General features: G+C 48.2%; 1 protein-coding gene and 7 pseudogenes across 1 annotated transcript; 6 read left to right on the top strand and 2 right to left on the bottom strand.

Moving 5' to 3' along the window:
* Positions 1-8,871: 8,871 nt before the first annotated feature.
* On the top strand, positions 8,872-9,570 carry LOC121834885 (the record flags this gene model as incomplete). The annotated part of the gene is made up of 2 exons (XM_042288793.1): positions 8,872-8,887; positions 9,032-9,570. Coding segments are annotated over exons 1-2 (555 nt in total), but the record flags the coding sequence as incomplete, so codon positions are not given.
* Positions 9,571-20,730: 11,160 nt separating this feature from the next.
* LOC115317342 lies at positions 20,731-21,860 on the bottom strand (annotated as a pseudogene).
* A 68-nt stretch (positions 21,861-21,928) lies between these two features.
* LOC115317343 lies at positions 21,929-25,143 on the top strand (annotated as a pseudogene).
* Positions 25,144-32,290: 7,147 nt separating this feature from the next.
* On the bottom strand, positions 32,291-40,948 carry LOC115317345 (annotated as a pseudogene).
* A 504-nt stretch (positions 40,949-41,452) lies between these two features.
* LOC115322896 lies at positions 41,453-41,591 on the top strand (annotated as a pseudogene).
* A 536-nt stretch (positions 41,592-42,127) lies between these two features.
* LOC120836533 lies at positions 42,128-47,274 on the top strand (annotated as a pseudogene).
* An 8,323-nt stretch (positions 47,275-55,597) lies between these two features.
* LOC120836659 lies at positions 55,598-55,775 on the top strand (annotated as a pseudogene).
* Positions 55,776-56,313: 538 nt separating this feature from the next.
* On the top strand, positions 56,314-59,330 carry LOC120836539 (annotated as a pseudogene).
* The last annotated feature ends 12,759 nt before the right edge of the window (positions 59,331-72,089 follow it).

Genomic DNA, 72,089 nt, shown 5'->3' with positions numbered 1-72,089 from the left:
CAGCACCTTCCGAGCTTGTTCTGAAATGTGCACATTCCCTATATGCTGGAGTGGTGTCTTTTGCAGAACCGTCTTGCGTTGCCGGTGTAGTTCCAGATGGTGACGCCAAATGGGGAGAAAGTTCTTCTTCCAGAGGATCTCCGTTGTGTTTTGCGTCATGATGAGATGATTGGAAAATTCGTTGCGGGTCGGAGACTTGACTCGCAGAAAGTCGGTGAGTAGTCGCACTTGGCGCCATTTTTCAGACCGAAGAATCTTGGACACCCGTTGTGCGTGCGCGTGTGATGGTTGTAGAGCCCCGAAAAAACACTTTACCTCTTCCAGGATGATCTTCTTTTGTATGCTGCGAGTGAGCAGCCTTGCTTGGCAGATGGACGTTGCAATCATGAGCCTCAAGCCTGGTGGGCCAAGGAGGTTGAAATTGATAAAAGACGTGCTCAGGTAACTAGAAAGATAAGTAACGATTGGTGTAATCTGAGCTAGTTGGTTACTCATTATGAAAAAAAAACCAGCTGAACTAAGGAAAAGGTAGAGATAGAAAGAAAGACACCCGATCGCTGGACTACCAACTGTTTTATATATAAACCTCCTCTTCTTCCTCTTCCTCTCCTTCTGCATAATTCACTTCGTTCCCCCCTTTTCCCCTTTGTTTTACGTTTTATTTTACGAGATGTTGACCCCCTCGGAGTAATAGTTTTTCGGTGCGCAACAAGGTGATTGAGGGTGCACTAACACACCCATCTCCTTTTTCTTCTATGGCAGCAGCTTCTAACATCTCCCGCGCGAGCTGGCTTTTGTGGCGTGCTACGATGTTAACTTGCGCGAGCTTCGCCGTGCACTTGCATGCTCGGCAATGCGCAGATAGGTGCCCCGGCGCTGTCAGGTTCTTTAGGTTGGCTGCGTGCTCACGTGTACGCTCGTTGATGCAGCGTCCCGTTTGCCCAATGTAGCAGCGCCCACATGTCAGTGGTATGCTGTAAACAACCTCTTTTTCGCACGAGGCGAATTGTGTCTTGTGCCTGGTGTTACATTGACTGATCTGGTTGGTCGATGCCTGGTTGATCTTCCGGCACATTGAATACGCTTTGTTGGGTGCCGAGCACACAACTTGCACGTCTTTATTGGCCTCCATTTGCGAAAAAATCATTCGCACCATCAAGAAGAAAGACGACCCCACAGCAAAAAAGAAACATGCACGGAAACCTTTTGTGGTGGTCCCATATATACATGGGGTTACCCACAAGTTAAAAAAGATCGCCAGGCGACAAGACGTGCAAGTTGTGTGCTCGGCACCCAACAAAGCGTATTCAATGTGCCGGAAGATCAACCAGGCATCGACCAACCAGATCAGTCAATGTAACACCAGGCACAAGACACAATTCGCCTCGTGCGAAAAAGAGGTTGTTTACAGCATACCACTGACATGTGGGCGCTGCTACATTGGGCAAACGGGACGCTGCATCAACGAGCGTACACGTGAGCACGCAGCCAACCTAAAGAACCTGACAGCGCCGGGGCACCTATCTGCGCATTGCCGAGCATGCAAGTGCACGGCGAAGCTCGCGCAAGTTAACATCGTAGCACGCCACAAAAGCCAGCTCGCGCGGGAGATGTTAGAAGCTGCTGCCATAGAAGAAAAAGGAGATGGGTGTGTTAGTGCACCCTCAATCACCTTGTTGCGCACCGAAAAACTATTTCTCCGAGGGGGTCAATGTTATGTAGCCGCTGGCAAGCTGGCGCCCATCGGCTCGTGACCATCGGCTGCACTCGGACCGAGCGCTCGAGAGCCGCGGGGCACGGGCAGACAACGCCAGGCTAGGAACGTTGCGCCAGGCTTAATCGGAGGCTCCATCAGAATAAATCGATTAGACAACCTTCGAAGGCTACATCTCGTATTTAACATTGGCGACGAGGGCGGAAGAGAACTCCAGCAGCGGTTCAAGTATGTCTGTGACACAAGGCAAGCTCGAAGAATTCCAAGGGACAGGATGGTCGGCCTGGGCGGAGCGATTGGAATTCTTCTTCCAGGCAAACGACATAACGGACCACGCGAAAAAGAGAGCCCTGCTGCTGACCCTTTGTGGCGCTGAAACCTACGAGACTGTGCAAGCGCTGACGGCCCCGAGGAAGCCCGGCGAAGTTGCAATCAACACCATCAAGGGCCTGTATCGAGTGAAGAGACTTCCCTTCGGAGTGGCGGCAGCTCCTGCAATCTTCCAGAAAGTCATGGACACAACATTAGCAGGCATCTCAGGAGTCAGTGCGTACCTAGACGACATCATCATCAGCGGGGAGACTACGGAAGAACATAACTATCGACTAGATCAAGTATTGACGAGACTAGAAGGTGCAGGACTAAGACTAAAGGAAACCAAGTGCCGCTTCGGGGTGAGTGAAGTAAAATTTCTTGGCCACCTCATCAATGCGGACGGCATACATCCCACGCAGGACAAGATTCAGGCCGTAGTACAGGCGCCCGAGCCAAGGAACAAGACAGAGCTGCAGTCCTTTCTGGGACTGTTAGCTTTTTATGACAGATTTCTAGAGAATCGAGCAACGATTGCGAAAGAGCTCTATCACCTACTGGAACGGAAGGCAGAGTGGCGGTGGGAGCAAAACCACCGCGAGGCTTTCCAGAAGTTGAAGGATCTGGTGGTGCAGTATACAGTACTGGCACACTATGACGAAAGAAAACCACTACTGTTGTCCTGCGACGCTTCGCCTTACGGTGTGGGCGCCGTACTAGCACAGTTGGACTCCGACGGCCGAGAGGCTCCGATTGCGTTTGCGTCCAGGACCCTGGGAACCGCTGAGCGCAACTACTCACAACTGGACCGAGAGGGCCTAGCCATTGTGTATGGAGTCAGCCATTTTCATCAGTATGTCGCAGGGCGAAGCATGACAATCTACACAGATCATCAACCTCTTCTTGGCATCCTAGGAGCTGACAAGCCCGTTCCACAAGTGTTGTCACCGCGGATGACCAGGTGGTGCGTAAAATTGGCCGCTTATAAGTATGAGCTGAGGTACAGGCCAGGAAACCGCCATCAGAACGCGGACGCTCTAAGCCGACTTCCCATGTTCACCACGGAGGAGGAGCCAGAAGTACCCGGAGACATACTGATGTTTGAGGCTTTGACCCGTCCACCGCTCTCCGCGGACCAAGTAGCCAGGGAGACAGCACGTGACGCCGTCCTGTTAACAGTATACCAGGCAGTACAAGAAGGCACTATTCATCGGTATCAGTCCCCAGAGTACTCGCCGTACAGAAGTAAAGCGGCAGAGTTGTCGACACACAGAGGATGCGTAAGCTGGGGGACACGGGTCGTGATTCCTAACAAATTGAGAAGAGAGACGATGGCTCTAATTCACTCGGGACATCGCGGAATTGTGGCGATGAAAGCTTGCGCTCGCAGCTACGTTTGGTGGCCCGGGATCGACGCCGATATTGAAGCATGGGTCGCTGCATGTAGCACCTGCCAGATACACCGGAAGTCACCAGCGAAGGAACCGATCCCAGTGTGGAATAGGCCAACCGAGCCGTGGGACACTGTTCACCTGGACTTTGCAGGTCCCGTCGAGGGTCATGTGTTTCTGGTTGTGGTGGACGCGTTCACGAAGTGGCTGGAAGTGCGCGTGGTCCGCAACATGACGTCGGCCGCCATCATTAAAGAGTTACGGACCATTTTTGCAACGTTTGGACTACCAAGGAAGATTGTGTCGGACAATGGCGCGGCGCTAGTTTCCGACGAGATGAAAACATTTTACCGAAACAACGGGATCATTGCTGTAACTAGTGCGCCGTACCATCCCGCCACTAATGGCCAGGCGGAGCGCATGGTACAGGAGCTGAAACTTGCACTGGGGAAGAAGGGAAAGGAAGAGCTGAATTGTGCGTTGGCCAGGTTTTTATTCAAACAGCACACTACCATTCACGTTGCAACGGGAAAAACGCCAGCATGGTTGCTTTATGGCAGGGAACTTCCATCAGCTCTTGAACGATTAAAAACTGTACTTTCTGAAGAGCCAGTCCGCACAGAAAGCTTCACAAACGCACGGGAACTGAGCGTGGGACAGTCTGTCTGGACTAAGAAGTTTCCACAAGGCAAAGGCTGGGTTCCTGGCGTACTCGAACGTCAGATGGGCCTCCGTTCATGGATGGTGAACACAGATGAAGGTTCGGTACGCCGGCATACCAACCATATACGTCAGCGATGTTCAGCAGCCAGCACCCAACAAGAAGCGAAGACTCCGTCTCCTGTGTGGGACCTCAAGATTGACCAGAGTCCAACTCCACCACGGGCACCATCTCCCGGCGAAGATACTCCAGCTCGAGCAGACGCATCACCCCAGCGAGACAGTAGCAGGCCGGCGGCGTATCCTCGCGAACCAGCGTCAGCTCCTTCGACGGCAGACGCTGGCCCTTTCACTGGTACCCGGAGGGGCACTCGAGCGCGGCGACAACCGCAACGCTACGGGAGCAACGACTAGTTGGAGGGGGTGTTATGTAGCCGCTGGCAAGCTGGCGCCCATCGGCTCGTGACCATCGGCTGCACTCGGACCGAGCGCTCGAGAGCCGCGGGGCACGGGCAGACAACGCCAGGCTAGGAACGTTGCGCCAGGCTTAATCGGAGGCTCCATCAGAATAAATCGATTAGACAACCTTCGAAGGCTACATCTCGTATTTAACAGTCAACATCTTGTAAAATAAAACGTAAAACAAAGGGGAAAAGGGGGGAACGAAGTGAATTATGCAGAAGGAGAGGAAGAGGAAGAAGAGGAGGTTTATATATAAAAACAGTTGGTAGTCCAGCGATCGGGTGTCTTTCTTTCTATCTCTACCTTTTCCTTAGTTCAGCTGGTTTTTTTCATAATGAGTAACCAACTAGCTCAGATTACACCAATCGTTACTTATCTTTCTAGTTACCTGAGCACGTCTTTTATCAATTTCAACCTCCTTGGCCCACCAGGCTTGAGGCTCATGATTGCAACGTCCATCTGCCAAGCAAGGCTGCTCACTCGCAGCATACAAAAGAAGATCATCCTGGAAGAGGTAAAGTGTTTTTTCGGGGCTCTACAACCATCACACGCGCACGCACAACGGGTGTCCAAGATTCTTCGGTCTGAAAAATGGCGCCAAGTGCGACTACTCACCGACTTTCTGCGAGTCAAGTCTCCGACCCGCAACGAATTTTCCAATCATCTCATCATGACGCAAAACACAACGGAGATCCTCTGGAAGAACTTTCTCCCCAATTGGCGTCACCATCTGGAACTACACCGGCAACGCAAGACGGTTCTGCAAAAGACACCACTCCAGCTTATAGGGAATGTGCACATTTCAGAACAAGCTCGGAAGGTGCTGGAACAAGGACCAAAGTTTGCCATAGCTCCCAAGCTTGAAGCTGTAGACAAGGTAGCCATAATACGGCAAATTGCCGCAAAAGCTCCACAGGAAAGAAGCTCTCAAATTATTGATGAAGGAATTCAAGTATTTTCCAGCCTTCAGCACCAAGCTAAGCCAAAGGTGAGCTTTGGGTCTACAATTCAAGAATTAAGAAGCCGGGATTTAAAGCTATGCATTTCCGATAAGGAGGGAGGATTTGTCGTTCTTGAGTCCGACAGATATGGAGAAAAAGCCCATCAGGCCATGATCAAGAATTTTATGCCAGTAGCAGAGAAAAGGACAAAAGTAGCAAAGAAGGCCATTCTCAAGTTGCTAGACGAACACCAACAAGTTAGTCTCAGCACCAGGATCAAAGGGGCAAAAAATGATCAACTTTCTGTCTTCTTCTCAGCCAAGACTCACAAAGAAGGTGTTCCATTTCGGGCTATAGTATCCGAAAGAAACACTTGGCAAGCATGCGTATCGAGGTTTCTTGCCCAGCAACTCTCCAAAATACCAGTAGAAGACCCCTTCAGGATACCTAACTCAGAGCACGTGATCGCATTTCTTCATGAACAAGGAAACCTAATTGTTTCTGGGTTCTCGATTGACGTACAGGATATGTACTACTCAATTCCGCACGATAACCTTTTACGTGTTCTTCAAACCACCATTGAGGAACAAGGGCTTACCACGTTTCAAAATGCAGCAGGGATGAGCCTGGGCACCTTCTTGGAACTTTTAGGCTTCTACTTGTCCGCAACGGTGGTGGCCCACCAAGAACATCACTATGTGCAGAAGAGTGGGGTATGCATCGGATCCCAAGTGGCTCCGTTTTTATGCGAAATTTTTCTCGCTGCCTGTGGAACAACTATCCAAAAAGTCATAAATGATCCACGAATATCAGTCATTTTTCGCTATGTGGATGACTTTCTTATTTTATGCTCCACTGCAATTGAAGAAGAAAATGGATGCCTCGACTCCATAATGACATACTTCCAAAACAGCTGCATGGGCCTCACTTTCACCCATGAGCTTCCCATCAAAAAAACTATTAGGCTCCTTGACCTGGTGTTGGAGTTTCAAAAAGATCATGTTTGTTGGAGGTACCAGGCGCGCTCGAATAAAGGGTTTCTTCCCTTCGAGTCCCAGCATTCCAAAATCGTCAAACAAGGAATAGTCGCCACGGCCCTTCTGGCCAGCCTCAAAAAGACTTGCCCCCACCAAATACAACAAAGCTTCAATACACAAGTTTCAAGACTTCAGGACGCCGGTTACTCAGAGTCTTTATTGGCCTCCATTTGCGAAAAAATCATTCGCACCATCAAGAAGAAAGACGACCCCACAGCAAAAAAGAAACATGCACGGAAACCTTTTGTGGTGGTCCCATATATACATGGGGTTACCCACAAGTTAAAAAAGATCGCCAGGCGACAAGACGTGCAAGTTGTGTGCTCGGCACCCAACAAAGCGTATTCAATGTGCCGGAAGATCAACCAGGCATCGATTAACCAGATCAGTCAATGTAACACCAGGCACAAGACACAATTCGCCTCGTGCGAAAAAGAGGTTGTTTACAGCATACCACTGACATGTGGGCGCTGCTACATTGGGCAAACGGGACGCTGCATCAACGAGCGTACACGTGAGCACGCAGCCAACCTAAAGAACCTGACAGCGCCGGGGCACCTATCTGCGCATTGCCGAGCATGCAAGTGCACGGCGAAGCTCGCGCAAGTTAAAGGAGCTGTGCAACAATATTTGTACTGTGCACAAATACCGCTTAAAACGGATCCCTAACGTTAATGACCTATGAAAAACGCGTTCGTTTTTCACCCCACGCAATAGAAGTCCCAGAAAAAAAATTGAATAAAAACGAGCAGCCTTCACCCCCTCAACTCGCAGCCAGAACAAGCGGCCACGTGATCTGGACCCGATTATATGCCGCCAGTGTTGATCATAGCCACGCGCTGGGGTTGGCAAAGCGCAGGACACGCGCTGAGTTCCAGACATTGTTATGGCTCGGCTGTTGTCGTCGTTGCAGCGATTGGACACGGGTCACTACCCGAATGCTTCTCGAGCTAGCAATTGTCACGAGCCCAAGTCGAGTGCCCACGCAATGCTCGGGTCCAATCTATGAACCGCATTCAAATATCGTCACTTGGGTGTACTGCGATCCCCGAGTTACGTCATCAAATTTTGCAAAGGAGAGATTGAATGAAAATGACCGCTTTTGTCCTTGAAATTACACCGCAACAAAGGAGTTTCTTGGCCAATGGCGTTGCGTGTGAGTATCCTTGAGTCCCAGGTGTGCCAGTAAGCTCGTGTAGAGAGAAAAACATTCCAATTGATTATCGTTGCACAGCTCCTTTAACATCGTAGCACGCCACAAAAGCCAGCTCGCGCGGGAGATGTTAGAAGCTGCTGCCATAGAAGAAAAAGGAGATGGGTGTGTTAGTGCACCCTCAATCACCTTGTTGCGCACCGAAAAACTATTTCTCCGAGGGGGTCAACATCTTGTAAAATAAAACGTAAAACAAAGGGGAAAAGGGGGGAACGAAGTGAATTATGCAGAAGGAGAGGAAGAGGAAGAAGAGGAGGTTTATATATAAAAACAGTTGGTAGTCCAGCGATCGGGTGTCTTTCTTTCTATCTCTACCTTTTCCTTAGTTCAGCTGGTTTTTTTCATAATGAGTAACCAACTAGCTCAGATTACACCAATCGTCACTAGGAATAAGCACTTTCATGCCATAGTGGGTAATAGACGCAAACTATATTACAGGAAAAAAGTGTTATTTGTGCTCTTGTTGCTGTTGTTAAGTGGCGACGTAGAAACTAATCCTGGTCCTGCAACTAAGGAACAAATGGAACTCATACAATCTATGTTCACTGAACTGCAAAACGGTCAAAGAAGTGTCCTCGCGAAGTTAAATGTTATTGAAAGCAAACAAACGGAGATTCACAATAAAATAGAGAATTTAATTGCAAAAAACGAGCAATTTGAACAACGGATCTCAGATGTTGAAGTAAATAGAAGAAAGCTGGAAGCAAGAGTAGACGACCTTGAAAATCGGAGCCGCAGGACAAACTTGGTGTTTTTTGGCATACCTGATGACACAGTGCGAGAGTCATGGGAGGAGTCAGAAACTCTTGTTAGACGCATCTGTAAAGGTAATCTAGATATCGATGTCACCTCAATACAAAGGGCCCACCGTCTAGGTACTTTCAAGGAACGTAGCTGTCGGCCGATTATAGCAAGCTTTCAAAATTGGAAAGAACGTGACAACATCATGCGCAACGCCTTTAAATTCAAAAACTCTGCTTACAGCGTTTCCGAGGATTTCAGTGCACTTGTCAGAGAAAAAAGGCGCAAGCTATGGGACTATTCCAAAGAAAAACGACAAGATAAGAACAACAAAGTATGTCTTACCTACGACAAGCTCGTTATCAACGGAGACACGTACGCCTGGGATTTCGAACAAAGCATGCCTATACTCGTTCGTAAAAAGGCTCCACCGATTCAGCAGGATTGACGCCGTGCGAGAGATATCTGTCAAAATGCCGCTTTATCAGATGCAGATGTCTCGGTATTACTTGTGAACTTCCGTAGCATAAAAAATAAAGTGTACGATTTCTTATCTCTAGTCGAGACAATCAGACCCAAAGTTATTATGGGAACGGAGACATGGCTGCATGACTCGGTTTCTAATTGCGAAGTTTTTCCCCCTGGTTTTTCCGTATACCGCAAAGATAGAAATGGACACGGAGGTGGTGTGTGTTTGCTAATTTCATCAGACTGGAGTAGTAGTGAACTAGTTTTTTCCGAAAACGACACTGAGTCTGTATGGTGTCGAGTAGTTTTACCTAAGGGGACCACTTTAGTTTTTGGTACATTTTATCGCCCTCCAGATAGTGATGCGTACTCGATAGACAAATTGGGTGACTTGTTGACGACAATTCCAGATAGTGTATTCTTGGGAGGAGACTTTAATCTACCAGGGTTCAACTGGTCTGATGAAGTTCTTGCTACAGATGGACCCCGCGCTTACTCGATGTTTGCTGACATAATCAGTGTATTTGGATTTGAACAATATGTTAAAAAACCGACGCGAGAAAATTCTGTCTTGGATTTAATTTTATGCAATTTTCCTGGCGTTGTATCCGAGGTCACTGTACTTCCCGGCATAAGTGATCACTGCGCGGTTGTTGCTAAGCTCTCGGAGCCCGGAACGCGAAAGCAAGCGGAGTGTCCACGGAAAGTATTTTTGTACGACAAAGGTAATTACGAAGCGATCGATGCAGAGCTTGAATCCTATTTTTATACATTTAGTCGTCTGTCCGAAAATAGTGACGTCGAAACTATATGGCATGCTTTTAGAAATAAAATATTAGAGCTTGCGGAGGTGTATATTCCATCGAAACAAATGAGGAAGCGTAAAAAAAATAAGCCTTGGTTTAATGTAGAAATTCGCAGACTTATAGGTAAAGCGAGACGTGCTTACAAAACGCTGACCAAAAGTTGGTCAGTCCAAACTGAGCAGAAGTACAAAGAGATTAACAGGCTTCTCAAATTGCAAATAAAATTAAGCAAAAAAGTGTTCTTTGACAAGTTTAACAAAAATCTAAAAAGAAACCCTAAAGAATTCTGGAAGTTCGTCAACGCGAACAGAAAGGAAGACACTTCTATTCCTGCGTTGAAAGTTGATGGTAATACTGTGGTGTCTGATAACGCGAAGGTTGAATGCTTTAACTCGTATTTTAAGTCGGTATTTTCGGAAGACTCTCCGCATCTTCTATCTCCAGTGGCTTGCCGAACGCAGCAAAGCGTAATGCCCAGCATTACAATTGACATGAATGGTATAGTGAAGTTGCTGCGCGGAATTGATGCAACCAAGGCTGCCGGACCTGATGGCATTTCCCGTTATTTTTCTTAAGTGCAGTGAATCCATAGCGCGTTATCTTTTTGTTATATTCAGTGAAACGTTAAAGACGGGGATGGTTCCAATGGATTGGAAGATGGCAAACGTTACACCAGTTTTTAAATCGGGTTCTAAAGCCAGTGTTGAAAATTATCGCCGTATTTCATTGACATCGATCTCATGTAAGTTGTTTGAACACATTATTTACAGTAACCTTTACTCGTTCCTGGATTCATTACACTTCTTTTCTAACTCACAGCATGGTTTTCGAAGCGGCTACTCTTGCAACACACAGCTGGTAGAATTTTATCATCATATATCCAGATCACTAGACAGCAGGAAATATGTCGACTGCGTGTTCTTAGACTTTCGAAAGGCATTTGACACGGTCCCCCATCAGTTATTATTGTATAAATTGGCTTTGCTAAACATAGATCTCAACGTCCTGAATTGGATACAAAATTATTTAGAAGGTCGTGAGCAGCGGGTTGTTTTAAACGGTACTATATCCACATCAACTCGGGTTACGTCGGGAGTGCCACAAGGGAGTGTCTTAGGGCTTTTACTTTTTCTCATATACATAAATGATATCACCGAAAACATACAGTCTCATATTAAACTGTTCGCCGATGACTGCGTATTGTACAGGGAAATAAACACTTCAGACGACCTGGCCATGTTACAAACCGACATAAATATTTTATCTTCTTGGTGCAATCAATGGAAAATGAGCCTAAATTTAAGTAAATGCAAACATATTCGTTTCTCGAGAAGTAAGCTGCACGATTCTTATAGCTACCTAATCAACGGGACTGTTTTATGTACTGTGTTTGAGTATGTTTACCTAGGAGTGCTATTTGCGGATTCCCTAAAATGGAACAGCCATATAGAACGTACAATCGGAAAGGCTAGTAAAATGTTTTATTTTATCCGTCGAAATTTTAGATCCGCGTCGCGAAACGTCAAAGAAACACTTTATTTTTCTTTGGTAAGAACGATCCTTGATTACGCGTGCGTTGTGTGGGACCCTTATCACGATTCCACGTCAAAATGTCCAACGAGACGAAATGTCCAACGGGTCAGAATGTCCAATATTGGACATTTCGTCTCGGTGGACATTTCGTCTCGTTGGACATTTTGACCTGCTTGGACATTTCGTCTCGTTGGACATTTTGACTCTTTGGACATTTCGACCCGATTGGACATTTCGTCTCGTTGGACATTTTAACTCTTTGGACATTTTGACCCAATTGGACATTTCGAATCGGTGGACGTTTTTACCCGATAGACATTTTGACCTCTTTGTATCGTTGGCCCAGACTCTGGCACTGCATAATGCAGAGACGGACGTCTTTAGAATTCCGAATACTTACAGGCGCCCCGGGTTTTCGCTAAAGCGGTAGTAGGATGATGACTTGAAGAAATCTGACAAACTTTTTTTGGGGAAAACAAAATATTTCTAATCGCAAAAAAAAAAAAGGAAATCTAATTTACGTTGCGGACGCTGGTAGTCCGCTAAAATGTAACCCTAGCGGTTGGAAGAAAATGTCAAATTTCAGATTTGTGCTCTGCTTAGAAGGTGTGGGGGGGGGGGGGGGGGATTTTTTTTTAATTAACAAATGGGGCACGTTTCCGGTGACGGACGCTGTTCATCTTCATGTATTCCCGGCTATGTTGACCACCATTTAAGCACTGAAAATTTCTAAGCATTGCCTAAAATGAATCAGACTACGCTATGTTCCGAAAAATTGGCTTAAGTTGCTCCAGCTTATTTTTTCGATGCTTAAAACAGGGTTTCATTCCTTAACCTGCAAATTAGGAGACACCTAAGGCAATATAATTAAGCGTGATGAATAACGGCAGCAAATGCAATAATATATTTTGTAATTAGGATACGGTGATGGATTAGGTGATTGAAGCAAAGTTAAAATAGCGCTAACTAAAACATTGGATTAGGTAGTTGGTTCATGACTAAAAGGAATGAAAAACGCAAAAAGACACCAACGGAAAAAAAGAAAGGTTGTGTTCTATGTCTTCTTTTTCGTCTGTATCTTTTTGCCTCTACAGTGTTATCTTATATTGCGCCAATTTTAATGTATAAAAACCAAGGAGGGTGCTTCGTGCCCAGGTCCACGAGGTTCACATACGGACGTTTTCAGCAGAAGCGTTTAAAACGAGACTCAAGAGGAAATTACTCATTGCACGTGCATTCGTCATTACGTTATTTAAGTCGTCCACCCCGAATCTTTCCCCCGGATAGGGCGAGCACATGAATACGCAGTGTGTACGAAGAAACCCAGCATGTTTCAGATTCGGCATCGCATGCTTTGTTCGCTGCCATCCTAACTTCCTTCCCTCGATAAAGGGGACAGATGACTGCACCCTTGTTATAATTAAAGTCACTGATAGTGGCATTAGTCAGAAGGCCTTGGACAGGGGTCGGCGCATTCTGTGCCTCCCGCAGTTTTTCGCGCGTTTCTATTCCATATCTGACTTGAGCATACTTGATATAAGCAACATTGAACAGGGTTGCAAGAACTTTCATAATAAGCATTCTTAACGCAAGCCATACAGCGTGTATACAGCATGGAACGGATAAAAAATGACACGTGGACATTTCATCTCGGACATTTCGACTCGATGGACATTTTGACCTGATTGGACATTTCGTCTCGATGGACATTCTGACCCGATTGGACATTTCGTCTCGATGGGCATTTCGTCTCGATGGACATTCTGACCCGATTGGACATTTCGTCTCGATGGACATTTTGACACGGGTGTCACGTGGCCTATTGGACATTTTGACTCGATGGACATTTCGTCTCGTTGGACATTTTGATCAGAAGCCCCTTATCACGACTTCCTTATCAATAAACTAGAAAAAATTCAAAATCAGGCCGCGCGTTTTGCACTGAACAACTATGACCCTTATGCTAGTGTTACAGATATGAAGGCCATGCTGGGATGGGAAACACTCGAATGTAGACGAAAAAAAATAAGACTAAAATTTTTCCACCGTGTCTTTCACAACAAAACAGGAATTGATAAAGCCACTTATCTTATGGAGCCATCCTACGTTTCTACCCGTTGTGATAATTCTAAAAAGGTTGCTGTTCCCACTTACAGGACTGACAGTTTTGCGAATTCATTTTTTGTCAAAACCGCGAGAGAGTGGAACGATCTCCCGGAAGATGTTGTGTCCATTGATGATAATGACGTTTTCTTTTTCCACATGTTATAATGTTTTCTAAAACCCCCCTACAATAATGCCCACAGGGCGATGTAGGTACAATGTAAATAAATAAAATAAAATATGTGATTAGCATTTGTACAGAAATTTTTAATTCATGCAACATTTTTAAACTAAAAAGTATCCAGGGCCTTGACGCAGAAGGGGGGCTATTGCTCACTCTGTTGCTACTACAGATAATCCTCAGTCATAACAGCAGCTATAAAAACGGGTGATAAGTGCTCGAAATGCACATTCAATGTTTGTATTAAAAAACAAAAAAATAAAAAAAAAACCTAAATGTGAAAGAAAAAAAAAAGGTGTATGGGATAGCGGGAATCGGACTCTCCATTGCCGCTCCTCTACGGGCTCAAGAAATAAGCGCTCCAATCCACTGAGCTACCGAGCAGATTGTTTTTCTTTAATACATGGAAAATCACGATTTAAAGTTCGAATTCTATATACACACAGTGAATGTTATACACATGATGATGGAGGTGGTGGATGGATGCTCTCCTGGTGATCAGTCCTTGATGAACATAATGACTGTACTCGCACTCGTATCGCACTCATGTCTTCACTCTGGGTACTATACACTTTTGGGGAAACAGAGAGTACACATTCTTCATGGCATACACTTAAACAAATTCCTAAGGCAAGCACATTTCAAGTGTGTTTTGTATGAAAGACATGATTTGATTATGTACGGAGGTTGGCTGCTTTCACTATATTAAAAATCAGGAAGTCTTAGACAAGCATCAAACAGAGGAAAGCAGTCGGGCACTGGTGGGTGGGCCTCATACACACTTCTAACTTTTGCGATTTCTTCCAGAAATACGGACTTAGTTGTGCGTGGAATGTCAGCGTTTCTGTCGATCATCCGGCATCTCCAGAGACTGTGTAAACCAATCAGCATGAATCAATCATAAGGGATATTTGTTTCAGTCGGGACGTATAAGTAACGAATACTGTGATCAGTTAAGTTAATATCTTTTCTTAGGGTTCTTTGGAGCACATCCAACAAGAAAATCGCGTCTGTACAGTAAATAAAACAGTGCTGTATTGTTTTCGGCTGGTGGCATAAACGGCAGTCAATTGACCAAGGCATAAAGAAACCGCGGTTCTGGAGCCACCATTTTATTTATTTTTATTTATTTATTTCAATGTCCTCAGGGTCCAGAGGGCATTGCAGTGGGGGTGGACAAGAACAACAACAATGCAAAAACATAAAAATCAGAGCAAAGACCAACAGTGCACTTCTGCTAGAGAGAGGAAAAGATCAGCCTAATATGTATTAGCAAAAATGATTAACTAATGCAGCTCTAAATAAATCAACTGATGGTATGTTTACAAAAGATGCAGGAAGGTGGTTCCAATCGGAGGACGTTTGAGGAATGAAGGAGTCAATGTATGCCGAGGTTTTGCAAAGAGGTATGCCGACTTTGAAGCGATGATCGACGCTCGGAGAAATGAAAGATGGGCTCAGAAGTAGTTTGACCTTCAGTGAGGCGTTAGAATGGTACGTTTTGAAAAACAGGCATAGGTGTGATATTTTTCGTCGTAGTGAAAGAAGAGGCAGAGATAGAGTCGTTTTCATAGATGAGACACCAGCCGTGCGGTGATAATTGCAGAAAATGAAACGCACTACACGAGTTTGCATGGCTTCAATGTTATCCATGAGCGTCGTTTGGCCGGGATCCCAGATTGCTGCAGCATACTCGAGCTTTGAGCGAACAAGAGTTTTGTATAAAATTAGTTTGAGGGACATAGGGGCTGAAGAGAAGTTTCTTTTGATATACCCAAGCATAGAGTTAGCATTGGCGATAATGTGATCAGTATGAGCTTGCCATGACACGTTAAAATTAATATGTACGCCAAGATATTTATAAGAAGACACAAACTGCAGAGGAGTGTTACTAATTGAGTATGACGATGGGGTCTTGATACCACGAGAGACACTCATAGTTTTACATTTATTAGTATTAAGAGACATCTGCCAAACGTTACACCAGTCGCATACCACGCGTAGGTCACCTTGAAGAAGTGCGGTATCAGAATCGTTAGTAATTTCACGGTAGATTACACAGTCGTCAGCGAATAAACAAATGGATGATGATACGGGTAGGTCATTGATATAAATAAGAAACAAAAAGGGCCCTAAAACGGACTCTTGGGGAACACCAGAAATAATGGGACTGAGAGAGGCTTCATTGGTAGTAACAAATTGAGAACGATCACTTAAAAAAACATTTAACCCATAACAAAACAGTCGGGTCTATCTTAAGTTTACTAAGTTTATAAAATAGAAGTTTGTGAGAAACTTTATCGAACGCTTTGCAAAAGTTGAGGAAGACGCAGTCAACCCGGGATCCACGGTCAAGGATGGAAAGATGGTCATTAGTGAAAGTTAAAAGTTGAGTTTCACAGGACAGTGATTTGCGGAAACCATGTTGCGACGGCGAAAAAAAAAAGAATTCGAATCCAAGAAATTCACCAGATGAGAGTAAATGATGTGCTCTAAACGTTTACAAGGCGTGCTGGTTAAGGAAATGGGTCGATAATTAAGAGGACTATGTTTGTCACCTGTTTTGTGAAGCGGAACCACCTTCCCTATTTTCCAGTCACTTGGCAAGACGCCAAGGCTAAGGGATTGTTCAAAAATTTTAACAAGATAAAGGGAGATGTAAATTTAAGTATGCTTTATAAATTTAGGGGTAATATTGTCAATGCCACTAGAAGATATTTTCAAATTGTCAATAAGTTTAAGAATTCCGTCATAATCAAGTACAAGTGGATCCATGGGGAAAAATCACTGGATACATAGGAAAACATGAGCCAACGTCACTGGAGAATGCCTTAACAAACATATCATTTAAAACAAGGGCACACTGCTTTCTCGGAATGTCGACGCCACCAACCCCAGTAAGTGTAATATCTGTCCTCTTTGGTCCGTTTACGACACTCCAAAATTGTTTAGTACTATTGGATAGCATAGAAGGTAGAGTTACATTAAAAAAGGTTCTCTTGGCTTCATTGATGGCTGCCTTATAAGAATTTGCGGCTGTTTTATAAGCTACTCAAGGCTTATCACAACCAGACGATTTCGCAGTGCGGAAAAGGCGTTTTTTCTTGTTAGAAAGACGTTTAAGTTTGACGTTAAACCAAGGTGACGATACGTTAGAAATAATGAACCTGCATGGAATGAAAGAGGTAATTAAAGAGTTTATGTTGTCCTTAAACAAATTCCAGTTAACTTCAGCGAAACGTTCAGAAAAATCAAGTAGGTACTCATCAAGGATGCCCGCTAACTCATTATTTATCGCTTCAAAATTTGCCTAACTATAGTCTAGGAATTGTTTTCTGGCTTTATTGGAAGTACACGCTGAAGTAAACAAATTGAACTGCAAAATTGAATGATCACTAATACCTCGTAAATAGGTTATCGAGGAAGCGAGATTGGAGTCAGTGGTAGGTATAAGATCTAACACATTGGCAGTTGTACCGGAAATCCGTGTGGGTTCGGTAACAACTTGTGAAAAAGAAAAATCTGAACAAAAATTGAGGAAATCATGGTAATGGGGAGAGCTGCAAGAAGTAGCAAGAAATTCTCCCGACCAGTCAATAAGGGGTAGGTTCAAATCACTGAGTAAAAACACAAGCGCCAGAGGAAACCTAGAACGAATGGCATTCAAAGCATCGTGCAAGTCGGGATTAAAACTTACAGAGGCATTGGGGGGCCGGTAGCAGGCACACAGAATAATATTTTTATAAACACATTGCAAACGCACACAAACGAGCTCCAGCGGAGTAGCAATATTCAAGTGATAACATTCAAGGCATTCCTTTACAGCAATCAGAACCCCGCCCCCACGCCTATCTACTCGGTCACAACGATAAAACTTGTATATTTTAGTACCGTCAAATATTTCACTATCTCGAACTGTACTGGAAGCGTTGACGTGTGTAGTTTCAACATGAACATTTTAGTGCTTGGAGATACAGACATACGCTTTACACGTTTTAGAACGTCCTGTCCTTCACAGTTACCGAACTTAGATCTGTATAACGGAGCGGGAAAAAAAACTTTCAATCAACGCTTGTGCTAACCGCTTCCTGGGTACTTTAAAAAGATAGTCTAAGGAAAAACGGACTTTTAAAAACAAGAAGGTATCGACTACCTCTTTCCAGAATCCCCAGAGTCCGCTTGGAGCAGAGCTTGTAGTAGAAACGATAAGAAAGGGTAAATGGTAAACCAGTTTTTTTTTTAACAACCATGAGAAGAAACGGGTGGGATAAATTCCTAAAGAAAAACAATCTTGAGACCAGCTGGCACACAAATAAATGCGCCAGGCCCAGGTCTCCCAAGTCCAAAGGCAGGAATAAATTATCGCGTTTCATGCGTTCCCAAGGAGAACTCCAGATAAATGTAGCGAAAATTCGGTGAAAAGCTTGAATTTGAGAGCGATTACAATGCAGTACTTGCAAAACATACATAAGTATGGATATTAAGAAGGTGTTACAGACGGCTGCTTTAGCGAAAATGGACATTTCTCGTGCCCTCCATGCCTGCGATTTACGTCTAATTATAGTTACGGCGGTGCTCCAATATGGATCAGTGGAACGAGTTTGGTCAAGGGGAACGCCAAGGTATTTGAAAGGAAAGCGATTCCATGAAATCCCACCAAAGCATTTTGGAGTGGTTGCCCCGGCTCCTATCCAAAAACCGTTTGATATTTCTGCATTCAACCTTGCTCCAGTTAGGTTGCAATAGCTCTCCGTTACCTGAAGTGCTTCTTCAACACTCGCCTTATTTGAACAGAATAACGCTACATCATCGGCGTTTGCTAGTAGCTTCACCTCTGCGAAGCAAAGAAGATAGCCACGAATAGTACCTTTGTTGATAATACTACGGCATAAAGGTTCAAGATATAAGGCAAAGAGCAGTGGGTGAAAGTGGACAACCTTGTCTTACCGAGGATTTTATGAGTATAGGTTCAGAAAGTGAGGTATTTACGATTAGGCTTGTGGTGCTGTTCTTGTAACATAGCTGAATGCCCTTTATTATCGTGGTCCCTATGTTTGCGTGAGAGAGTAGCCTGAATAAAAAGGAGTGGCTAACTCTATCAAAGGCTTTGGATAAGTCTAGTTGGACTATGGCTACTTTGTTTTGTTCGTCGGATACTGAATCTATTACGGACCTTGCAACTTGTATGTTCGTTTGAATATTGCTTTCATGTATACCGCAAGTTTGATGAGCTCTGATCAGATTGTCTATTATGAGATGTAAGCATTCATTTAAAACTTTTGCGAAGATATTATAGTCTACATTGCAAAGTGATATAGGCCTGTAAGCATCCATCTTTTTCAAAGCTAACGTGTCTTCTGTTTTGGGTATAAGCACTGTATGTCCTTCGTAAAAGGTTGGCGGTAGTGCTTGGTGCTCATATGCGGGTTTGAATACATCAAGGAGGAATGGACTCAGCAGGTTTGAGAATTTCTTATAGAACTCAGCGCCCAGGCCGTCCGGGCCTGGAGTCTTATCTGACGGTAGAGCTTTCATCGCAGCTTGTGTTTCTTCCAAGGTCAGAGAGCCTTCAACACTTTCTTTCTCTTTGTCTGTTAAAGATGGCACGCATTCTATAAGTTTTTGTATGTCTTCGTTCTCTTTGGTCTCAATACTCTTTCCGAAAAGATAAGTGTAATGGTCTTGGAAAGCTTCTATAATGCTTTGCGTTTCAGTGCGGGCGCTGCCTTTGTGGTCTATTTCGGGTATTTCTTTGCTTAGAGCATATTTCCTTTCATCATGAAAGGATTGCCGTTTAGGCGTTTCTCCGAGCAAAGATTTCCGAGAGTGCGATCGGATCACCGCGCCTCGATATTTCTCGGTATCGTATCTTTGTAGCTGTGTCTTTGCCATGTTAATCTCCTCAGTATATTCGCCGGAATTGAGGCTTTCAAGCTCATAAAGCTCTGATAGCATCGCGAGCAGGTTTCGTAGTTCTAGCTTTTTCATAAACGTAATGGAGCTTGAGCGTTCAATTGCCCAATTATTAACTTCTTGCTTGAGCATGTCCCATTTACAAAACACGTGTAGGGAAGCGTTCTGTTTGACACGGGAAAGGATAGCGGGTGTACCATCGGTGAATATTTTGTCGTTTAAAAGTGATGTGTTTAATTTCCACAGGCCCCATTCACGTCTTATAGTGGGGGTTGTTTCTTTGCCCCAAAAGTTGCCGATACAAGGTCTGAGAAAAATATAGGTTTGACTGAGTAATCAGAAATAGTATCATAAAGGTCTCCAGTGGCATATATCCGGTCGAGTCAAGCGTGAGAGGAGCGTTGGAAATGTGTATAGACATTTTCCACAGGGGCGCCGCCATCTTGAATTGTCGTCACTTCCAGTATGGGTGACGAAAAAATAATAAAACGTTTCAACCTGTAACTAGTAAAAAAAATAGAGGGGAGCCAAAACGAGAATGTGTGACGGTTAGGCTTATATCCTAAATGTCTTCTATTTGCGTGGCGATGGCAAAACAATGTTTTCGCCCATACTGGAAGTGACGACAATTCAAGATGGCGGCGCCCTGGTGGAAAAAGTCTATAGTGCACTCTGCCTCGTTTTTGTTTTCTGATGTCTACTTAGTTGTTATCGCTCACAAGAGATTGGAGTACAGCTGCACTAGGGTCGAATCTAGTCGTTAGTTGGGAGCGATCGTATAGATGTAGCACACAGTTGAAGTCTCCGAATAGCAACAGTTTTCTCTCTGTGTCAATGTATGGTGTTAGAAAAGAAAAAAAAAATGTTTGCGTGCTGTCACATTATTTGAAGCGTACACGCAAATAATGCGCAATTGAATGTTTACATGGTCTAGATCGCAATATATAAAGCGCCCTTCCTGGTCGGTAGTGAGAGAAGCAGCAGTTAAACCCCCCAACCCCTTCTTTAGAAACAAAAAAACATCCAGCCGATGTGCCAGATGCATGAGTGTCACACCCTTCGAAATCTTTCAGGAAGGGCTCCGATGCGATCTCGGTTTCTTCCTGGCTGCACACTTTCGTTTCCTGCACAGCTAATGTATCGATCTCCTGCTGGACTATTAGTTGTAGAAGTTGACACTGCTTTCGTTTAGAGCTGAGACCTCTCACATTTAAGGTGGACACGCGAAGTTGGAGGGTGCTGGACATGCGATCATTTATGGTCGGGCGATATCGCCCGTTTGCTTGTCTTCAACAAGCTTGGCGCCAGGGAGCGTCTTTGAATATGACTTATGTCGAACAGCGCCCAGTCTCATTTCATAGTGCTTTGCTCTAGTTATAAGGCCGTCATTTAATCCCACATTGGTAAGCGCTTCTAGTTCAAGAATTGGGTCCTGTATCTCATCGTTTTCCTCCGTTTCGGTGTCTTCCAGGTTAGCCTCGGTGGTGGTTTCGCACTGTTTTTCGTTCGTGAAGGCGTCCCTATTTGTTGGAGTCCCGGGGTTTGTCGGGGTGCTGTTTTCGGTTGCAGGCGAAACGGTGACTATTGGGTCTTCGCTAGAGGTAGCAGTTGACGTGAGGTTCTCTGGCACAACCGGTTTTCTGGAGGCCGATTGAGACCCACCGTCCAGGGCTGCGGCCATTGCAGAGACGTCGCCATTAGGGTCAACAGCTTCGCTTGCATCCATGAGGTTCTCTGTTGTTGATTCTTCAGTTGTCCCCAACCTCAGCCTGTCAGCGTAGGTCATGACGCAGTCCTCCGGTTTATGCCCGTACCGTCGGCATTTCGCACACCAGGGAGTATGGCAATGGCGGCGGATGTGGCCCACTCGATGGCATCGTAGGCACGAAGGAGGCCGACCTGAGATAAGAAATAAGCTCTGGCACCCGAAGATGGTCATGAGGTGTGGAATCTTGTTCACGTTAGTGTCGTCTCGAAGGGTCAGTTGTACTTCACGGTTGAGAAATTCCATGTCCTCCATTCCTTCACATCTCCACTTTTCTCGCACTACGGAGCGTACTGTGCCGTAAGGTTCCATCGCTTCAACGATTCTTCAGTTTTCCATATAAGGTGGTAACCAAAGCGTCTGATTTTCGCCTCCTTTGTCTCTGGATCATCAACGAGACATTTCCGTCCTTTCACCTTCAGGTCTTCACAGGCGACGAGCTTTGCTTTTGCAAGCGAAGTCGCACACTGGACCATCCACACATGAGACATTTGGTATTGTCCCATGGCGATTATATCCTTTAGATCAATGCCCTTGAGGGCATCTCTGAACTCCGGAGCTCGGTATGGTCTGGCAACGAGATCTTCATGAAGGAAGACAGAATTTAGAACGAGGTTACCTGTAGGCAGACGTGGCATCAGAACACGGTAGTTGTCCATTGCAGTAATAGTAGCATCTGAATGGGGCTATGTTGCACGTTTTGGACTCCCAGGAGACTTGGGAGAAGGAAGTGGCGTCAACGACTAGAGCAAACGCAGATTGGATGTTGACAGAAGAAAACAAAATCAACATCCAATCTGCATTTGCTGCGTTGTTGACGTCACTTCCTTCTCCCTAGTCTGCTGGGAGTCCAAAACGTGCTACATAGCCCCCGACTGAATTCTTTGGCCAGAGACCGATTTGTTTTCTTGGACGGAGAACATGAAAACGCAGCCTTTCGCTACGGCGTCTTCTTCTTTCTGCTAGCTACCAAGCAGACGATTCTTGGCTTTGATAAACACTAATTTATTTCTATTGAAATTTTTTTATTGCGTTTTGTTCTTTATTCTTTTCTTATTTCCTGACTCAAACTTTATGGACTTGCTGTCACACATGGCGCTCCTGCCAGGCACTGCCACGAGTTATTTTATTCATGTTTGGCGCCATGGCACGCTCTCTCAGCCGGCGAAATAGCCGTTTTGCTAACCAAGCGAGACTGTCCATGTCGGCCATTGGTCGTGCCGGTCGTGCCTTATGGTTCAACCAGCGCATTACGATAAGATCGCAGAAGACAAGCGCATGCGCAGTTCGTACCGGAGGGCCCATAGAACCGCATCGGATGTGCAAAAACGGTTCCCTCAAACTCTCTAATGGCGAGCAACATGGCGATCGAGCCACCAGAGAAAATGTACCTCACCGGAGACCTTCGTGCCAACTGGAAGTCATTCAAGCAACGCTTCGAACTGTACGTGACAGCGACAGGTCAAAAGAACAAGTCAGGCGAACAAAAAGTTGCACTGCTGCTGACTCTAGCCGGATCAGGCGTCATCGACGTGTACAACACGTTGAGCTTCGGCGAGCCGGCAGCGACCGTTCTAGAACCGGGAAAAGTGCTCAGCGTTGGGGAGGAGAAGTTTGACAACTACTTCGCGCCCAGAAAAAACGAAGTGTACGCCCGATACCTACTGCGATGCAGGAAGCGAGAGCCGGGTGAAGCCTTCGATGCGTTCCTCACCGATCTCAAGGCGAAGGCGAAAGACTGCAACTATGAAGGGCAGCGAGACAAGATGATCCGCGACCAAGTCATTTTTGGGGTCAACAATGAAGAGGTCCGTATGAAACTGCTGAAACTGGAGGACCCAGCGCTCGAGACTGTCGCAAAGGTATGCCCCGTGCACGAAACGTGGGTGATTCAGCTCAAGGCATTCAGGCAGGATCCCAGCATGACCAAGCAAGAGACAGACCTTTTGCACGCCATGAAAACAATCAAACCCAAGCAGTTCCCTATGAAGCCATCACCCACCAAAACGTGCAGGTACTGTGGAAAGGGTCACGTTTTCAACAAAACTGCATGTCCTGCATGGGGCAAAGAAGTGCAGAAAGAAAAATCACTTTGCTAAGCAATGCAAGTCGAGAGACACCGTCCGAGCGATGCAAGAGAGCAACTCAAGCTCTGAGGAAGTCCTCTCTCTGCAGAAAAAGAAGGACGGCATCTTTGTTGTGCTTGAGATGAGAGACAACGGTGAAAAGATCAGATTCCAGGTCGACAGTGGAGCATCTTTGAATGTGATTCCTGAAAAGGTTCTGCGAAACAAAAAGCTTGAAGAAGCACTTTCGCACCTGAAGATGTACAACGGAAAAACCACTGTTCCAAAGGGCAAGTGCAGACTCCATCTCAGAAATCCAACGACACAGAAGTACTCAATTGAGTTTGTCGTCGTGGACAAGCACTTTGCACCACTGCTGGGAAGAGAAACCTTTGAAAAAATGCAACTGATCAGTATCAACTACGACATTGTCTCAACTGTTCAGAACAAGACAGTGTTACAGCATGAACTACTGATGAGCAAGTATCCAGATGTCTTTGAAGACAAACAAGGTTGCTTTCCTGGTCAAGTGCACCTGAAAGTCGAACCGTCTGTTGAACCTCAGACATCGACTGCCGGCAGAGGACCAGTGAGCTTCAACCCGAAGCTACAGAAGCTGCTCATGAAACTAACGGCAAAGAAAATCATCGCCAAGGTTGATGAACCTACACAGTGGGTCAGTCGCATTGTTGTTTCCACCGAAAAAGGCGGTGAGCTGCGGATTTGCATCGATCCACAAGCACTCAACCAAGCTCTCAAGAGGGAGCGACACCCGTTGCCAATCCCGGAGGATGTGTTGACAGAACTAACAGAAGCAAGAGTATTGTCCAAGCTTGACCTGCGCAACGGATACAGGCACTGCACGCTTGACCCGGAGTCTAGCCTGCACACGACCTTTAAGACGCCATTAGGACGACACAAGTGGCTTCGACTACCCTTTGGTTTAACAGCTAGCAGCGAAATCGTTCAAAAGCGGCTGCAGGCTGCGTTGGACGGCCTAGAAGGTGTCACCTGCATGGCGGACGACATCATAGTGTACGGAAAGGGCCCCAACGAAGACGTTGCACAGGAGAACCACGGCAAGAACCTTCACAGTCCTATGCAGAGGTGTCGTGAAGAAGGCATTTGCATCAACAAGTCTAAGTTTGAACTGAATGCTGAAGAGATCACTTTCATGGGTCACAACCTAACATCACGTGGATTGGAGATCGACCCCGACAAGGTCAAAGCCATTGTCAGCAAAACCGCAGGTGGAGTTCTGCGGTTTTGTGGAATGGTAAACCATCTGGCAAGGTTTCTGCCAGGTATGTCCAACATCATGGAGCCACTCAGGAGACTGACAGCTAAGAATGCAGAGTGGGCGTGGACTGATGAGCAGAACAGAGCATTCAACAAAGTGAAAGAACTGCTGTTCTCACCACCGGTCCTCAAGTTCTATGACCCACACGAGAAACTCTCAATACAGTGTGATGAGTGTGATGCAAGCGAGAAATGCTTGGGAGCTGTTCGGCTGCAAGAGGGCTCTCCAATCTGCTATGCCAGCCGAGCTCTGACGGCAACTGAGACTAGGTGTGCTCAGATAGAGAAATAGATGTTGGCCATCTGCTTTGCTCTGAACAGGTTCCACCAGTATACCTTTGGCAGACATACCACTGTGATCTCCGACCACAAGCCACTACAGAACGTCACAAAGAAAGCCCTGGACAAGGTACCTCAGCGGCTACAAAGCAGGTTGCTGCAAGTGCAGAGATACAACTTTACGGTCAAGTACTGCCAAGGAAAACAATTGGTCGTGGCAGATACGATGTCAAGAGCCTACTTGAAAGACAGGTTGTGACCCACCTGCAGAAGAAGTAAATGTTGTCTGTTGTCGGCGCATGAAGCCTAAAACGCTTGAGACAATCAAGGAACAGTCCCGAAGTGACCAACTGCTGCAAAACCTGACACGATTAATTCTGAAAGGATGGCCAAGAGAGAAGTCGAGTCTTCCGGAAGGAACCTCTGCATACTTCAACTTTCGTGATGAACTTGCAGTTGAGGACGGTATGGTCTATAAGGGACGGAGAGCAGTCATACCTCTGAGTATGCGTGCTGACATAAAGCAAACCCTCCATGCGTCGCACCTGGGGATAGAGAGCTGCCTTCGAAGGGCAAGGGAAAGCGTCTTTTGGCCCGGAATGAATGCTGCAATCAAAGATTTCATTCTTTCCTGTGAGGTATGCCAGAGACACAGTCACGCGCAACCGAAGGAATCTTTGATACTTCACCCGCAGCCAGCGTATCCATGGAAGAGAGTCGGCACCGGCATCATGGAATACAAGAATCGGAACTTCCTCGTGACTGTTGATTACTTCAGCAAGTTCTGGGAGGTGGATGAACTGACTTCAACCACAGCTTCTGCAGTCATAAGGAAACTCAAGGCACACTTTTCCAGGTATGGCATACCTGCAGTGCTCATCAGCGACAACGGTCCTCAGTTTGCCAGTGCTGAATTTGCCGAGTTTGCTACTCAGTGGCAGTTCAGACACAACACCTCAAGTCCAGGTCATGCCCAATCCAACAGAATGGTTGAATCAGCTGTCAAGACTTCAAAGTCGCTTCTCAAGAAGGCCCTGGAAAGTGGTCACGATCCACAGTTGTCTTTTCTGAATCACCGCAACACCGCATGTCATAGCAGAAAGGCAAGCCCAGCACAACTACTGATGGGCAGGAGGACCCGGACCACACTACCGACAACAAATGCACTCTAGAAGCCACGCACTCTAAACCAACGAACAGAATGGAAGAACAAGGCAAGACGGTGCAAGACTACTACAACAAGACTGCGAGAGAACTCCCAACTTTGAAAAAAGGGGACTTTGTCAGAGTTCAACCGTTTTCCCCTGGATCACAATGGGAAAAAGGTGCGGCCATGGAACCTGTGACAACCAGATCGTACAACGTAAACATCCACGGCAAAACACTGAGAAGGAACGGTACATCTACGACAAGTTCCTGCACCTGGCCAAACGACAGCAAGCTCAGTAAAGAACCCAACAACTATGCAAGAGGTGACTACTGTCACAAACGCTGCTGATGCAGTGTCAGAACCAGCACCAGCCGCACTGCATGAATCAACGAGCAATCAATCGCCAAGGACAGCGGATGCTCGGAAGGACAGCTCACAAGAACCATCGGTACAGCGCACACCCCGACCTGTTAGGAAAACGCTGTTACCGCGACACCTCAGTGACTTTGTAGTGTCCTAGTGGAGACTGTCTTTCCCTCAAAGAAACGAGGATGTAACAATATGCTATAGTTTCGTTTTGACTTTGGTTTCGAAGTGCTATCATCATCATGGGCAGACAATAAACATGGCGGTTCAGTAAGCGTGCAGCCTCGTGAGTCTTCTATAAAAAGACGCACAAAACATATAGCACTCAGATTTACTCACGATCGTGACAGAATCTACCCTTAAATCACAACCCAAACAACCCGTTTGTGCCGCTTCCAGAGAGGAATTGTTGGGAGGCCGGAATCCCGCGCCATGCCTAATTCTTTTCACGAGTAAAGCCCCTCGTTTGAAATTGAAGCACCGATATAAGACACAATCGCCGCACTCACAGATATCAGCGACTGCACGATCACAGAAAGATAACCACGTTAACCACGCTGATGAAACCAGCCGAGTTATCGTCGTCGTTCTTTTGTAACCGCAAGCCGCAAATTCTGATTCAGAACGAAACGGAACGGAAAAATAGTGTGCCTAGATTTGAGAGGGCTTCCGACCGTATAGACCCTTTCCGGAATTCAGTCTGGCCACTTTGATCACTATCATCATCATCTGAAAACGGCATATGTGCTATACTAATGGCGGCCTTCTGTTTACTGATAAAGGAAGAGGTTGAAGATGCACCTGAGCGGATGATTCGAGGCCTATAGATTCTAGATGTTAGCACGGCGTGAAGCAGGAATTGGAAGCAAGAGCTGCGTAAGCGTTCATTTCTAACTCAGTCCCAGTCAATCTATTAGTAGCACTCAATCGGCTTCAAAGCCTCTTGATGTATAGGACCACTGATCTCAATGACAATTGCTGGATCGCGCTTGCCGCTCCCGCAAGTGAAGCCACCGGACTTCACTCGCTTGGGATACGATTTGCCGTTTTTGCTAGCCTTTGCTGCGGTTTTCCAGCGTGCTGTAGACACGTTTTCTACTCGTTCGTCGTCATTCGCCGAAGAAGTTTTTTGAAGACTCTGTGTATTGTTGAGACTTGCCGTCGTGAACACGTGGAAAATTTTACGAAAGTGCAGTGTCGCAGGAAAAAGGCACAACGCGTCGAAAGGAAGGGCTGGCGGCGTGTTCAAAGCTTCCTTGGCACGCCGAAGTGCCGTGTCTCTGTGCCTTCGCACGCTTGGATACCGACCAAGAATCGACGCCGTGTGGATGTGTTTTGCGAGTGCAATGTGCGTGAAGCCGTATCAAAAGGTACAACTCGTCGAAAACAAGTGTCGCCGGTGTCGCGGCGTGATCAAAGCTTCCTTGGCACGCCGAGTGATGCATCTTTGTGCCTTCGCACGCTTGGATACCGGTCAAGAATTGACGCCGCGCCAAAGTTCTGAACGTGTGTCGCGCGTAGAAGCCTTTAGACCATTTATATATATCGGCCACGGAGTTCTGGATCGTCCAGCTGTTCCGGTGAGTTGCTATCAATAAAAGGGAGAGATCTGTACGTGTTCTTATGTACTATTTTAACCATGGCTATGTCCCAGGCACGAATAGGGCAGCGTTGTGGAGCCAGGGGGGTTTTCGAAAGCAAAAGTACAAGACGGCGAGAATGAAAATCTTTGAAGCGCGGCCGATATGGTCGTGTGCAATCTGCTGACCAATAACAATTAGGCGAGCCGCGCTCAAACGTCAAGTGCAATTAAGTAGGTTGATAATAAGCCAGCACTGATCAGTGATGAGGAGCTGTTGTGCACGGTATTGTGTAAATCGTCTAAGGACGAAAAAGGACGTACCTTCCCCCCCATCTTCCGTCGCTAGTGGACGCTGGATTAAGCTCGTTCCTAAACCGCGAGGGGAAAAGACGCTGATCCAGAGGCACGAACAGCTTCACGCACATTGCACTCGCTAGACACATACACACGGCGTCGGTTCTTGGTCGGTATCCAAGCGTGCGAAGGCACAGAGACACGGCACTTCGGCGTGCCAAGGAAGCTTTGAACACGCCGCCAGCCCTTCCTTTCGACGCGTTGTACCCTTTTCCTGCGACACTGCACTTTCGTAAAATTTTCCACGTGTTCACAACGGCAAGTCTCAACAATACACAGAGTCTTCAAAAAACTTCTTCGGCGAATGACGACGAACGAGTAGAAAACGTGTCGTCAGCACGCTGGAAAACCGCAGCAAAGGCTAGCAAAAACGGCAAATCGTATCCCAAGCGAGTGAAGTCCGGTGGCTTCACTTGCGCTGCAGCGAACAAGCGGGGAAGCGCGATCCAGAAATTGTCATAGAGATCAGTGTATAGGACTCTATCAATACGTCTATGTAAATTGGCGCTTCGTTTTGACTGGCTGCATTTGTTTCGACATCGACACTAAAAGAGATTGAAAAATAATTGTAGTGAAGTGAACATTCTCGTTTACCATTGACTTTTAAGTGACGGTGCCCCATTAAATACTGCAGACCACAGGCTCATTGCCGCCATTAGTATAGTAAAAGATAAAGTGCCATTTGAGTCACCAGATGGCACTGAATTCCGGAAAGGGTCTATTACGAACTGCGAGAAGGTGACGAAAAGACGAAAGCGTCGATCGGGATCGGGCAGGCAGGGCTGGGACGGCAGGCGTCGTCGCCCTTCTATTTGCTCGCCTTTTTCCACGTGACAACACAACATATGCGCACGCGACCAGTCTGCACTGAAGCCGTCTCCGTGGTTTGATTGATTGATTGGAACGTTTTTTATTAGCAGAAAATGAAATAACCGCCGTGCCGCTTGAAATGTATTCATCTGGAATGGTGACTTAGGGAGGGAAGATAGGAACAAAGAGGACAGAGAGAAAGGTTAAGGAAGGTTCGCTGTGCGCACAAAGGCAAGCAGCGAGTCGAGAATGTGTTTCCGGTGATCGGGGGGCTTTGTGGAGTGTGGGCATGTCCATTCTGCGTAACTTGTGGGGCGATAGCTCGCCGATATTAGATCGAGGTGTTTAGCCCTGTGCATGGAGTGCTTGGGAAAGTCCCATATAATGTTAGGGCACTTCGCCGGCACTTTGCACTGGGGGCAGAGTGGGCTAAGTCCAACACCATCCTCGGAAATAGGGCGGTGAAATCTGGCCCTCCACACTGGTGTCAGTGCCGTTTATATACGAAGCTGCGTGATTACTTTTTTTTTTGCTTACATCAGACACCACTGTCTAGATGAAGAACTTGTCTGTATTCCCTTTTGGCCCGAAGCCCACATTTCACTTTCATCTTAACCGCTAATTGAGGTCTTTGACGTCATTTTTGTTGCGTGTGCTCGCGCACACCGGCGGTTGCTGGCTCGTGAAAAGAACGTGTGCCACTTATTATGGACACTGAACTCCTTGGTTCAGCATCCCTTTAAATCAAGCCTCTGTAGAACAGAATACATAGACGGAAAAATGGATGCAGAGCGGCAGTTGGACGGTGTCTTGCGCCACCTAGCCACTTTTTTTCTTACTTCAGATTATATTGTTTAATAATAATAATAATAATAATAATAATAATAATCTTTATTTGCAAAGAAGTTTTACCACGAGTGGCAAGCTGGGCTAGAACAGAAAGGCGAAAGCCCGTACGCTTGTGCGTCTGCTAGCCAACCACCCGGGGCAGGAAAAAGCAAGGACGAAAACATAACAGAACGATAACAACATGTACACGCTAAAAAAAGGATCGCGAGAATGCGCGGCGGAGGGCGGCTGATTTGTCCGGTTGGTAGGGTGGGGGGAACGAACATACAAGGGGGCGGCCAAAAAGTCCCTAAGGGCAGACAAGTTGGTATGGCGCATGAAGTACCGAATCTGCGCTAGCACTTTTGAAGCCGCGTCACCATGTGACCACGTAGCTACGTCAACAGACTCGGGGTGGCACGCAGGCATAAGGAAAATTGTTTCAAGTGCTATGCAAGAGATGGTGCCGCTTCGCTTCATCTTCAACCTTCATCCTTAACTGTTTCAGATGCGGAGCATCTCTTGCTCGGGCTATGTCCCACGGCGTCGTAGTCCGCACTCACACTACGCATGCGCAACTCTCCTCGCTGCGCGTGCGTTCTCTCTCTCTCCATCAGCTGCGCGAAGTGCACGCAGCTACCAGCTGCGTCCCTCTCTCCAACAGCTGCCCGTGCGTTCTCTCTCTCTTCAACAGCTGCGCGAAGTGCACGCAGCTACCAGCTGCGTGCACTTCACTTGCGTTCGCTTCTACTCACACCGCGCGCACAGGCGCAACTCTCCTCCTCTAGTTTCTTCTCCTTCAAGTTTGAATATAAGCAGCGGTAGCGCGCTGCGCGCGTTCAAGGGGAGGAAGTGGCCGAGTAGGCTAACGCGTCTCAGCTCGGAGCGTGGAGCGAAAGCTTGCGCTGGGAACCTCCTGGGTCCGAGTTCCGCCACCCCCGCCCGTTTCGATCTGGATGAGTTTCGTACCGGCACGCGTTCGTGTGATGACTACTGCGTGATGCACGTTAAGAATCCCAGGTTAGCGGTTGTACTGCACTGGCTAAATTGCTGAGCTAAGAGACCGATCACCCGTTGAGGCGCATCTCCACCAAGGCTGTATAAACATACAGAGCAAACCAATTTCTGCACGCGTTCAGTTCACCGCTGTTGACTCCACTTCACTTTGTTCTTCCGATGAAGTGTGATGGAACGATGCTCCGCATCACCCCATGGTTCCCCTCGGAAAGATGATGCAATTTTTCCTTTCTCTATACCTCACTACGGTGTTCAAATGACAACGGGTTCAAATGAGAAAGCGTCGAAACGCGAAAGGTTAAAACGCGAAGGGCGTTTTGCGAATTGGTTCAGACGAGAAGGGTTCAAATGAGAATGGGTTCAAATGAGACGGGTATAAATAAGAAAGGGTCGAAACGCGAAGGGTTAAAACGAGAAGGGCGTTTTGCGAATGGGTTCAAACGAGAAGGGTTCAAATAAGAATGGATTGTTTCGAGATACACCCTTTGAGACAGTGTTGGTGATGTGTTGAGAGAAGTCGAGAGAAGAGAAGACAACTCCCAGGGTAGGAAGCGACTGAACGACGGCAATCGGAGCACCTGACAGGGAGTAAGCTGGGAGTGAACCAGAACGACTGTTGGTGATTCGCATTGCAGCGCTTTTGTGCTGGCTTATCGTGAGGTTGTTGATTCTAGCCCAGCAGCCGATCTGGTCAAGGAAGTCCTGGACGTCTGACACAAAGAGGGGCGATGTTACTGGGGCCAGAATAGTGGTGTAGTCTGCGTATTAGACAAGCAGACATTCGCTAGATGTAGGCATGTCGTTGACGTATAATAGAAAGAGAGTGGGCCCCAAAACTGAGCCCTGGGGTACCCCAGAGGTGACAGTAAAGTTGTCAGAGACCTCGCCATGAAACAGCACGCGGTGGGCACGGCCAGTTAGAAAGCGGCTCAACCAAAGCAGTAGGGACCCGCTCACCCCGTGCTGTGCAATTTTCTGAAGGAGGATGGAGTGGTCCAAAGTGTCAAAAGCATGGCACAGATCCAGTTGGATCAAGTCTGTCGGCGTATGGTTGTCCATATTGTCACTCACATAGTGTGCGACAGTAACAAGGGCAGTCTATCAGCTTCGGTTAGGTTTAAAACCATGCTGGGAAGCAGAAAGAAGATTATTATTGTCTAGGAAACGGAGGAGGTGCTGATTAACTACACTTTCAAAGGTTCGGCACAGGATAGAAGTGATTGAAATTGGCCGGTAGCTAGAGGGATCGTTGACAGGTTTTTGCTTGTTCTTGTGCACTGGGATAACAAACACTTTTTTTCAGGGGGCGGGGACGTAAGCATTGTTTACGAAAGATTGGAAGAGATGAAGCATAGGGAAAGAAACATATTGGTACAGTGTCTTGAGGAAGGTAGGGGCAAGCCGGTCAGGCCCAGTGGAGTGAGAGGTCTTGATAAGACGTACTGCTTCGTGCAGTTTATACAGTTTCTAGTGTGACAGCCGGAGAAGGCACGGAGCCCTCGAGCTGCTGGATGATGTGGTCAGGGTCGGGGAAGGGACGCTGGAACTGAAAACCGAGGAAAAATGGGAGGCGAATAGTTGGGCAATGCCTTTGGGCGACGTAATGGGTAGGTTGTCAACGGAGAAACAGGGTTGCTGTCGACTGGACTGAAGTCTGTTGAAGAACGCCCAGAACAGTTTCGGGTCTTTTTTCGCCTTGACAGAGATTGTGTGGGCGTAGTCCATGTGGGCCCGGTAGATGGCAGCTTTGAGCGAGCGCTGCAGATCTTTGGCCTTGTGGAGGGTCGTGGTACAGTTCAGGCGAGCAGCACGCTTGAAGAGAGCGCGTTTACGACTGGCCATTTTTTTTATTTCTGGAGTAATCCATGGGGACCTCTTTCTTTGTGAACAGCGAGACTTACTTGGCAAACATTCCTTCTGGATAGCATCCACAAAGTCGCACCAGAGTTCATAATTATCAGAGCAGTCCTCACCCATCGTGAGACACCAGGGGGCAAGATGCGCTAACTGTACCATATGGGCACAGTCTATCTGATAAAAGTTCCACACGGTACATGCAAACTGACCTTTTCGGGGGAGGCTTTCTGCATATTCGACCTCTACTGCGTGATGGTCACTCCCGGACAGACCAGGATACACTTCACAAGAAAGGATTCTAGTTATGTCTATGGCGAACACGAGGTCGAGAAATGACGGGGCACGGTCTTGTACTTGATAGCTGGCAGAGCGGCGCACCTGTTGGAGGCCGACAGCAGAGATGACGTCTAGGAGTACATCATCCGTGTTGTCGCTGGGAGAAGGCTCTTCGTGGCTCCACCGTTCAATGTGAGAGTTAAAATCTCCAAGCAGGATCACGTCTCTGTAGGTCTCAAATCTCACACGGGAAAACGAGGCGTCCAGGAGGGTGTACGAGACCTCGCGGTGATTGGGTGGGCAGTACACACATGTGAGAAGGATCGGCCTCCGCGGAAGGAATACTTCAGCGAAGACTGCCTCGAGATCTGGGGACTCAAGGTCATCCCTGCGGTTCACAGAGATGCTGGATGGCGTGGCGATGAGGACGCCCCCACCCTTGCCGCTTCGGTCCTTCCGGAAAACTGCAAAAGTCGAGTCGAAAACCACACTGTCCTGAACGCCGGGGTCAAGCCAGGGTTCGGGTAGGAGGATGACAGATGAGCGAGGGAGAGACGCAACCATGGCCTGTAGGTTGAGAACGTTGTTTTTGATGCTGCGGCAGTTGCTGTACCACAGCGTCAGACCCTTATTCATACCCAGGGCGTGAGTCGGGTCGGGAACAGGGGGCAATGATCCCTCGCGCGCAATGGAGACGGGCGTCGGACTGGCGCTGACCACTGGAGCAGGCCCTGTGCATTGGCTGGCCGGGGGCGAAAAAAGGACGTCGTCGAAGGCAGGCAACGCGCAAACACCGCAGTACCATTTGGCGGGAGATGCAGCGAGTCGGCTGTATGCTGGGAGCGAGAGGAGCTCGCACTTGCGGTGGAGCCATAAGTCACATCCATCGCACTGTAGCGCAGCCACACTCTCGAGCACTGGCCGGTGACAGCAAGGGCAGATGGGCCGCAACCCGGGTCCAGGATTTGGGAGTACATCACCGGCGAGGAGGAGCAGCCAGGTGATGGGAGGCTGCTGGAGGGAGTGGGCACTGTAACCTCGAGCCAGTTGCGTGAGCTGCACAGTAGGCCTAGCATCGATGCCGACAGAACCAAGAGAACGAGTGTGAGCAGCCGCAGTATGAAGCTCAGGTGGCGCGAATGGACGGGTGACGTGCTCATGGGCCCCCGATACGGCAGAAGATTGTTGACGGAGTGCCACAATGGACCTTTTGTAGAAACATCGGTTCGAGAGTAAATAGTTCCAGTACCCTTTCTCTCTTCCTTCTGGCCAAGCAGAGAAGGAAGATGGTTTCGTTGTGCCGACTTCGGGGCGGAAGATTACGCACGATGAGGACAAAGGCGAGTTTGGGGGAGCCTAGGGTGCCTTCATGAAGGCTCCTTAGGGGAGCCGTATCTAGGTCACAGCGCCTCAATGGGTGAACATAAGGTGCCTTCATGTGCGTTTCGCATAGAGTGATGCCAACTGCCTGTTTCCCTTTCCCCCGCCGACATTTTGTTCCTCATTGTTTCCCCGTGCGTTTCCCGTGCGCCGGAAAGTGGCCTTTGTGTCCATCGGTCCCCCCATCCGAGGGGGGAAATGCTAATCCTCCCTCCGTGGGTTCCACAACGCTGCTCCGAACTTGTGAGATAAGGTGCTTGTTTCCGGGAGGGTTATAAGCCCCACGGATTATCGCCGAGACCAAAATGGCTGCTGGTTTGTCGGCGAGTGGTATTACAAAGGGTGTCACCACCCTAGCAAAACGCACATAATGGCTCCCTAGGTGAACAGGATTTTGGGTGTGGAACGGGTGGGAGAGGCCTAGCGCGCGCGTTGTTTTCTCGCCACTTAGTCTCGAACCGAGTCGCGTGTCTAGGTGGCAGCACATATTCGCCAAGAGGTCCAAAAGGGTTGCGGCCACGCACGAAGACGTGGCCGCAACCCATGTTGCTGCCGGACTTTTAACTGTTCACTCAGATTTAACACATATCTGTTTATTTATGTGAAATAAAATCCCAGGTGCCCTTTTCTTCCTCAAACTGGAAACCAAATATCGCGAAATTCCCCTTTTCTGAGATATAGAAATATTGATAAAAAAAACTCGCCGTGTTAGGTTGTGCTTTTAACAAGAAAAAAAGGCATGCGTGAACGCAACTGGTTTTTTTAGACGTTTATGGTAGATAAATTATATTTGTGCCATAAAAATGGATCTTTAGTTCCCAACATCCAACAGCAACTGCTTTTCTTTTTTTTTTTTCACCAGAATTTTTTTTTTTTCATTTTAGCTTTTGTTTCGTGCAAGATGCATATTCTGGACCAGGCGCATACTCTGCAAATCTAATCATCTCATTCGCAGCACACTTTGCAAAATTCCTACAAATAAAATCACTATTCGATATTCGATTCGATATTCAGCTTTTTTTTCTTGATTTGATTCGGTATTCGATTCGAAAACTACTATTCAGTATTCGCACACCCCAAATTATATTCACTAAATTCAACAAAGTGCACAAAATAATATTGTAATATAGTATCACAGTAATAAATAAAATGTTCCGCTTTGTTTATATTATTTTGGATGTTTGTCGAGAGCTAGACATAGCGGGAAAAATGGCTTCGGTTCCGGATTACGGCCAAAATAGGCATGCTTGGTGCACATGGAAATACAAGCGCATGTTTTCATCGCCGCAAGAGTTCGAGGCCGTACCTGCTGTTCAGTACAGACATATCTCGTGCCCATAATTACGGTCATAGTGGCACACACCACAAAAGTGAGTATGTTCGATTCGATTATCTTCAACGTGTGTCCGACGGAACACTGGAAACAATCAAACTCCTTGCGCCGTACTATTACAGTCTCCTGTACTGCATTTGTGCCTATCTGGTTCATAATAATAATAATATTAAGAATAATAATAATCTTTATTTGCAGGAGTAATGTTACCTCGAGTGGCTTGCGAGGCAAAGGCAGGCAAAGACAGAAAGAACAATAAAGTTGCGATGGACAACTCTGTGTTGTGTTTCTTTTTCATCAAATAAAGTTCACGCACACAAAACTTGCTGCCGAGAACGGAGAAACGACAGTCGACGTTTTTCTGCGGCACCGGTGCCGGTACGCGGTCGAAGTTAAGACGAGCAACATTCATCTCGCTCTCGTGCCTTACACGTACAGACATACGCAGCTGTAGAGAAGGGGACGAATCATTTCTTTGCCTGAATATATCTATAGTGCGTTGCGCCATATTATGTATAATACATAGCATTTCGCGACATTTTACCGGTCACCGCGAAAACGCACAGAAACCGAGACCGTGCATTTCTTAGGCCTACGTCAACCACACCGATCAGCTCAGCTGGACATGGGCGCGTGTTAGAATGACAGTACAGTACATACCATACGTTGAAATAAACGTGACGAAATCTGGTGATATGCAGTAACAGTACCTAGAAAAAAACACAACTGACCGCATTCGCGGGGTTTACGACTAGATTCACGCTGCCATCTGCAACCAGCGACGAACCTTTGAATATTCGTCGCGGGAAGTTCGGAAATTTCCGAATCTGTCCGAATCCGATTTTCCGGTGATTCGCTCCATCACTAGCTAAGATCGAAGTTCGAGCTTGTCGATTGTCGACAGTTGCTACGCCAGAACCGTGTCCCTGTGGCCCGCGTCCCTCAGTCGCGCTTCACGGGCCCCTACCCTGCTGCCGCGCTGTCTCGCTGCCTCGCTGTCTCGCCCAGTTTACGTTCGCCCCCTGTTGCGTCTCCGGGACCGCGTTTGTTCGTGGTCCCCGGGGTTCTCGGTTTTCCAACCATGGCGTCCACGGTGCTACCAGCCGAGTGTATGTGTTTCTCTTTCAGCGTCCCTGCCGACACCGCCGTCGACGAGATTATGGACGCTTTCCAAGTAAACGCCGGTTCCTGAGGTTTGAAGTCCCTGCCACACCAAGGTGGAACAAGGCTTATGTCGTCGGTGAGCAGCATCGGTGCAGCAAACCGCCGTGTAGCCCAAGGGACCTTGGTGCTCCGTGACGTTGCGGTGCCACTGGAAGCAGTCGGCTTCCACGTCCTTCATGTCTCCATTTATCGTCTCCCGCCGTATGTCACGGAGGAAGCCGTCGTGTAAGCCATCGCCCCGTTCGGAAAAGTAAAGTCCATCACGTACGTGTCGTACCGAGACCGTCCCAACATTCTGACAGGAACGCGGGTGGTCAAGGTGGAAATGACGAAGCCGATACGAAACTTCATCACCATCCAAAGGCACCGAGTAATGGTGGATTACCGTGGCCTGCGACGTGTGTGGAGCCGGTGCGGGCAGGAGGGGCACATCGGGCCTGCCTGCAAGACCGCTCGCTGCGAACGTTGCGCCGTTTTCGGGCATCCAACAGTGGGCTGCACCACCTCTTGTTTGCGGTGTGGTCACGCCCACGCAACAGCGGACTGTACGCAGTGTAGGTCCTACGCCGCTTTGGCCCACCCAGCGGGAGCACCTGGACCCCACAAGCCATCGCAGGGTGCCGCAGACCAGAACCCCCCTGTTTCTGACGAACCCAATGACAATTTCGACCCCTCCATCCGTCCTCAGGATCGTCCACTGTACCCACGTGACACGCTCTCCGGTGATTCGTCGAGTGAGTTTTCCTCTGTCACCTCTACCGATGTCCAGTCACCCGATGTGTTTTCTATGGAAACCCCTGTGCAAGCCATCGTCAAAACGCAAGTCACCGCAGCGACGCCCCCCGTCGTCCCAGAGCAAGTCGCCACCGTGACGCCCTCCATCGTCCCAGCGCAAGCCACCGCCGCGACGCCCATTTTCGCCCCAGCGCAAGTTGCCGCCGCGGCGCTCCCCGTCGTTTCGACGCAAGATGACGCTGCAGCGTCTCCGGACGGTCTCGACTCTCAGGAGAGTGACGTGGCCGACTCGAGTTATAGCCCCGGTCGTCTGGTCATCTCCGACGACACGAACCTAACCCCAGGCCAACGAGAGCCTTCAGCCCGTTCTGAATTGCTGCCGTCAACACAACGTGAGTCGTCCAAGTTCTCTTCTTCTGATGAAAACGAGGACGGGGCGGCTGACCGTGCTGACGCGAAGCGAACCTTTCCGAGCACTAGCAGCGGCTCGGACCAACCCATCGCGTCCACCGCAAAAAGAAAAAAAAAGCGTTCCGAGTCCAATGATTCGGGCTACAGCCTGACGTTTTAGCCTATCCTGTGACCATGCTGTTTGTCTTTATTTCTTCCTTTTTGTGGGCCTGCACGTGATTACCCTGAATGTTCAGGGTTTTAGGTCTCCGAACTAACAACGCGAGGTTGTGCATCTGGCCCAGGCACAACATTGCGATCTGCTTTTTCTTCAGGAAACAAATTTTTTTTCCGCACCAGATGTAGCCGAGTTTAAGACGAGATTTTCTATCCCATGTTACTTTTCGTTTACTGTGTCACGCTCATGCGGCGTCGGCGTTTTAATTTTTTCGTACTTGTTTCCTTAGAGGCGCATTTTCTCTTTGTGATCCTGACGGCCGCGTTCATGTATACTCCTTTTTTTGTGGGTCATGCTAAGTTTCGGATAGTGAGTGTTTATGCGCCTGCGCCTGCTTCGGCGTCTAACAGTTTTTTTAGTAGTCTTTTTCAATATGTTCCCGACGACGGTTCCTTTTTGCTTTGCTGGGACTTCAATTGTGTAGGAGATTCTGTTCGATATGTTCGTGGCCCTGGACGCAGACGTTCCACTTCGAATGCCCGTGAGCTTGTACGGATACTTACGCTCTACAATTTGCGAGATGGCTGGCTGGAGTTGAATGGAACGGCGTACATGTCCACGTGGTCGCGAGGCTCCTCGTCGAGCCGTCTAGATCGAGTATCTGTTCCTTCTTGCCTAGCTACTCACATTGAAACCTGCACGGTGCTTTCTTTTCCGATAGCCGCTGGCTACATTTCAGACCATTGCCCAGTGTCCATTGTTTTCGACGTCTCCAGTTGTTTTGCAACCGCGAGGCGACACATGGCGAATGGACGTCTCCCTTCTGCGAGATGGCCTAGCCCTTTCGAGCCTGCTGTGACGTACCCGTCTTGGGTTAATCCTCAAAAATGGGGCGCTCGGGCCCAACCCAAGGTAAGGCCAGGTGCGCGCGCGCGGGTTTGTGGTTGTGTGTGCGTCTTTCAAGAGCGAGAGGCAACGGGCACCCCCCCCCCCCCCCCCCCCTTTTTTTTTTCGGCAGAAATGGAGAAAGTTGAATGCTTCCAACTTTGCTATCACCGTGCACGCAGTGCACGGCGATAGCAAAGTTGGAAGCATTCAATAAATTTTAGTTGCCAGTTAGCGCTTGTCCTGTGTGTTTCTCTGTCTTTTTGTCCCGTATTTTTTAGCGCTATTTTTAATATGAATGTCCAGTACCAACTTGCCCAGCAGACCAAGCTTTTACAATATGTCCCTGTCTCTCAAGCACGATCTCTTTTCGTACGCCAATTTTACAGACTTGTCAGGGTGCTTCGTCTCCCTCGATCAAGCCAAGGCCTTCGATCGAGCCGAGCACTGTTTTCTGTTTGAAGTATTGAAAGTTTTTGAGTTTCGTGACACGTTCATAGCCCTGCTCCGATCCCTGTATAGTGGACTGACAAGCCATCTCCAACTAAATGGGCGGATCCTGGCTCCCTTTTCCGTGAGAAGGGGAGTGCGGCAGGGTTGCCCCCCGTCTCCCTTGCTTTATGTCCTAAGTCGGGATCCTGTCCTCCGACGCCTTGCGTCTTGCTCCTGAACACGCGGCTTTCCGTTACCAGGCGGCGGTGATGTCGCAGTTAGCGCGTACGCCGACGATGTCAGTTTGTTTTTGCGTGACTGGCAGAGCTTTGAGTCTGCTGCACAGCTTTTCACAGAGTGCGGTTTCATTTCGGGAGCACGTTTAAACACCTCCAAAAGCCAACCTCTTCGTTTCGGAAGCTCCCCTCCTTCCTTACACGCAGAGATCCAAACTGTAGCCGTGGTTCGTGTCCAAGGTTTCTTTTTGACTGTTCTGGAATGTCGCCACGCACGTGGGAGACTATAAACTCCGCGCTCGAGCGCCAAGTTGCCGTGGCGGAAACGTTTGCGTTGTCGCTTCGTGAGAGAGCGTATCGTGTGAAAGCAGTTTTTTGTGGCCAACTTTTTTACGCGGCCCACGTCGGCTTCCCACCACCTCGGTTTTGCCGGCGTGTAGCGTCCTGCCTTTTTAGGATTTACTAGAGCCAGGGCACAGAGCTCGTCACCAGAGCTGTTCTCCGTCTCTCGACGTCACTCGCAGGAAGGGGAATGGCTTGTATCGACACCATGTCGCAAGCACTCGCGCTCCGCACCATCCTGGGGGTGCCTGATGACACAGAACACCCGGCACGCTGTTTGGCCTTGTATTTCTTGGGTCCCTCGCGTCAAAGGCTCGTATACCTTGGGCCCTCGGCCACCTCTGCCCAAGCGCTGAGATTACACCCCCTTTCTACTAAACGCTGGTGACCTTTCAAAAAGATTTAGGCAGAAGGGCGCCAGATCTCAAATTGCGGGACGAGCCGCCGGCTCGTATTGTCGGGGAGGTTCGCTTGACGCGGATCACAGCTAATGAGCGAGCACGGGCAAACGCTTCTCCGTTGGACTCCTTAGTTTCCCGCTGCCTCCCTGGACCCGTAGAGGACCTCGAGTGGCGTCGAGGATGGGAGGTTCTTGCGACAAGGGATGGTCTGCAGCGTTGGGGCAAGGTGCTTGATTCCCGGTGCCCCAACTGCGGAGCAGTGGAGACGAACTCTCACGTTTTTGCAACTTGCAACGTTGCGAGATCTTTTTGGCGTCTCGTGCACCATTGTTTTCGCACTCTGGGCATTGTGCACTACGTCCCAGTCTGCCGCTATCTTCGAGGAGGCTTCGCCCTCCTCCTATTAGCAGTCGGCCAGCAAGTGCTTTGGCAGAATCGTTGTGCTGCTGTGGGCCAGCAGCATCGTACGCGAGCCATGTGGCCTCTGCTGTCCAGTCTTCGTGGTTCCTTGTACCGTTATCTAGACCGCGAACTCTTTTGGCTGGGAGAGCAGGAGTTCCTGAGACGACGGTCCTGCCTCGTCCGGTTGACTAATGGCCGAATCCTTCTTTCTTTCATGCCACTTCCCTTGGTGTGATAGGACATTTACTGAAATGGCATTCGAGTTTCACGTTTTTATCTCTCACGTATTTTTCTCTTTTTCCTAAATCAGCGTCTTTGGTACGCTATTTTTGCATGAGGGATAAGATACTGTGTTCAGTTCCTGTGTAAAGTAAGCCCAGTGTATACTGTAAATAAGCTTGAAGACCAGTGTGTATATTATGTATGTGTCCAGTTCCATTGAATTTGTCAATAAGCGTTTTCTAAACAGTATCTGTTCTTCCTCGATATTAACTTTATTTTTTTCAGCGAGGTGGGGTACTCCGGGCTTGCCCGGAACTTGCCGGGGTCGGCCCTGCATTGCAATATAGCGGGGATCGGCCCAGTTCCTTCGTGAACAAATATGTAAATAAAAAATGAGACTCTCCAATGTTGTATTGGCAGACCGCTCAGTTTAATACTGGAAACTGTACTGAAAATGCGCGGGGTTGGCGGGAGACACAGAGTTGTAGGCACCGTGTTCACCACTTCACGATGAGTCGTGAACGCGGTGCCGACAGTTAAATATATTTTAGCACAGTGGTAAGTTTGGCTAGTGAGTGTAGAATCGCTTCTCGGCCTTTTGGCTAAGGTCAAGGTTCGAGCTCGTCGACAGTTTCTACTCAAGAATCGTGTCCCTGTGGCCCGCGTCTCTCACTCGCGCGTCACCGGAGTGCCCACCCTGATGCCACGGAAGATGCCGCCGCCATCCCAGGCCGCGCGCCGAAGGCTCAGTCTTTCGTGTTCTCGGCACCCGCCGAAGCCCCTGTCAATGAAATTATCGACAGCTTGTATGGCCTCGTTGGTGAGGACAGTTTGATGCACTTGCTACACTTCGGTGCAACGAAGTTTCTGGCTGCTGTCGGTTCGACGGCAGCTGCAGACAAGATGGTAGCGCAGGGCCACCTGCTGCTTCGAAACGTCGTGGTCCCGCTCGAAGAAGTGGGACCGCGTATCATCTGCGTGACGGTCTTCCGGCTCCCTCCCTACGTCCACGACGACGCCCTCCAAGCAGTCTTCAGTTCTTACGGGAAGGTGCTCGCCATTTCCCACCTGACCTACAAAGACCGGCAAAAGCTTTTCACCGGCACGCAAGTCCTCCCCATAAATAGATAAGATAGATAGATAGATAAGTTTATTTGATTTGAGAAAAAAACTCTCATACAATCTAGCCCGCTTAAGCGTAGGTTCGCTTGTATGCGGGACATGGCAGTACAGATATTTTCATCATGTAGACACAAATGATGGTTAAATGTAAGTAAAACATGAAAGAAACATTCAAAATAACACAGTAATAAAACGAATTTTACAAGTAGAAAATTCACCTGTGAAGTAACACCCAGTTTGGCAATAAGAGTCAATCAACGGTTACAAAAGAAACATGGCGAACTTAAACACATAGTGACAGGAGTTAACAGGTATATACCGAGATACACTCGATAGAAAACACTACGCTTTTACGCAATACCTCATTGTTCAGAATTTCAGTTCGACAAAAACACCACTCTTTTATTTTTTATACATCTGCCTCTTAGATGACAGGCTTAGGATGTCTTTCGGCAAGCTATTAAATATTGCAGGAACATAATAGTTTCTATGTTTTTTGCCGTAGTTTGTATATATTTTTGGAATTGCACAGGTTTCTGTGCGCCGGAGGGTTTTTATCCTGTTGGGTATTTCTTTGAATTCCTTCGAAAACTAATGGCTGGTTAAAACGACAAATTTAAAGACATTTTCAAACGATAATAGTCCGACTGCATTCTTCCCGTCCTTGGTTTCCTTCGGTTCATGTTTTGACCCATGTACTATATTGCTCACACATCTATTAATAATACTATCAATTTTTTGTTGGTTATATCTAAGATATGTTCCATATATAGTATTTCCATAACGTATCACAGATTCCCCCAACGATAGGTGCACCTCACGCCTCAGATTGACGTCACATCCACTTTTACGTCTATATAAATATGGAGAAACAACGCGAAGTTTTTTGTATAACATGATCAATGGGATTACTCCCTAAAACGTTTTCGTCGAAATGCAAACCAAGGCAGGGCGTGTTTTTAACAGTATTAATTGTTTCGCAGTCGCATTGATCACAATGTTGATCATGAATGAATATGGGAACATCAAACGGAACTTGTTCTGTAAGGGATTCGGAAACACATGAGTTTAGTTTTGTTGCAATTGACAAAGATACAATTGTTTTTCAGCCAGCTCATTAATTGTACTATATTGTTTTGAAGTGTAGGAGCAGCCAGATTGTATTGTTCGTGTGGTAATATTAACGCAGTATCATCTGCGTATTGAAATAAATTGGATTTGAGCTTTAGGTGACCTATGCCATTGATATATATCTTGTAGAGTAAAGGACCCACTGTAGATCCTTGTGGAACACCAAAATTCATTTTAATTTGATCACTTGTTTGACCGTTAAGCTTCACCATTTGAAATATCTTAGTAAAGGAATTTGTGAGAACGGTATAAAATGGCCCTCGAAAACCCATTCTGTTCATCCTTGATAACATGGCAATGATTTATGGTATCAAAGGCTCGGGATAGGTAAAAAAACAGTGCGATAGCGGTTTGATTATTGTATGAAGCCTTATAAATGATATCCGAAAAATTTCCCATCAGCAAAGTCGTGTTTTTTTTTTGTTTTCGAAACCTGTATTGGTGTTGAGAGTACTAAAGAAAATTTGACATAGAATGCCGTCATCACTTTTGCTGAATACGTTTTCATTATGTGTAATGGCTGGAAGTATGGATATGGGTGTATAATTTGTATAGTTTTCCTTTAGATTCTTTTTTGTGTACTGGCCGGGTATACAATTTCATCCCGTCTGGAATATTTCCGCTGTCAAATATGGCATTGAGAATTGAAAGCAAAACACCTTTTAGTTTATAAAAGTTACAGTAAAGATCCCGCACTCTTATTAGGTCGTGTCAGCTGGCTTGAATAAAGACATACTAGAAAGTATTTTTTTCCAGATCGTACTCCGTCATCAAAGGTAACAACGCTCAATTTACATTAGAATTCCGATATCGACAGGAATCTCATTTTTTTTATTGATCATGGTTCTTAATTTCTGTACAGAATCAATAAACGCATGGTTAAAAGAGTTCGCAAAGACTCGAAAATTCGTTGTTGTTCCAAAGCTTTTTGCAATTACTTTGTCAACGTTTACTTCAGCCTTTATACCTGATAACTGCCGTGTTAGGTGCCATATTCTTCGAGAATTCCCCTTGCAGTCTTTGAACTCCTTCAGGTAATATTTATTTTTGCTAGTGGTGTCAGGGCCGTTAACTAATTTATCATTTTTCGGAATTCCACTTTAAGTACATTATCCGGGTTTTTTCTACATCTTGCCCAAAGCTTGTCTTTTAAATAGCAGAGTTCCATTAGGTCCTTATCGATCTATACGTTTTTATCTTTTTTTTTTTAGATTTTTCTTCTTTTTGAGTTAGAATAAATTTCTTGGAACTTTTAAACTAGTCGCGTATATGTAGCGATATGATCACTTTCAATAAGCAGGTTCCAATCGTAATCTTGTATTAATCTGTCGATATTTTTGTTATCAAAAATAATTATATTATCATCTTCGGCCCGCGAGTTTTTAAAGATCTTCTCTTGCAGTAGTGTTGCAATTACAAAGTAATGATCTGCAACTTGTTGCTTGATCACCCCGATAGCGTTCTCAATTCACTTACTCGAACTATAATAGGATCAATACAACTCCGCGTAATATTATCCCCTAGGCATTCTTCTCTTGTGCAGTCGTCAATAACATTTTGTAACCCCCAAACTCAGCTAAAATATCTAGGTATTGAGATGATCCACACCTAAACAGATTTTTAACGTCAATGGAGATGAAGACGCCCGTGCCGAACTTCGTCAACGTAGGAGGGCACCGTGTGATGTGCGAATACCGAGGAATGAAGCAGGTCGTCGCCCGCTGCGGCCTGGAGCGCCACTTTGGAGCCGCTTGTCGTGTTCTCGGCACCCGCCAAAGTCCCTGTCGATGAAATTATCGACAGCTTGTATGGCCTCGTTGGTGAGGACAGTTTGACGCACTTGCAACACATCGGTGCGATGAAGTTCCTGGCTGCAGTCGGTTCGACGGCAGCTGCAGTCAAGGTGGTAGCGCAGGGCCATCTGCTGCTTCGAAACGTCGAGCAGGTGGGACCGCGTATCATCCACGTGACGGTCTTCCGGCTCCCTCCCTACGTCCCTGACGATGCCCTCCAAGCATTCTTCAGTTTTTACGGGAAGATGCTCGCCATTTTCCCCCTGACCTACAACGACCGACCAAAGCTTTTCACCGGCACGCGAGCCTTCCGCATGGAGATGAAGGCGCCCGTGCCGAACTTCGTCAACGTAGGAGGGCACCGTGTGATGTGCGAATACCGAGAAATGAAGAAGGTCTGTGCCCGCTGCGGCCTGAGGGCCACTTTGGAGCCACTTGTCGCACACCCCGCTGCGACCGGTGTGGCGTTTTTGGCCACGGCACTGATGCTCCGTGCAAGTGTTGCGGTCACAACCCCGCCAACACGGACTGCACGCAGCGCCAGAGTTACTCGGCAGTGATTCGAGACGAGGGTCCTTCGGATCCTAGGCACCCTTCGATGGCGGCACCGGGCCCGCCCGACAGCACTCCGGGTGCTCCCCCCCAACCTGCAGAAACCCTAGCGCCCGTCGGCGTGACCCAACTGGACTCTCCCCAGGTACCAGCAGCCGCATCCTCGGATGCCAGCAGGCGCGACGGCCCCGACTCGGAAGCCGAGCCCCTCCCTCCCCTCGTCATCGACGAGTCGGCAGAAAGCGAGTCGCCGGCAAGCCCAGAAGCCCAAACCGGAGCAGCCACCGCCTCCTCATCGACAAGCGACCCATGTCTGAGGGGGTGTAGCACGATTGCCCCACGTGCAGAATCCCCGGCGCAAAAGTCCCGCGTCATTAGCCCCAGAATCCCAGTCAAGTGTTTACCCCGTGCAAAAAGCCTTGTCCTCACTGACCCCGTCCCACCCTTTTCGTGCTTCAACCAGTATTGTTCTGTGTCTTTAACTGATCCATTGGGCGCCTACAAAGGCTATTTCAAGTGAAGGAAACAAAATAAGGTTCACTTGAATTACAAAAAAGTCAGATGACGTGGAAGTGGCGAATTTCATAAATCTGCATACCCATCGATGCACCCGTAGAGTGCATCGATGGGACTGTATTTACGTAGATGGATACAATATGTTTTTAGAACGGCGTAAGAATGGAACTGGTGTTTGGTGTATGGCGCCATGAGGAGCGGGTTTAACAGTTTTGACTGAACCGTCGGAACTGTGAATCTGCGCTTTCTTCAAAGTCGACGAATGCTTTGGTTCAAAAAGGGAAAAAACGCATGCGAGCTGGTGAATAACATCCACAGTAACCCTGAGACGTAGGAACAATAAAAAAAAAAAAAACTTCGTTGTTTTGTTCGTTTTTTGTTTGTTTATTCTTTCTACGTCTGTGGTTTAATGCTGAGGTTCAATGCTTATTCATAAAAATTGTAACTTTACATATTTTGCCGGTGGCTGATATTTTCTGTTTGTTTTCACTTTTAACGGCAATCCTTACTTGAATCCCGGTTACGGCATGATCGTTACACAAGAGTTAAAAGCAGAATGTTCCGCCCTCGCGCTGAGGACCCGGCCACCTGACATTGGGGATTCGCGTCATGGGCTTCTGAAACTGGGGCTTTTGAAAGTGGGGCAACTAGACCGGGGCTTTTGCGCGAGGCACTTGACACGGGGCTTTTGACATCGGGTGCTTCCGTGCACCACCCATGTGATGCCACGAACTCCCGTGGAATCCGTCACCGACAACACGGACAGCATGGAGCCGTCGCCGTCAGACTCCGTTAGCACCCTGGCGCTGGACCATGCGACCACTAGGGTTCTCCCCTCCACCGTCAGACTCTGGACCCGGCCCTATACGCTTGATGGGTACGAAGAAAAAGGTTCAACGTCTGAGTTTGATAGACCGTCTCGTTATTGGACGATAGCCCCCGTAACTAAGAGGCCTTACTCGTCACTAATTCTATGTCGCGTTCCAGCCTTTTTCTTTTGACCATGATCGTCTTTTTTTCTTTTTGTAATGACCCTCCGCAAGTTATCTCTGAACTTCCAGGGTTTCCGGAACGAGGATAAGCAACGCGAAGTTGTTCATTTCGCCCGGGGTTTGGGCTGTGACCTTCTTTTCGTACAAGAAACTAAATTCTACGGTGCTCGCGATGTCAAAGATTTCAAAGCTCGTTTTTCTGTGCTTTGTTACTTTCCTTACAGTTCGTCGCACTGCACGGGTGTGGGCGTGATTTTCTTTCGACCTTGCTTATCACTAGTAGTTTTTGCACTTTCGACCTAGACGGCCGTGTTATCTGCCTCGATCTTTATCTCAGGGCGCAGCCGGCGCGCGTTATCATTGCGCCCGCTCAACCAGCGTTTTCACATTCCTCTTTCGCTTCGCTAGACGGGTTTCTTTTAGAGAGCAATTCTTTTATTCTTCTCGGGGACTTCAACTGCGTCATTAACTCTTTCCACGACGCCCGGGGGCGGGGCTGGTGCCACTCGACATGGAATGCGAAATAATTAGACCGCTTATTCGTCAGTTTTAGTTAGTGGACGCCTGGGAGGTTAAAAACCCTAACGTCTTTGGGTACACCTGGGCGCGCCCTGGCTCCTACAGCCGTCTGGATAGGGCTTACCTCCCTGCGAACTTCCCGTGCCCTGTGACCCGGTGCGAGATCGCGCCCCTCCCGCCTGGGGCGCGGTTTATCTCAGACCACCGCGCGCTGCTTAAATTGTGGCACTGGCGGTTCCTGAGTACCGGGCTGGAAGAAGCGCCCTGTGGCGCATGGACGTGAACCTCCTTCGGGACCCGTCTTCCGTTGCTGAACTGCGAAGCAGCATTGCAGAAACGTTGAGTCAAGCACCCTTTGACCCCACCCAGTGGGCCGGTCTGATATTCACCTGGCAGGCCTTGCTGGCCTCGGCTGACAGACGCCGCAGAGCTCGGCAGACCTCAACTCTGAACGACCTGATATGGTGCATGCGCATTGTTCAGCGGGGTGGGACAGGGACCTTGCTCATGCAAGAGTACCTGAACGTGCTTCGGGCGGGCGCGCTACAGCCGCGTACTTAGGTACAACTCTCGAACCGCCAATGTCCAATTTCTGAGGGATAGACCTGTGTCCGACCCCGAGTTTCTGCGGTATTTGCGCGTGTCTCGCGGGAGAAGGAGGGGGAGGAGGGGCGGGGGGGGCGGGAGGGGGGGGGGGTGCGGGGTCTCTGCGCGGGTTTCGGAAACGGTCCTGCCGGACGGCAGCGTGTCATCCAGGGAGGATGACAGAGACGCCGTGTTCCGGGAGTATATATTTCCCTTGTACGCTGCGGCTCAAAGCGATAACCCCAGTGAATTTGCCGCGGACGTGCGTCAGTTTGGTGGGGACCTCCCCTACATTCCAGCTGAGATGAGCAAGAGGTTGGTGCGTCCCGCCGCCCGTCAGGAGGTGGTGGACGTACTGCGTTCTATGAAGACCGGCTCGGCCCCGAGCCCGTATGGTTTGCCTACAGAATTTCACGCAAAGTTTCGCTGCTTCTGTGTCTCGCCCTGTCCGTCTCACCCAGTTTACGTTTGGCCCTGTTGAGTCCCCGGGACCGAGTTTGCTCGTATTCCCCTCTGTTGTTTTTCTGTTTTTCCAACCATGGCATCCACGGTGCTACCAGCCAAGGGTATGTGTTTCTCGTTCAGCGTTCCTGCCGACACCGCCGTCGACGAGATTGTGGACGCTTTCCAAGTTGTTAGCGCGTCAGGAAACACACCACTTTGTAACTCAGGTTCTTTATAGGAGACGAGAAACGTGAATACATTGATAGGGTACAGATTACATACGTCCGACCCTGGTAGGCATGATGGCGTCGGGGGCGACGACCGTTTCTGTTGGACCGGAAGAAGGCTGGCGGCTCTCGCCAGGGTTGCCGCTTCCTGCCGCAACATAACTAAGCGCCGGTTCCGGAGGTTAGAAGTTCCTGCAACACCAAGGTGGGACAAGGTTTATGTCGTCGGTGACCAGCATCGGTGCAGCAAACCGCCTTGTAGCCCAAAGGAATTTGGTGCTCCGTGACGTTGCGGTTCCACTGGAAGCAGTCGGCGTCGACGTCCTTCATGTCTCCATTTATTGCCTCCCGCCAAATGTCACGAAAAAAGCCGTCGTGCAAGCCATCAACCCGCTCGGGAAAGTAAAGAGTATCACGTAAGTTTCGTACCGAGATCATCCCGTCATTCTTGACAGAAACCAGCACTCTAATAAAAAAGGGTGCCCTGGGGTACACCCATTAGGGGTGTAAGTGCTTGTCACATATACTAAACCCTTTGGGGGAATATGTGTGCACCACAAAATATAGGAATATGTGTACCCGTTGGTGTGCACATGCACACCCTTTTTACAGGAATCTCACTCGAAGGGAACACAGGTGCACCATATTCAATGGTACACGACTACACCTCTTTTTACACCCAATGAAATGAAAGGGAACACAGCTGCACCCCATTCGAAGATGTACCATTGCACCGCTTTATAAATCCGCCTCACTCAAAGGGAGCACAGATGCACCTCGCTTAATAGTGTACAATTACTCCCCTTTCTACACCTACTGCCCTCAAAGGGAGCACAAGAGCACCCCGTTCAATAGTGTACTCTTACACCTCTTTCTACACCCACTGAATTCGAAAAGAACACAGATGCACCCGATCCAAGGGTGCGTGGTCAAACCACTTTATGCACCCGCTTTATAACTAACTTCATAAACGTATTTAAGACATCAAGGAAACCGTTAAGAACTGTATGCGCCCCGCTGATTGCAAAAAGGTGGGTAAACGGACATACGGGATTGTTTTCATATCTCCTAGAAGTTTATTAGACAGCCTATCCGTAAACAAGTCCAAACTTGCAAGCAATCCGTGATATGTGAAGAGGTACAAAGAAGCTCTTCCACAACTGAGAAGATTACTAAACAAACAAGAACCGAAGTGAGTCTTAGGTAGTGTCTATTCTGCCAGCAGCCGAAAGAATTATTTCCACGAAAATCTACCGGCAGTCGCCAATCATTCATCGAACGACGTTTCAACGACACGCGATGTTTCATAGACAACTCAGATTAGCTTTTCTATATTACCTTCTCTTTTTTTTTCTTGTAATGAGTCGCCCCGGAGTGTATCCGCAAAGTGACGTGTACGGGTGGGACAGGTGGGTTAAAATTTTTGTAATGAGCCGCCACAGACTGTCGCCACGAAGCGGCGTGAACGCGTTTTAGCATATTTTGTGACCATGCTGTTTTGCCTTCATTTCTTTCTTTTTATGGGCCTGCATGTGGTTACCGAATGTTCGAGGTTTTCGGTGCCCGAACAAACAACGCGAGATTGTACAATTTGTTGAGGCGCAACATTTTGATCTGCCCTTCTGTAGGACCCAAATTTGATTTTCCGCACAGGATGTTGCCGAGTTTAGAAGACGAGGTTTTCTATCCCCTGTTCTTTTGCAGTGTCACGCTCATGCGGCGTAGGCATTTTAATTTTTTGTGCTTGTTTCCTTAGAGGCGCTTTTTTTCTTTGTGATCCTTGTATACTCCTTTTTTGTGGGTCGTACTAAGTTTCGGGTAGTGAGTGGGCGCGTTAAGTTGGCGCTCCTTTACTCCAACTCCGACGCTCCGAGCTTCATACCCCGAGCGCAGCAACTAAACGGCGCATAGCGTACAGGAGCGCGACGCACCGAGGCTGCGTTCCAAACCTACTCGACAGAATCCGAGTTACCCAGGAGGATTATGTCACGTGACAACAAATATAGAGAAACGCTGGACGCGGGTAGGTTTTCGATAACCACTTTTACCCTAGAGTTAGATCGAGTAAGTTTTGGAACACGGCCAGAAACTATCGACGGGCCACCGGGCCACACGAGCTCTTTCCGACCGTGGGTGCGGTGGCAGAAGCCGAAAATATTTCGAAAATAAATAATTAGGCCCTTGTGGAACGGCAGAGTCTAAATAAAAAAAATACGGCGACGTTATGAAGTTTCTACGAACGTTTTAATATTCCTGAAAGATTTGAAGACTCGCTTCGTGCATATATGTGGAAGGTTACCTTGGCCGATCCATTTATTGATCATGCATGCTGTTCCGATTTAAATTAAAGACAACACTCTTGAACCTGCTCGTTGACGCAGGATACCCTCAATTTTGTCAGAGATTACCTGGTTTCATCGGTTCCGTCGCGCAGCGGGACGGAAGCTACGCCGATACCGGCACCCCGTCGTCAATTCGTTTTTAGGCGGTATGCATGAACAAACCTTTCTTGCAACGCTAACTGGTGTTTCGGATTTTCAGTCTAAGTATCTTTATTCGCTGCGGCTGGGCTAAGCATTCTATAGCAGGTCAGCGATCAGACTGTCTTTTCAACACAACTTTTCTGTCGCCGAGCTATCGGCACGCTCGTTCGACAGATCAACTTATATTCAGGCAAGACGCACGAACAAACCTTTTCCTCGACGATCACTGATGTTTGGGCTTTCAAATCGAAGTATCTTTATTCGCTGGGCTAAGCATTATAAAAAAGACAGCTCCGAATGTCTCCTCACCTCGACAACTTCTCTGTCACTGTGCTATCGGCACGCTACTGTTTGATAGATGAATTTCCTTTTCATGCGAGATGCATGAAAAGGAACGCTTTTCGGTACGCTAATTGCTGTCTTGGCTTTCAAATCAAATCGTTTTTATCTGCTGGATTAAGCACTAATCAACTGAAAAGGGGCAGCGATCCGGCTACGGCTTTCGTCTCGACGATCTCAACAGCAGCGCAGCCATCTTGTTTGGTTACGTGACGTCACGGAGCGTGAAGAAGTCACTTGCGCTCCGAAAAATTCTCGGTACACGAAGAGCGCGCTCGAGTGTCAGTCTCCAGTGGCACTCCTCTCCGTTTAGTGGAAGGAGCGCCAAACTTTCGCGCTCCGGAGCACGGACTTAACTCGCCCAATGTTTATGCGCCTGCGCCTGCTTCGGCGTCTAACAGTTCTTTAGTAGTCTTTTTCAATATGTTCCCGACGATGGTTCCTTTTTGCTTTGTGGGGACTTCAATTGTGTAGAAGATTCTGTTCGAGATGTTCGCGGCCTTGGACGCGGACGTCCCACTTCGAATGCCCGTGAGCTTGTACGAATACTTACGCTCTACGATTTGCGAGATGGCTGGCTGGAGTTGAATGGAACGGCCTACATGTCCACGTGGTCGCGAGGCTCCTCGTCGAGCCGTCTAGATCGGGTATATGTTCCTTCTTGCCTAGCTACTCACATTGAAACCTGCAAGGTGCTTTCTTTTCCGATAGCCGGTGGCTACATTTTGGACCATTGCCCAGTGTTCATTGTTTTCGACGTCTCCAGTTTTTTGCAACCGCGAGCCGACACATGGCGAATGGACGTCTCCCTTCTGCGAGATGGCTTAGCCTTTTCGAGCCTTCGACGATCTATAGGGGCGTCACTGACGGTCGTTGCCCTGTCTCACACCCGGTGGGATGGGATCAAGGCTGATGGCCGTTTCCTTGCAACAGCAGCGGGGAAGATGCTTCGCCGCAGGACGACTGACGCCCTCAACGAGGTTGTCAACCATATGGTTGACATTGACAACCTCGCGCGCACACACCTGGCACACGCATACATCTGATATCGGAATACCTGGCGGACCTCAGAGATTGACATCAGCGCCTTACACGCTTGTTCTCCCGAACGTTTGTCGAGCAGCGACGGCGAGACCGGCCTACGGCTCACCCAGAGGTTCTCCGGTGCCTCCGCGCCGCGCGAAATTGTGGAGGTGGACCGCGTTTCATTCATAGAGTCCAGCTCGCGGACGGGAGCTTTTCCGACGACCCACACGATATGGACACGGTTTTCAGGGATTTTGTTTTCACAACGTTTTTGTACGGATCACCTTTCATCCGAAAGTTTTGCTGAGCAAGTTCGTCAGTTTTGTGGCAATGTTGCTGCTTGTTTCGAGCCCTTGGCCTCGTCTCGCGTGCGTCCCACCTTTCGAGATACTTCGTGCTATGATAACTGGGTCTGCCCCAGGGCCGGACGGCTTGCCAGCCGAATTTTAAGTTTTTTTGGGGGAAATATTCGGGGCCCTCCTTGTCCAGCTGGTCAACAGAATTCTGGAAACCGACGCCGTTCCTTCATCATACAAACGTGGTCGCATGGTGCCCTAGGGAAGGTGGCTTACCGTGGGACCCCTCGGCGTGGCGGTCCATAACACTTTTGAAAACAAACTACAAGTTGGTGACGTCACTGCTGGTTTCCCCTCTTCGCTACATTTTGTCCCATGTTGTAAACCCAACACCGACATGTTCTGTACACGGCTGGAACATCTTCTCGTCCCTGCGTCTCCAGCGCGATATTTTTTTGTACGGCAATTTTACACACTTGTCAGGGTGCTTCGTCTCCCTAGATCGGGCGAAGGCCTTCGATCGAGTCGAGTTCTGTTTCTTGTTTAAAATCTTGAAAGTTTTTGAGTTCCCCGACACCTTTATAGCTCTGCTCCGATCCCTGCAGAGTGGGCTGACAAGCCATCTGCAAGTAAATGGGCGGATCTTTGCTAACTTTTCCGTGAGAAGGGGAGTGCGGCATGGTTGCCCCCCTGTCTCCCCTGCTTTATGTCCAAAGTCTGGATCCTCTCCACGGACGCTTTGCGTCTTGCTCCCGCATACGTGGCTTTCCGTTACCTGGCCGCGGTGATGTCGCAGTTAGCGCGTACGCCGACGACGTCAGTTCGTTTTTGCGTGACTCACAGAGCTTTGAGTCTGCTGCACAGCTTTTCTCAGAGTACAGTTTCCATTCGGGAGCGCGTTTAAACACGTCCAAAAGCCAAGCTCTTCCTTTCGGAAGCTCCCCTCCCTCCTTACATGCAGACATCCAAACTGTAGCCGTGACTCGTGTCCTAGGTGTGTTCTTTTACTGTTGTGGGGTGGTCGCCATGCACTTGGGAGACTATGAACTCCGCGCTCTAGCGCCAAGTTGCCCTGGAGGAAACGTTTGCGTTGTCGCTTCGTGACTAAGTGTATCTTGTGAGAGCAGTTTTTTTGCGGCCAACGTTTCTACGCCGCCCACGTCGGCCTCCCTCCACCGCGGTTTTGCCGGCGTGTAACGACCTGCCTTTTTAGGTTTGACTGGAGCCAGGGCACGAAGCTCGTGACCAGAGCTGTCCTCCGTCTTTTGAAGTCACTCGGAGGAAGGAGAATGCCTTGTATGGACACCATGTCGCGCGTACTCGCGCTTCGCACCATTCTGGGGGTGCTTGACGACACAGAACGCCCGGCGCGGTGTTTGGTCTTGTATTTCTTGGGTCCCTCGCGTCGAAGGGGAATCTCTACCCAAGTGGTGAGATTACACCTCCTTTCTACCAAACGGTGGTTAGTTTTCAAGAAGATTTAGGCAGAATGGTGCCAGACCTAATGGTGCGGTACGAGCCACAGGCTTGTATAGTCAAGGAGGTCTGCTTGACGTGGATCACAGCTGATGAGCGAGCACGGGCAAATGCTTTTCTGTAAGACTTTTTGCTTTCCCGCTCTCTTCTTTGACCCATGGAGGACCTCGTATAGCGTCGAGGATGGGAGGTTCTTCCGACAAGGGATGGTCTCCAACGTTGGAGCATGGTGCGCAATTCCCGGTGCCCCAGCTGCGGGGAGGTAGAGACGAACTCCCACGTTTTTGCGACTTGCAGTTTTGCGCGATCATTTTGGCGTTTCGTGCACCATGTTTTTCGCACTCTGGACATCGTGCACTACGTCTCGGGCCGCCGCTATCCTCGAGGAGGCTTCGCCCTCCTCCTATTAGCAGTCGCCCAGCATGTGCTTTGGGAGAATCGTTGTGCTGCTGTGGGCCAGCAGCGTCGTACGCGAGCAATTATGCCTCTGCTGTCCCGTCTTCGTGGTTCTTTTTACCGCTATCTAGACCGCGAACTTTCTTGGCTGGCAGAGCAGGTGTTCCTGAGGCAATGGTCCTGCCTCTACATCTGGTTGTCCAATGGCCGAATCCTTCTTTCTTTCACACCACTTCCCTTGGTGCGATAGGAGCATTACTGAAATGGCATTCGAGTTTCACGTTTTTATATCTCGTCACGTATTCTTTTTTTCTTTCCTGAATCGGTGTTTTTGGTAAGCTATTTTTGCCTGAAGGATAAGATACGGTGTTCAGTTTCTGTGTAAAGTATGCCCATTGTATCGAAGGGTCCAGTAACTGTAAATAAGCTTGAAGGCCATTGTGTATATTTTGCATGTGTCCAGTTCCATTGAATTCATGTCATTAAACTTTTTCTAAACAGTATCTGTTCTTATGAGCGTAATATCTGATAGGGGCCCTATATGGGCCCTCGACATTAACTTTATTTTTCAGCGATGTGGGGCACTCCGGGCTTGCCCGGAACCTGCCATGGTCGGCCCTGCATTGCAGTATAGCGGGGATCGGCCCAGTTCCTAAGGGAATAAATATGCAAATCAAGAATGAGACTCTTCAATGTTGTATTGGCAAACCGTTCAGGCTAATATTAAAAACTGTACTGAAAAGACACGGGGTTGGCGGTAGGCACAGAGTTGGTGCCATATATCTTCACGAGGTGTCGTGAACGCGGTGCCGACAGTTAAATATATTCTTGCACAGTCATAAGTTTGGCTAGTGGGTGTAGAATCCCTTCTCGGCCTTTTGGCTAAGATCAAGGTTCGAGCTCGTCGACAGTTTCTACGCAAGAATCGTCTCCCTGTGGCACGCGTCCCCCAGGCGCGCGTCACCGCCCCCCCCCCCCCCCCCTTTTTTGCTGCCACGGAAGATGGCGCCGCCATCCCAGGCCCTGCGAAAACTCAGTCTTTCGTGTTATCACCACTCGCCGAAGTCCCTGTCGATGAAATTATCGACAGCTTGAATGGCCTCGTTGGTGAGAACAGTTTGACGCACTTGCAACACTTCGGTGAAATGAGTTCCTGGCTGCAGTCGGTTCGACGGCAGCTGCAATGAAGGTGGTAGCGCAGGGCCACCTGCTGCTTCGAAACGTCGTGGTCCCGCTCGAACAGGTGGGACCGCGTATCATCCACTTGACGGTCTTCTGGCTCCCTCCCTACGTCCCCGACGAGGCCCTCCAAGCAGTCTTCAGTTCTTACGGGAAGATGCTCGCCATTTCCCCCTTAACCTACAAAGACCGGCCAAAACTTTTCACCGGCACGCGAGTCCTCCGCATGGAGATGATGACGCCCGTGCCGAACTTCGTCAATGTAGGAGGGTACCGTGTGATGTGCGAATATCGAGGATTGAAGAAGGTGTGCGTTCGCTGCGGCCTGGAGGACCGCTTTGGAGCCGTTTGTCGCACACCCCACTGCGACCGGTGTGGCGTTTTCGGCCACGGCATTGACGGCTGCAATCCTCCGTGCAAGCGTTGCAGTCACAACCCCGCCACAACGCACTGCACGCAGCGCCGGAATTACTCGGCAGTGAATTGAGACGAGGGCTCTTCGGATCCTAAGCCCCCTCCGATCACGGCACCCGGCCCGCTCGACAGCACTCCGAGTGCTCCCCCTAGCCTGCAGAGACCCACCAGCCCGTCGGCGTGACCCAACCGGACCCTCCGCAGGTACCACCAGCCGCACCCTTGGAGGCCAGCAGGCGCTACGGGCCCGACTCGGAAACCGAGTCGTTTCCCCCCCCCCCCCCCCCTTCTCCCCCCCCCACCCCTTGTCATCGACGAGTCGGCAGAAGGCGAGTCGCCGACAAGCCCAGAAGCCCAAACCGGAGCAGCCACCACCTCTCCCTCGAGGAGGAAGAGATAACCGCACCTTGCGGTGTGCCCCTTCCCTTAGTCTGTGTTGGTGGTGACAGGATGTCGCCTATACTGATTCGGACCGTTCGGCTAGTGAGGAAATCCTGGATGTATCTGAAGGCGTTCTTGCCTACGTTCATTTGCGCAAGTCCATTAAGGATTGCTGCGTGTGCTACGTTGTCGAAAGCTTTCGCAAGGTCCAGTCCCAGCACCACCCTGGTGTCGTGTGTAGGGGGGCGGCGAGTACGTGGTTATGCAGTCCGAGGAGGACGTCCTGCGTTGGCTTTCGGCAAAGCTAGCGCGTCTCCCATATATTCACCATAGTCTCTACGCCGATGACATTACTCTCTGGATCAACAAGGGGAGAGAGGTGACACACAAGACAACCTACAGGAGGCAGTTAGGATAATAGAGGAATATGCAGCAGACTGCGGATTGCAATGCTCCCCTCAGAAATCGGAACTCCTTCTGCTATACCGCGGGAAGTACCAACCCGAAGGCCCTCAAAGTATCACGCTCACCACTAAATCGGGGGAAACCATCCCAGAGGTACACACGATAAAATTGCTCGGGCTGCTCATCCAAAGGGACGGACATTACACGGAGTTCGTCCGCAAATTTGGAAAACAGGCGGAGCAAGTAGCCAGACTGCTGACAAAGGTGGCCTCAAGGCACAAGGGCCTCTCGGAAAGACGTCTCTGCAGGCTGATACGAACCTCCATAGTCTCTAGATTGGTATACACAACTCCATACCTTAAATTCCTGGCAAGAAAGAGGAACGCCTGAATGCACACCTCAGATCCCTTTTTAAACAAGCGGTGGGGCTACTCAAGTCAGCGCCCAATCAGCGGCTACTAGAAATGGGACTGCACAACACAATCCGAGAGCTAGCAGAAGCCACACGCACAGCCCAGGAATCAAGACTCACCCAGACGCGGGCAGGGGTGGAAACCCTTAAGAGGATCGGGTACCACTGCGAAAGTTCAGGACACGAGGCAAGAGTACTGGAGAGCTTCAGGAACCTGCTACACTTTATCCCGCTACCACGCCACATGGGCGGAGGAAGCGAGGGACACCGAACTCACAGAGTCAGGGCATGCAACAGGCGTGGGGCAACAAACCCAACGTGTGGTATGTGGACGCCTCACCGTACCCATAAGAGCGGGCACAGGTGATAGTGGCCATAAAACCAAGCGAAGGGACGACAATCACTGCCTCGGTGAGAACCCCAAACACGAGAGTACCGAGGAGTGCGCCATCGCGCTCGTCATAAATGAGATAGGACGCAGCGGGAGGGACGGGGCAATCATCTCGGACTCCCAGGACGCCCTAAGACGATTGGAACAGGGTACAGTTGCAAACACCGCCCTTAGACTACTCAAGTCTAGCCCCACTAAAGGGAAAATCGCGATCCGATGGACACCAGCCCATGCGGGTCTAGAGGGAAACGAGCGCGCCGACAGTCTCGCCCGCGAACTAACCGCTAAAGCAGACACCACACAGGCTCCTCAATCCCCGACCCCACTAACAGGCTACAGGGACATCTTAAGTCACTACCGCTCGGATAGGGCCAGATATCCGGAACCACGCAAGACACTCACAAGGCATCAGGCAGTAAAAATTAGGCAGGTACAGGCCAATGCACTACCGAACCCACGCATACTAAGTAAGATACACCCCGACCTTTACCAACCCAGCTGCCGGAGGTGCGGAGATCAGGCAGATATGCAACATATCTTATGGAAGTGCCCATATATCGTACCTAAGGTGTTTAAGACGAGTAACGAATGGGAGGCCGCGGTTGTAAGCCCCAGCAAGGAGACGCAACTGACCACCGTACAACTCGCGGAAAGAGAAGTGCAAACCAGGACCTGGATCCTTCAGGACCCTGGTGGACCACTTCCCAACACCAAATGAGCAACACAGGCACGAAGGGGAGCCAGGATTCAACAGACTCCGGATTCCATCTTCCTTTGGGCCAAATAAAGTCTTATTCATTCATTCCCCCTCGACAAGCGAACCAGATCAAAGGCCACGAATACCCGTGGAATCCGCCACCGACAACACGGAAAACATGGAGTCGTCGCCGTCGAAGAGCGACTCCGTCAGCATCCCGGCGCTGGACCATGGGCCCAAAGGGGTCCCCCGTCCTCGTCAAACTCTGGACCTGGCCCTATACGCTTGACGGGTACGAGAAAAAAAGGTTCGATGTCTGAGCTTGATTGACCGTCCCGTTATTGGACGCCAGACCCCGTAACTAAGAGGCCTTACTCGTCACTAACTTTATGTCGCGTTCCAGCCTTTTTATTTCGACTATGATTGTGTTTTTTTCTTTTGTGATGGCCCTCCGCATCTTATGCCTCAACGTCCAGGGTTTCCGGAATGAGGATAAGCAACGCGAAGTTGTTCATTTCGCCCGGGGTTCGGGCTGTGAGTCTGTGACCTTCTTTTCGTACAGGAAACTATTTTCTACGGTGCTCGCGATGTCAAAGATTTTAAAGTTCGTTCTTCTTTGCCTTGTTACTTTTCTTACAGATCGTGGCGCTGCACGGGTGTGGGCGCGATTTTCTTTCGACCTTGCTTATTCACTAGTAGTTTTTGCACTTTCGACCTAGACGGCCGCGTTATCTGTCTCGATCTTTATCTCGGTCCGCAACAGACGCGCGTTATCAACGTTTTTGCGCCCGCTCAACCAGTGTTTTCACATTCCTTTTTCGCTTCGCTAGACGCGTTTGTTTCAGAGGGCTATTCTTTTATTCTTTTCGGGGACTTCAACTGCGTCATTCTTTCCAAGACGTCCGGGGGCAGGGCTGGGGCCGCTCGACATGGAATGCAAAAGAAGTAGACCGCCTTGTTCGTCAGTTTCAGTTAGTGGACGCCTGAGAGGTCAAAAACCCCAACGTCTTCGGGTACACCGGGGCGTGCCGTGGCTCCTACAGCCGTCTGGATAGGGCTTACCTCCCCGCGAACATCCCGTACACACACAGCGAAAAAGTACACCCCTGGACGTGTAAACCGTTGTCCCAGGGCGGACTCCCCAAATGGTGTTCGTTTTACACGCGAGGCTCGGTGTATTTCGTTTGCACCCGAGGTCTCGTGTAAAATGAACATCTTTGAACGTGTACTTCATTCTGCGATCACACGTCTAGGGGTGTTTTTTTACAATGGCGGCCGTTTGACGCAAGACGGGTTCGACGAGCGAGGCCCAGAGCTTTACACGGCTTTTCGCCGCAGCGAAAGCGTAGTTTGCACGTGTTCGTTCGTAATCGTCCATACGTGCTGAACTACTGCAAGCATTCACCCCCCAAGCGCCGACGCCGTATCCATTACGGCGATTACGCGACAGTGGGAGCGACCATCGACTGCATCCAGCAGCGTGCTTCCCCATCGAGCAGGTCTCGTTCGCGTGGCGGTTCAGCCGATCGCCGAGGCCTCAAGCCGGTTGCATTTCACCGACGCCGGGTAATTTCCACAGCAGTTATCTTTTCGCGACCACAGACATGAACTTTATTGAAAAAGCCCGTTTGCCGCGAGCGACGACGAATAGCTCCGGCACCGACCCTACCCGACCGGCGTTCCGACGTCCCGCTCACCTCTTTACCGCGAGCAAAGTTGTACGCGACGTTTCGACGTATCCACTCATATCTCGTGTGTACGCAAATTTTGCGGCTTTCCGGGTACGAATCGGCTACCGAAACGGCCAGCGAACGAAGACGAACTGAACGCCATCACGCCATCGTTATGCGCCATTTAAACACGCGGTTACTTTTCTACTAGACTGTAGCTATGTGGTGTGGTTCCTTACACATAAATGGACTACGTACAAACAAAGCTAAAATAAAATTGGGCGGCTGCTTGCGCCACCTAGTGAGTATGCGGAAAACTACAAAAATGAAGGACATTTTGGCATTTGTGGAAGTGACACGCTGGAACACGGACGGCAGCATACCAACACATACATCACAGCACATACCACAATATCAACATACAAGCATCTACATACACAAACAACGAACAGAGGCACTAACAACCCGACACTCCTACTCAATTATAATAGAAACCCGCTCGGTATATATAGCAGACTTTTTGTTTCAGACAAAGGTCCGGTGACACCCCCCGTATTTTATATGAACGTAACGATATTACACAATTATTACTTATATAGTACGGCGACATAAATATAATTTGGGAAGGTACACATTTCTCTTAGTCTAGATTATAGCTAAAAGACACCTTGTATAAACAAAAAAATGTTTCGAGCTAGCCAAAATTTAGCAAAATCTGGTTTCGTTTTCGGAAGTTCGAGCGCTCAAGGCTGGAATGCGCTAGCGAAGTGTGTGCTTGCTTCTGTCAAACTATAATCCATTGTATGACGCTCTCAAAGCTGCTGGCTGCAGCCCCCGTCTTGGTTTAGGGTTTGATTTACACGCGCTCCCGTGGAAATGAAATTATACGCGCTCGAGTCGATATTATTGACAGCGTGAAGTATAAACCGAATGTAAACGATTTTGCGAGCGACGAGAACAGCGACGGCGACCCGCTTCGCTGACGCTCGGTCACTCGCGCGACGACGCAAGCCGCATAAAAGCGGAACGATGTTTTCTAGAAATCCAAAAACCGAGTGACGCGACGAGCGATAGTAAGAAATCTCGTCGCTGTCGCCGTCGCTCGCTAAATCGCTTTACGCAGTTCAGCCTTTATACTCACGCTAGTGCCGACCTGCATTACCCGCTGAGCCCAAGCAAGCGATAAGGATATTCAAATATGTCACAACAGTGGCGTGCATTCGCTAAGAAAACATATATCTCAAATTCCTACAGTTTGACGTCGGGATCCGTTACTGTCACCTTGGCGAAACGGTCACTAAAGAGAAACTAGTCAGTTTGTTTTATCAGAAATTATAAAAACCTTATCTAGCCACTGTTATGCACAAAAGCACTCTGGAATTTCATATAAATAGTTTAGAATAAACTGAACACAATCGGTAACTTAATTTTCCAAGCATAATAATAAAAAAAAATCTTAGAAAACAATGTATTTTTAAGGTGTTTCAAATAAAAAAAACTGAAAAAGGAGCCTTATTTCAGCTGCACTATCACGTAAATACTTGGGAAAAAAATATCTATTGAGAAGTAGGTTTTGCAATCTCTAATTTGCTTCTTTCAACTTTCCAGTTACTTTATGCGTACTTGCAGATTGTATCCTGACAAATCTAGACAAAATTGTATAAAAAATAAGTCTATATAAAATTTATAGCTTAATTAAATTCACATTTGTTTGATAATGTTCAATCTTAAATATGAGTTTTAAATTTCACATCTATTATTACAAATGATTGAATTACATGCTGCTTGATGCATGCTGTGCCGCCCCCCCCCCCCCCCCTTTTAAATATATATATCCTGTATATTTGCTGGTTAGTTGTTGTAAACCTCTTAATGTCGTGTTATTTGTTTGTTGTTGTAAGTGTGTGAATGCATATGTTGTACCCCACTCCTACTTGGGCCTTCAATGGCCAGTTGTATCCTCTAAATAAAATGAAAAACACAAGTGAGCAGTAAAAATCTGGACGACAAAAGTAAACACAGAGCCGTGCAAAAAGGCATTCAGTATATGAAACAGATACAGATATGGGCCTCTGGCGGTCCATCGGTTCAGCCTCCACACCGCCTAAAGACGGCAGTGTTGCAATATTACGAACCAGCGCACAAGTAGACAGTTACCAAAAATCCAAACACAAAAAACTCACATCAGCGCTGTGCGAGTGTATATTTTTGTGTATTTGGATTCTGAGTAACTGGTCTACCTGTGCGCTGGTTCGTAATTATGCCGTACCAACTCGCCCAATCTGCCGTATTAATAGTGTTGCAAAATACTTAGATCAACTATAATGCTAATGACTGCAGTGTATAAAAGCAAGCTACTCGTCGGAACGAGCTTGACGGTACGAGAATAAAGAGAATGTTTTCACAGTTAAACTGTTGCACCGTCTCTTCCGTCCTCAAGATCGAAAGTGCTACAGATTGGTGACCTGGACATGATGATTGACTCCGAGCACCTGCTATCCAGGGGAATGTTCTTCGTGGCCAAGGGCACGGCAATGGCTCTGCCTTTTCGGACGAAAATGCAGTAGGCACATATTCAACTTTCTCAGCCTCCACATCTGCAGCGCCTCCGCAACCACCTCTGCTCTGTCGCATCTAGCACCGGCATCTCCCAGCAATGGGCTGCGACCACCTTGCTTGCCCCACCGGCTTGGCAAGTGAATATTCATCGACATCTTCACACTGTTCACAAGGCATGTTGCTAGCCGACCAGGGTCTCCTCATCGTTGCCATGTCAGGCATTCGCTCTCAGTTCGGTTCCTCATCTTAGGGGATGTTGGATCGGCCCCGCAGTCGGCCGGCATCCCCCTTTCAGTCCGAGGCTGTACACTCCAAACTGATTGAGCCGGACTGAAAGCACGACAGGGTCGATTTCCCCCGTCTGCTGCCTCATTTCCTGACCTCGGCGTCAACTACCATGCACGGCTTCCAAACACTCTCTTTCCTGCTCTCTAGTATGTCATCCTGCTTGCGGTACATGTCAACAGCAACGACACCTCTCTGGAGCCGCAATCACTTCAACAAAATCGTACCATTCCTCACAGTGCAGAGCTGAGGGCGATAGCTCTGCGGCAGTCTATCGGTTCAGCCTTGGCATCGCCAAAGATGACAGTGCTACTCATACTCGTCACCACGAGCTCAACGACATGAGAATAAACAGAATGTTTTTATTGCTCGGAGTCGGTCGCAGCATCTTTTCCGTCCACAACATCGTATACTCTATAGGTAGTAAGCAAGAGACACACTTCAGATGAAAAGAACAAATGCTCAGATCACACATGCCGCGGGTGTCCAAAATTATCCATCATGTTGAATACTGCTTTGGTTTTTTTAATTCTAACAGAAGACAAACATCATTATCGCGCAATCAAAATGAATACTTACGAAACACCTAATTCGCAGTGTAAGTGCTCATCGCTGAGCTGCGGCTGTGGCATATATGTATTTATTTAAAAGTGCACCGATGATAAAACCTTCAGGTTTGGCAACAATACCGAGATTACAACGGTTGTTGTCCATTATAAAATACAAAAGAAATAAAAAATACCGGAAACAATGCAAGGTACAAATCTGCACAACAGGCTTCCGAATTCAACTACTTCGTCGTACTGGAGTTTGTTACAGTAATAACAGCTTTGGATGGGCTGTGAGGACAGCATTCACACTGAACTGGGTGCCTTGGTGACTATCACCAGTGTTGAGGAGTTGCCACTCCAGAGTTGGAACGATTCCGCACTTCCACAACCCTGGAATCGAATGCAAATAAAATGGTGGCAGCACTGGAATGGAATGGGAATGAAATTAGTAGTTACATTTTGCCCAGAATAGAGTAGGAATGGAATAGGCTTTGTTCTAATGCGAGCTGCTTAGATGCCGTCAAAGGGGCTTTCGAAACGGCATTATTGCACTTGGGTAACTGACGGTTTGGTTATCTGACTGCTTATGTTCCTTCGAGGATGAAAGTGGCAACCCCAGTGAAGCAACCCAGACTGTAGAGTTGTAGGCTGACAAGGGCAATTTACTCGATCTTAATCCAGGGTAAGGGTTTTGTACCTCAGCGTTCCAAAAACTACCCGTGCCCAGCACTTTCCAATCCGTGTTGTCACGTGACACGACCCACCGGAGTAACTCGGATCTATTTGGGTAAGATTTGGAACACAGCCAAAGTGTCGTTCCTGGTGCTGCGAGATGCAACCATAAGGCTGTTGGGACCATGTGTGATTACAGCACCAGTTGCAGGCCACCAGGCAGGGACAATGTCACACCGCCCGCACTTCGTTAATACATGTGACTCCTCACTTATTATGTATCTCGTAAAAGTGGAGGACATATACGGTTCTTTTGTGGAAAAGATGGGCGACTTAGTTTTCCTCTCTGTTACGAGGCTTTTACACCTGGTGGTGCGATCAATATCTGCAGTGCCCCCATACCAATTGCCACTAGTGCTATGTGCGACCAAAGCTCAACTTAGTAAAATCAATGATTGCGGGTAGGGTTTTGAATTTTGCAGTTGTCTACGCATTTCACAACGCCAGCTTTACGCCGACGTTATTTTCCGGTAACTTAGTACTAGCTGTCAAGTGCCATTTTCACAATTGGGAGGGATTGAGAGGAATGGAATGCAGCAGTTCAGCCATTCCAGGAGTGGCAATGGGCCCAGTTTTTCCTTTCCAGGAGTTCAAAGGAATGGAATTAGTATTAGAAAATTCCAATTCTCTGCAATGGAGTTGAGTGGAATGGGGAATCTTTTGTTTGTTTGCATGCCTAGAATGTTTGAGATGACTCGAGAATCTTGTTTGTTCGAGCTCGAAACCTTCTAGATACCTACGGGCTTACAAAAAGAGCTTCGCATGGCTGCTCGAGTCAGTCGTCCTTTTGTCGCTGTCAAAGTATGTGCGGCCTTTGTTACTTTATGTTTTTCGGCACAAGTTCGCTGCATTTAACATTGATCTGAAGTTTTATTAATCAAGTTTGTTTTTGTTCATGACATATTGGTGGATGTGCAGGGTAACGCAGTCCATGCCCATAAAGCGTACCATCTGTGAACACGATAACTCTGAAGACGACGATCGTGAAGGCGACGTCCTTGAAATCATCCGAGGACGACTCCAACTCTGACACCAACGACGACCTCAACTATGGCCTCGGAAGCCACCCGGACAATGAACTTGACAAAGCCCCTGGCTACCACACTTAGATGAAAACATCATGACAACTTCTACGCTGATGATGAAACGGACGAAAACTCCAAAGACCAAACCCGGCTACAATGTCAACAACCAACCTGACAACGGCCTCGATGACAAACAGTCTTCAACCGTGGTGACGAGACTGATGACGACACTGATGATGACCCAGGCGAAGACTCAAACAATTTCATGGAAGACGATCCCGACTACGGCTTTGACAGTTATCCAAGGACAATCCGGACGATGACTTTAAAGGGCAACTCCGGCCAAAACTCGAAATTAAAGAAATTACTGGTATCGCTGTAGTGACACAAAATACGACCCCAGCCAAAATATTACGTCCGTGGGATGCTGCATTCTCAACTAATGCCGATAATAAAAATGTGACCCGCCGCGAGCCGCTGCACCTTAGCGGTCGGCTAGCGGGTTGCCGATCACTAAAGCAACATTGGGCCGTGACGTCAGTATCGTTCTTTTTTTCCTCCAAGCGTTACGCGGAGTGCGCTTCTTTGAGCCGCTACCGCTGCTACTTGGACTTGTGATTGTCATGTTTAGCCATTGCTTTTATCTGTAGCCCGTGTAGCTTCGGTATAGCCTTTTGTTTATTTGCTTGTGAGGACTCAAAGACTGGTTTTAGCGAGCAACTCGTAGCGCCCAAGACTGCCCAGCTGTTCCTCGAAGGATGCCGAGTAGAACTTGTAGTGCTGTGGGCTGCTCAAACAACCCGCTGCACAACCCGGAGGTGCTTTTTCACAAGTTTCCAACGTACCAGAAATTGAAGAAGGTGTGGGTAAACGCTGTTCGACGAGTGGACTTTGGCTTTTACGCGCCCAAGGAAAAAAGAATGCAAAAACAGACATGTACAGCCCTAACGCAGCAGCCCGTGCCGGAAAGCCTCAAAGCTTCGTGTCTGTTACTGACCCGCAGCGCGAAAGCGAGAGGGCCCCCAGTACTGTACTTCACTGGCAGCGCGTCGTAGAGCAACGCCGCTCCATCCACGGAGCCCCGATGACAATTTAGGCCTAGCGACAGAGTACGGAAGACTGCACACACGGCGACAGCCGCTGAGTACGGTACTGAACGAGTTCACTCGTTTTCCAGTCGCTACCTTTTGGGTATACTAGCGACAAGTACGGCATGGCATACGCACGGCGGCAGCGGCCGCCGAGTACGGCACTGTACGAGTTTACGGGTTTTCCAGTCACTAGCTTTTGGGTATACGCACTAACTCTTCCTACATGTGCTGGATAACTACCACATATACAGAATTAAAATAAAATCAGCTTACCTCCTACCTATAGACGGCTAGCGCAACAGAAGTAGGTGCAGATCAACCTGCGTACTCGTTGAACGAGAACGATCCTGACGTCACGTTCACATAGCGGCTGATTTCTAGTGCTGCCAGGGCCTCGAGCGGCTAGTTTCGGTTTTGTTGGCCGTGCCCCAAACAAAACTTTGAGGCGTCCACATCTTTAAAACTACGCACAATAACGAGGAAAAAATCACACCTTGCAATTCAGGGACGCTGACTGCACTAAAAACAGTCATAATCCCAAAATTGAAAGTATGGTCCGGAGTTGCCCTTTAACGACAACCACGACTACAAACTTGACGGCGACCTTGATGATGAACCCGATGAAAATACCTACGGCAAGTGTGGTATCTGTCACGAAGACGAACAGGACGACGACGCCTGGTGTGTCACTCAACGAACGGAGGAAGTTTGCCAGCTTGGTCGCATTTTGATGCAAGCCACAACTTCCTGACGATGACTGCTACAATCTTTGTCACCACGACGCCCAGTTTCAGCCTGGCTACCCACTGTGAATCTAAACACCAATTCATCGTCGCAGCAAGGAACTGTTAAAGTGGTGCTTCGACCTCAAGGTTATTCGCTACATGAGACCTAAGTTGTAAGTCGTTGGCCAATGGCACATCAACATTGTCACGCTGCCCTCGGCGACCCGTAGGCGATTCACGTCTTCCGACTCAACTGAACTAGGTATGCTCGGTAGGACTGTGAAAATCTGCTATTTACGAGACTCTGTATTTTGACCTAGTCTTGTTTAAGCTGTTAATTTAATTTTGTGTTGCATAAAGACGATGAGTCTTTCACAAGAGGGGAGTAATGCCACGTGCAAATAGCCGAGTCAGCAGCGTGATCGACTCACATGCCGCTGACCCAGCCAGCGCATGTCCTTCTTTCTTTTGTTCGCGTGACTGGAATGATGAGACGACTCTAAATTTTTTTTGTTTGAGCTCAGAAACTTCTAGATACCCACGCGCTTACAAAAGTACCTTCGCTTGGCTGCTTGAGGCAGTTGTCCTTTCGACACCATCAAAAGTCTTTGTTCATTTATGTTTCTCAGCACAAGTTCGGCGCATTACACACTGATTTTAAGTGTAATAAAGAAGTATGTTTTTATTCGTGACAATATTTAGATGAATTTTGATAATTCAATCTTCTGATATTTCAAACTAAAGTGTGTGGCTTCCAGGGCCCGTTTGCTCAAGCGCTAACCGCGGCTGAAGTTAACCGCAGTACCTAGGAGAGGGATTTTGAAATCACGTGACTGGCTCGGCAGGAATGCAGGGAAACATGGCGGTGCCCCGGTGAGTGAGCGCCGCTCGCTTTGAAACTAATATGTCGTTGTAGCTGCAATATTGGGCGCGTTAGTCAGCAATGAATGGTGCCAGAGGCTTTCGCTTTGCCTTACCTCATTTAAATCTCAAAGCATGAGCATATGACCTCGCCGCATTTTTTAGATAGTCTTTCGATTCTGGCCATTCCTAAGCCTAAATGAACGCGATAAATGTTAGCATGGCAATGTCTTTGGAAAGTGGATTGCCTTGACTCAGTCGGCCGGGTATTAATAGCACACAAAAGCAGACAGCGTCCCAATAGACCATATTAGACCTTTCTCTAAATTTCCCAAGCACCGAGGTGCATGCTACAATTGTAGTTACACGCGTTGCACGTGCTGGCGTCTGAAGTAGTAACTGTTGTAAAGCAAAAAGTCTAAAACAAATTTTGTCTTGCACGTGCGTTGATCAAATATTTATTATGATTATTTACTTCGAATCTCTTATAAGAGGAAGGCCAGTGCCTTTTATAAGGCCAGTGCCTTTTATAAGAGGAAGGCCAGAATTATACTTCCAGCGTTCTTCTCGATGCTTCGGTAATTTAGAAAAAGGTCTATAGGGATGCTGTTTGCTTTTGTGTGCAATCAATACCCGACCGATAGAGTCAAGAAAATCCGCTTTCCAAAGATGTTGCTAAGCCGACAATTACCACATTCATTTAGGCTTAGGAATGGCCAGAGTCGAAAGACTATCTAAAAAATGCGGCAAGAGCCTTGCTCATGCTTTGTGATGAAGTGAGGTAAGGCAAAGCGAAAGCCTCCTGCACCATTCGTTGCTGACTAAAGCGCCCGGTATTGCAGCTACAACGACATATTAGTTCCAAAGCGTGCGGCGCTCACTCACCGGGGCACCGCCACGCTTCCCCGCATCCCTTCCAAGCCAGTCACGTGATTTGAAAATCCCTCTCCTAGGTACTGCGGCTAACTTCAGCCGCGGTTAGCACTTCGAGCAAACGGGCCCTGGAGTTTGAAATAATGAGAGTCGACTGTAAAACACCATTTTTGCTACCCCAAGTAGCAATTTATTTTAGTGTAATTTCTGGAATCTTTTATTCAGACCGAACACTTCTTTTTCAATAAGCTTGTCGGCATAAAATTTAGACTATTTTTTATAGCCTAAACGTAGCAAGCGTTCAAAACAAATACAACCTAGTGCATCAGATACACAAAAAACACAATATTAGCAAATGCTACTTTTATTGAACACATCTGGAGTTTCTGTTGGATACATACAGCGCTGTGAAGAAGTACACCATTCTTATATGAAAATAAGCTTCCCACCAGTGAAATTTCTCAAGTTGGACAGCCTTGTTGTAAGTCAGGCACGTTAAAGAGAACCCTGCCCAAGTTTTCATAGACACTCTTACAAAGTTGTTTCATCCGTACAATAGCGACTTCAAGGTATATGTGTAGAAACTTCCCAAAGTGCAAACATTATGCGAAGAAACTGCATTTGAAAGTTGACGTCCTCCCAACCCCCCCTATCGGTAGCTGCTCTACCGGCAACAATGAAAAGAACTATAGAAAGACCGCTGAGGCCACATAACGTAAGACATGGTGTCCAAGATTCGCCATGGACAGCATTGTTGGTAGTTGGACTTGTTTGTGTTCACTCTTTTACCCAGTCTGTCGATTGACAGCTATTTAGAGTGCATGATAGGAACTATTTGTGCTGTAGACATAAAAACATGTACATGCTGCCCCCCCCCCCCCCCCCCCCCCTTTGGATCTGGCAGGCGAGACCACTCAAAAATGTTTGAGAGTAGCTGTGTAGAACTGACATGTTCTAACATTCTGATGACACAATTATTCATATTAAAAGGTATGCTTAACCGAAAATCGAATTTTGCAAAACAACACTGGGGCGGTAGGCGGGACGCTGCAAAACCCCCAAAACATCACACATACAGCATTATTTCTATCGGATGGCCATATTTTTGGAAACATGTGGGATTCAACAAGGCCGACGAGACATGTGATGTCGCGATTCTCATTCCCTCTCCTCTAGGCTTCATCCCCTTAAAGGGATACTGAACCGAAATTTGGATTTCGCAAAGTAAGGCTGCAGAAGTGATGAACCGGACGTTACGAACCCCAAAACATCACTCGTACATCGATATCTCAAAGGGATGGCCATACTTTTGGAAAAGAAGGGCGCGATCAAGCGAGTTCTTTGACGTAACTGTCCTCCGGGAGAATTTGAGAATGAGGAGAAGCGGCCTCGCTTCTCTCCTCCTCGCTTCGTTTCACCAGCTTGACAGGACGTAGTGAGGAGGAAAGAGAATGCGAATCGTGACGTGCCTTGTCTCGTGGGCCTCGTCGGCCGGGTTCAATCGCGCACTTCTTTTCCAGAAAATACGGCGATCCGTTAGGTATATCGCCGTATGAGTGATATTTTTTCGTTTTGCAGCTTCCCACCTGTCCGCCCGGCCTTGTTTTGTGAGCTCGAAATCACGGTTCAGCATCCCTTTAAGCAGGTGAACCGAAGCGGGAATGAGAGAAGCGAGGCCGCTTCCCCTCATTCTAAAGTGTACCAGGAGAAGTATGATGTCACATTTCTTGTTTGATTGTGCCCTTTCCTTTCCAAGAATACGGCCATCCGTTTGAGATATTAATGTATGAGTGATGTTTCGGAGTTTCCGAAAGCTTCCGCGGCCTTATTTTATGAAATCCAAATTTTGGTCCAGCATCCTTTTAAACAAGCTTTTTCAAATATTAGCATAATGAACACACAATTGGACAACTTGCTAACTCACAACAGCATCCTCCCGATGATGCCGTACAAAGGTTCTGTCACACGCACCAACCGAGGGGATTGCTGCAAGTCCATCCACCCTCAACTTTTAGTCACCTTTGAGACTGAAGAACTGCTGTATGAGGCCCGTCCAGCCACTGCGCATACAAAGAGAAACACGGGAAATAACACTCAGTGACGAGCAAAGTCTCTGGGCGGAAAGCCCTCCATGACAAATGAGCACTGTTGGGTTACGGCAACGGCGTAATACACAGGTTCTGCTTCTTGGATGCCTTCACCGCTGCGGTGGGTGGTCGTAGCTAGTAGCAGATAGTGTCACGTTTGTTGCTCGTACCAAAACACCAAAGCCGTGTAGTATTCTTGTTGCCGAAGTTCATAAGCCTACGTTCCCGGTCTACACACACTACACAAAGCCAGCCACGAGCAAAGCTAGCTAACCCCGTTTCTGCTTCGGCGACAAGCCGCCAGGGCGGTGACACCGCCGCTGAAACTTCTGCCTCGGCTCTTCAAACCAGGGCCCCTCAGTGCACAAGCATGACACTTGCTAGGCTGCTCTGCCTGTACCAAGCGACACGCGCCCGCATGTTCCCTCTCATAATTCTTCTGACTGTACGTGCCCCGTATTGTACACGGTCATACTGTGCACATGGCGAAAGTTCCCTTTTGAAAGTGCTCCACGGTCGGCTTACAATGCTGCGAACACATAGCACATGACCACTATAGGTGACGACACTTGGGACACTTGCCATCCGTCCTTGTGGCGCAAAGTCGCTTTCTCAGTCGTCCTCACAAGG

Source organism: Ixodes scapularis, unplaced genomic scaffold (genome assembly GCF_016920785.2).
Source record: "Ixodes scapularis isolate PalLabHiFi unplaced genomic scaffold, ASM1692078v2 PGA_scaffold10__122_contigs__length_95168666, whole genome shotgun sequence".
Classification (NCBI taxonomy): Eukaryota; Metazoa; Arthropoda; class Arachnida; order Ixodida; family Ixodidae; genus Ixodes; species Ixodes scapularis.
The sequence above is the reverse complement of the archived record's forward strand: the minus strand, read 5'-3'. Positions and strand labels throughout refer to the sequence as shown.